The sequence below is a fragment of the Indicator indicator genome, chromosome 20 (genome assembly GCF_027791375.1).
Source record: "Indicator indicator isolate 239-I01 chromosome 20, UM_Iind_1.1, whole genome shotgun sequence".
NCBI lineage: Eukaryota > Metazoa > Chordata > Aves > Piciformes > Indicatoridae > Indicator > Indicator indicator.
In genome coordinates, this window is record NC_072029.1 from 11,389,116 (window position 1) to 11,461,204 (window position 72,089).

The 72,089-nt window shown below is 44.8% G+C and overlaps 1 protein-coding gene across 1 annotated transcript; it reads right to left on the reverse strand.

Annotated features, from left to right (window-relative positions):
* Positions 1-14,998: 14,998 nt before the first annotated feature.
* SMARCD3 (SWI/SNF related, matrix associated, actin dependent regulator of chromatin, subfamily d, member 3) lies at positions 14,999-56,552 on the reverse strand. Its single transcript, XM_054390042.1, has 13 exons — positions 56,475-56,552; positions 45,588-45,805; positions 41,840-41,882; positions 31,710-31,832; positions 26,706-26,828; positions 24,855-24,950; positions 24,170-24,271; positions 23,531-23,692; positions 22,872-22,969; positions 19,836-19,971; positions 16,917-17,039; positions 15,151-15,252; positions 14,999-15,052 (listed from the first exon to the last, which is right to left on the reverse strand). Exons 1-13 carry the CDS (start codon positions 56,550-56,552, stop codon positions 14,999-15,001), a joined length of 1,458 nt encoding a protein of 485 aa, XP_054246017.1.
* Positions 56,553-72,089: the final 15,537 nt, after the last annotated feature.

Sequence of the window (72,089 nt, forward strand, 5' to 3'; positions counted from 1 at the left end):
GCTGCCACACGCCTTGCCCTCAGCCCTGACAGCACAGGGAGCTTCCTGCAAAGTACACAAACTTTTGCAGAGTTTATGTTCAGAAGGAGCCTCAAATAAACCATCTCCCTCCACAACAAGCAAACAGAGGAATGTCACCACGCCAGCCTTTGTGTTTGAACGAGGTTCTCCCTGGTGGCTATTGCTGAAGTGGATTGGTTTCTCCATCACAAATATTCCCTCTATAAAATATATAGTTTATTAGCTTTGATCTCCCCACATGCAGCACTTGAAGCTGATTCCAAGTTTCGTGCAGTTAAACACTACCACATGCTTCAAGAGTTCACTGCAGCCTTTTCCATAAACGAGCGTAAATCAGAGCAAGAATTTGAGCTGCTTCTTGCCAAAACAGAGGGTGTGCCTCCTGCCTAAGCTAAACTCTTCTATTCTGCTCTGCTCTGCTCACAGTTAACCTGCAGTGCAGCAGTCTGGGTTTGTACAATGCCCATTACATGCCATAGAGGACCACCACAGCTGTGCAGCCACTGTGGGAGTTGCAGAAGAAATGTAACAGCCCAGATCAGCAACAGCCATGAGACTCTTTCTGATCCTGCTTAATCCCTCAGCGTCCTGGTTACATTTGTTTGTCAAAACACATGAAACCTTAAGAAAAAAAAAAAAACAAACATGAAGGGGGTGAAAAATCATCCATAGGATGTAGAAGTCAACTTCCGGTACCTCATCCAGACCTTCCCAGTTTCACCATTCACAAGGCCATTTCAAGCACAGGAATACCATTCCATGACAGCCCAGCTCAGTCCCAGAGCATCAAGCACCCTTGTCTTTGAGGGGAGCTACACCTGTCAGTGTCTTTGTGAGGAGCTGGTCTGGGCAGCAGAGGTGCATTCCTGCTGAAATCAGATTGAAGCAGAGCCCAGCTGGGCTCTCAGTGGCTTGAAGACATCTTTCTGAAGGACAGGTGCTTAGGGCTAAAACAAACAGCACATTTCCAGGAGGACAAGGAGGGGAAAATCCTGGGCAGCCTGGAGGTGTCAGGAAAACATGTAAACATGTGGGAGCCCACCTGTGGCTTTATTTCTGATGAGGGCTTGTTCCAAAATGGGTGATGCCTTCCATGGTGCTCAGCTGCTGCAGGCAGGAAGAACACCAGGTGCTGGAGAGTGGTGCAAAGCTGTGTGCTTTGCCTTCATCCAGACGCCTCTGTGGAGCCTGGCTGGCATCAGGACCAGGACTTACAGTGCATGGCTGACACTGAAAACAGAGTAAGGCTCTGGGAGACCCTCTTTTTCTTTTCTTTGGATGAAGTCCATCTTCTTTGAAAATTATAGCATAGGAGATCATGCTTCCCTGGGGCAAGCACAAACAAACACATAGGAAATCAAGCATCAGTAGCTCCTGTGCTGACCAAAGGCCTTGTTTTTGCATGAGCTAATTTCCCTCCTGCAGCCTCCAAGGGCTGTCAGTGGGTCAGAGCCCTGTGCCGTGGTCCCTCAATGCTGCTGACAACCATGAACTTCAGAGGACTAAGCTTTCTGGGCTGAACATGCAGTTGTATTGCCCTGCTGTGACCCACAGGATTTCCCATTGTTTCTCCAGACCTATCCCAGTTTAGGGCTGGATACCACCTTTTTGATGCACCAAGATGCAGGTTTCTTGCAGTCTTCTCCTTCACAGGGGGCCTGGAGCACTGGAGGAGCTTGACCTCACCCTGTGTCACTGATAAGAAAAACAAGCACCTGAAGAGAGGAGGAGGAGGATTGATTTGGTTTGTCTGTGCTGCTTGCACACATTGATGGCTCTTCAGAGCAGTCTGAATAATCCACTTGATTAAAAAACACAGAAACAATTAAGCACTTACTGCTGTTTACTTTTGCAATCAGAACAATTGATCCTCCTTCCTTCTGACTTCCACCTCTGACCCTAATGCCTCACTCTGCACACTGCCAAGCATAGTTCAGACAGAGGAAACAGTAAGAGAGATTAAGATTCTGAACTTCAGTTAGAAATATAAATCAGCTTTGAAATAGTCACATTTTTTGGCCTAACTAGAGGAAGTCATCTGTACAAATCAGGCTGTGGACACTTTTTTGCTGGCTTCCTGGCTGCTGGAAATTATATATAATTTTGGGTTTTTTTCATTACAATGGGTCCATGTAGCTGGTAATGTTAGAAGAGAAGCTCAGAGCACAGGAAAGCATAAAGACACTGCTGTGGCAATGGCTGATGGCATGGCCAGGCACAGCACTGCTTGGTGAACACACGAGAAAGAAGCTGAGTGGAGTGTGTAGCACAGAGTCCCAGGCTGGAAATGGAGCATCTTGGAAGGAGCCAGGAGGACCTGTGAGGCTCCTTTGGAAGATGTCTTTTCATGGTTTTATTCTGTATTTGGCCACATGAGTGGTGACATTTCACAACTCTGTGTGGCTGGTGGCTTTCCTTGTGGTGATGACCTCCAAACCCATCTCCCATTAGCTAGCACATGAGTCCCAGCAGCTCCCAGGACATCAGTTCACCATGGATTTGGAACAAAGGCACAACCTACTACACCAGTAGTAATCAGCACGATCAGTCCTCATCCTAAGACCTACTTGGGGGTTCCAGCATCCTCCAGCATGAAGCCCCCATAGCTAGCCTGGCACGTCACCTCAAACACCATCAGATAGTTACTTCACTTCTGTAACAGAAGTGTAAGAAGAGTAAACTACTTGCTCTGCTTGAACATATGTTAAAGAGATGCATCTTTCCCCCTTTGGCTTGCTATTTCTTAACCCAAATCATTTCACTGGTGTGGTTTATGATACAGCCCCAAAAAAAAGCAGTTGCACATCCCTGATGGCAGAAGAAAAATTGAGCACTAAGCTTCCACCTCATGCATGACCGAGAGAGAGTCCAGAACAACCTTTGGGCACATAGGAGAGAGAGTAGAGGGTAATGAGAGGCAAATCATACCTTTTCTTTTTTCCACCTCTACAAAAGGAAAGTTTTATTTAAACGTTTCAGCACTGCAGCAGTGGGAGGGGAAGTGCATTGGGGGTATAAAACATATCAAATGTCTCATGGCAAAGAATAGCTGAGAGATGCCCAGCAACAACAGAACTTCAGCCTCACATCTGTTCTTAAATATGTAACCAGCTAAAACTCCACTGAGCAGCTTCTACTGCCAAATCTGGATGCATTGAACCTTACAGGGAAAATGTTTTGTCTCTAACTAGCTACTGAAGCTTCAAAGCAAAATGTGCTCTCCTTCACTTGGATTTCCCAACATCCTGCTGCTGCTCGGTGTCCTGGATGACACCAATGCTAGACGAGAAGCTATTTCACTAAGAGCTCTCTCCTCCTGAAAACAGAGAGCATCTCCTGCAAACACAGTGCCTATACAGCCGGTGTCTTTTGAAAACAGGAAAATGGGTTTGGGGTTTTTTTTTCTCTTTTTCTTTTTTCCAGTGAAGCCTGGAATACACAGAATCACAGCATCCCACCGCCTTGCCACTAGCTGTGTTAGCATGGCCATGATGCTGACTGAGACTAAGGCTTGATAAACAAAACCCAAAGATGTTGGGAAGGTTCCTTTCAGCTGCCAGCTTTGGCATAAGCTGCAGTGGGTTGCCTCAGCCCAAATACCACGGTGCTGACAGCACTGCTTGGATGCCTTCATTCACCTTACCACAGCACGTGCCTGGTCTGCAGCCAGCCCCTCAGCAGCAGGCATACCAACGTGCCCACAGCACCCCTCACAAACCCTTCAAACCTGTGCAGATTCTTTGGCTTCACAACGGTTTGCAGGCTTTTACGTTTTATTTGTATTTCTGAATGGTTTGGGATTATTTCCCACTGGGGCCCAGATGAATGATGTATGATTATGGGTGTGATCATGATCTGTGCTGTGCCATTAAGTGAAGGGATTGCACAGATGGAAGGTTTGGGAGGGCAGCGCTGGGGGGATGTGAGTTACTGTGAGGCAGTTTGGCTCTGGTGGCCTTTGGAGAGTGACACAGATCCGAGAAGAGAATGCATCCTGGAGCAAACAGAGCACAGGGATAAAAACAGTGATATGTCTGTCTGTGGATCCACACATATATTCTGTTTTTCCAGGCACCTTTCAGTGCAGTTCTTCTCTCTCTTACACAGCAGTAAGAATGTTTGGGGCCAAAAGCCACCCAGCAGCAGGCTGCAAGAAGCAGCAGGTACCACCGTGGCTCTGCCCTTACTTCTCCATTATGCAGCACAGAAAAGGACGGCAGTTGTGCAGCTGTCACTGCTCATCAGTGTCCCAGCACCAGGGAGAGCCAAAGATCACCAGAATTCCTCTAACCATCTCTCTCCATTGAGTGTGGTTGCAGAACGTCAGCTGTGATCAGCCTCAGAGCACAGGTGAGGGCTGCACTGCTTCTCCTGCCTCATGTCAGAGGCAAAGCAGAGGCCATGTGTGGATCAAGCCCATTCCACTGGAGCACTGCCACCAAGCAGCCTGGATCACCATGCTGGGGCTTTCCTTCCTGTGGCTCTTCCAGGGCAGATACCTGCACATTCAGTTTGGGTTTTTCCCACCAGTGTCCTCCACATCAGTTTCTGGTGCCTTGCTGGGCAGTCTGTAGAAATCACTTTGGTTATATGCAGATCAATAGAGCATGACATCAGGTAGTTAAATTTTCATTAGAAGCATAAAAAAGCCCACACTTAGGGGATGATGCATCTCATTTTCTAGACAAGCCTATAGCTAGGACCTCTTCTTTCTCCAAGTTAAAACTATACACTCCAGAATATGGAACTTCATTGAAATCCTTTAAGAAGGATCTCCAACTGGCAGGGGCATGAGCTTGAAATCAGAGACCTGTACTTCTGCCTCTTTAGAGGATTCAGTGTGCCAACCACATCAACTCTGTACTTGGCTTTAGACATGGGGTGAGCTTTTTGGGCTTGCAAACATGGTCTGGGTGTGCAGGAACAAACTGGAGACGAAGCCTGGCTCTCCATGCTTACTGTCAATGCACCTCCCAGGATAGGAGCTGCTAAATTTTTTCTCCTTTTTTTTTTGTCCCAGAGCAGTGGGTGATATTTTCTTGGATAGAAAATCTTTCCAGTCAGTAGTGTCCAAAATCCAACTGTCACACCATTAAACTAGGGAAGGATCCGGTCTCACTGAAAGAGCTAAGAAGGAAAAAAATGCCAGCATGGGGCAGAGAGGCAGCCTTTGGCACCCAAACCAGACGGGAAGCTAGACAGCAGGCTGGGGCCAAGGCAGGTTGCTGGGGTGATGCAGGCACATGCAAAGAGAAATGGGGAGGGGGGCTCAGCCTTTCCACCAGCAGGCCCAAGGGGCTCTGCAGGCAGACAGGCAAAGGCCAGGCCAATGGTTCTGAAAAAGCTGCAGTGGTGTATTAATTCAGGGTGTTCTTCTGCTTGAGGAGGCAAACAAAAGAGGCAGACAAGCACTCTGGACAAAACCTGTCATTTCAGAGCACACTGCTCTGTGGAAGCATGAGGGCTGGCACGCCTGGCAGCAACTGCCAGCAACTCTTCCCTGAGCCTGCCCAAGGCTTGTCAGGGGCACAATCAACTCATCATGGGCTTGCCATGATGGGGCAGGTGGGCTCTAGTGCCATGCCATGCCATCCCAAGCATGGGGCAGCCGGGGCAAGGGTCCCCAGCCCCAGCAGGGAACAGTGCAGGGAGCAGTCCATCAGCCTGTGCCACCTCTGATGGCCCTGCAGCTAAAAGCTGCTCTTGCCTGCCATTAGCACTTTTTAACATCATTAATCTTTCAGGAAAACTCTGCAGTTTTCTAAAATGCACCCTGGGTAGCAAGTTGCTTTTATATGTTTAAACAGAATCATCTCACTTTTCCACTGTGGAGATGCAGCAAAACCCCTTGCTGGGGATTTGGTGATGTCAGTTCTGAAGCTGGGGTGAGGTTGATGGAAAGCCTTCACCAGAGCTCTCCCCTCTGCAAAACAAAAATGAATTTTCAGGTATGCACTACAGGGGTTTAAGCATGACACTCTTATGCCACTCAGAGCTGGAAATGTGAGTCCATGGACATGCTGCAAAGCCCTTCTCCTCTCACAGACGCTGAGGAAGGAGGAGGGTTTGGAAATAAAATGCTAGAGGTGAGTGGGAGGAAAAAGGAGGGAAAGAAGGTAGATAGAGAGGCTGTAATTACATGCAAACATTGCTGTTGAGGTCATTTTGTTCTGGAGAATGCTGTAGAATTGAATGGGGAACAAAACCCAACATGCTGTGAGCAGTGCAGAAAATGAACAAAACTGCATCTTTGCTATAGGGTGCTCTACAGACTTCCCTGAGATCAGGGGGGAAATCTGGAGCAAGAAGGACTTATCCTTGGTGGAAGTGGTCAGGTTAGGGAAGGTTTAAACAAATTGGACTTACTCAGGCCCATGGACTCTCATGGGATGCACCCAGGAACACTGAGGGACTGGGCAATGACACTGTGACTGAGGCCACTCTCTAAAATCCTTGAAAGGTCATGGAGAGATTCCTGAAGACTGGAAGAAAGCAAATGTTCCTCCTTCTTCAGGAAAGGCAGTAAAAAGATTTGGGGAACTCTGGCAGAGAAGACCAACAGTATCCTGAGCTGCATTAGACAAGCATTGCCAGCAGGTCAAGGGAGGTGATCCTTCCCCTCCACTTGGCACTGATGAGGCCATATCTAGAGTACTGTGTCCAGTTCTGGGTTCCCCAGTACAAGAAAGACATGGACATAATATAGAGTCCAGTGAGAGGTCATGAAGATGATTAAGGAACTGGGGGAAGCTGAGAGAGCTGGGACTGTTCAGCCTGGAGGAGAGAAGGCTCAGGGAGGATCTCACAATTACATATAAATACCTGTGAGAAGGGCTTAAGGGGAATGAAGCCAAGCTCTTTTCAGTGGGGCCCAGTGACAGCACAAGAGGCAAAAAGCACAAGCTCAAATGCAAGAAATTCTATCTCAACATAAGAAAAAACTGCTTTATTCTGAGGGTAGTCAAACAATGGAGCAGGCTGGACAGTGAAGGTTTCATCCTTAAAGACATTCAGCATCAGTTGGACACAGTCCTAGGCAAACTGCTTTAGCTGACCATGGTTTGAGCAGGAGGCTGGACTGGGTGATCAACAGAGGTTCTTGCCAATCTTATCTGGCCTTATCTGCTTGTGACTCCAATGCTACCCATCTTCAAAGGGTCAGGCTTCTGTGTGCTTTGTGAATGAGGAAGAAAGTGTAAAGGACTTTTCAAGTGACTTTTGCATAAGGATTTTTCTCACATTTCAGAAGCCCCTTCCTATGTTTCTTCTACTCCATTTAAACAGAAAGGGAAAACGGTCCCAACAACTACCCGTCGTGAGTTACACATAGCCCAGCTGTAACTCCATGACCCAAATCTCATTTATCAACAGAATGATAACAAGCATGGCATAGAGCCCAGTACCATGGAAACCCACAGGGGACAGGACTGAAACACATCAGAAGTTTATTAGCAATGAGAAGCTTGTCTGAGAAATCTCTGGGCAGACAGACAATTAACTCTTTCAGCTCTCACAATCAAGTAGTTGGTTTTGGTTTATTAAAACAAGTGAGGGGATATTCTTAGCAGTTATGCCCACTGCTCCAGCAAGGGATGGCAATGGCTGTGTCCCAGCACTTCAGCTGCTCCAGTTTCTAGCCCAACACATCATTTTGAATGTGTCTTTGCCAGCACTTTCGTCTTAAGTGATTTATCTGAAGCTTCAGTACACCTTCTTCTTCATCAGCTCCACTGCAGCCCTTACAACACCTTCCAGCACCAGAGCAAGCTTGCCCAGAGGTTGAAGGCATTCGCTTTGTTTCAAGGCTGAAACAGAACACATAACTGTGATGCTCCTGCTCTTGCTGTCTTTCCCTGTCTTTTTAAACCAAGTATTTTGAAGACCAACTTCCATAAACTTTCTGCTACTTAACCAATGTATGTTTAAAATATTTCTTTACACATGTGCAGGTTTGCATCTGTGCATATACAAATGCATGGTTGGGTTCCTTCACTTTCTTAAACTGAGGGAAATCAGTAGTTAGTGCTGTGCCAGTACAGCGTGCCATCCAATAGAGAGTGATTATACAAACTGAGGGGAGTTTTTCTCTCTGACAGTATGGCAGCTACGAAATAACCACAGTGACCTGGGGAATCATTCGACCAGGGACTGCTGTCAAGTACTCTGGAGTTTTGCATGCTCTGTGGCTGTTCGGAAACAACTATGAAGCATGATACAGAACAAAGGGTCACTATCGGCCAGGTGGCAGAGGACAGCAAGAATGATGGATGCAAAAGTAGCTGCACCACGCTCTATTTTACCTGCTAGGAAGTTGAAGCAATCTTCTGTCACATCAGCGGGTTACGCGGTGCAGCGCCTGTTCTTAGACTGCACATTGATTGCTTCTACGCCAGTGCCTCTCAGTGGCAGGATTTCAGACCGGCTGAGGCGTGTGGGGAAGAGTGAGATTCGTTTCAAGCCCAACGTATTGGAGAGATTTTAGAATACAGCTGGATGGGAGATGCAACACAAACATCGAGTAATTCTTTCTCTTTATTAACAAGCAGTAACTTTTCAGGAATACTCCAGATACTTACATAAGTTGCTCTAAATTGTGTCTCAGATACGTCTCCCCTGATTGATTTGCTGAATCCTTGTGTAAGCGAGAAAGAGAACGAACCTTTCTCAATGTGTGAGGTTTTCCTTACGCCCCCCCACCCAACCCCTTTCCCCCCGCCCCGAGGGACGGCGGCTCGCAGGTACCCAGGGCCGCTCAGAATCCTGACGGACGCCGAGCTTCGGGCTCTCCGTGACCCCTCCGCTCCCACGGCAGAGCCACCCCGCCGGTCTCTGCAGAGTGCGCCCCCGCGTTGGGGAGCGAAGGCTTCCCCCGAGCACAGGAGCGGCGAGACGCGAAAGACCGGCTCGGCTCCGTCCCGCTGGGTTCAGCTCCAGCGACTCTCTACAGCTCATGCGCCGAGTCCAGAGCGATGTGTGTCTCCGCTGCCATAGCAACTCGCAGGTACATAGCGCATGCCCCAACTCCATGGGAACGATTGGTTCTGCACCCCATCCTCCGGTCCCATAGCAGCACGGGTTTCTCTCTCCAAAAATCCTTTTTATAATATAGTACATACAGGATTTCTATTCTTGAATCCGTTTTTAAGTAGAAACTAATGCAAATTTTCAATCTCTGTATAAAAATGAGAGATTTCTGTCTGTTTAACTCCTCGCACTAATACGTACTGGTTTAAATATTTCGTAATCCCCTTAAGAATTTTCAAACATTCAGAGTACTGAGAAGCGAGGCAGCAGCACTGAGCACTGATGCGCACATCCCTGCGGTACTGCAGTTCCTATGATTAAACACTGGATGGCAGCACTGAGAGGAGGAACACGCCGCTGCAGAACTGCAGTGCCGGCAATGACACACCGGGTGGCAGCACCGAGCACTGAGGGGCTCAGCTCTCGCACTACGCGGGGTGAGCAGCTCAGCTCCTTTGCTACTTCCTTCGCCTCCTCCAGACCATCACTGCAACACTCACCTGCAACACGGCCGAAATCAATTTGTCGTCTGGCTCTGACTTCCAAAGGTGTTTTTTTTTTGTGAGTCAGGGGCTTAGGGGAGTTTCTGTGTCATGGTAGTGCCTCCACTAGGCTTGTGCAGCCCTGCAGGGGAAAGTCCCCATTTGGGGCAATCATCCCCAAACTGGGATGGGAGAAGGGAGAAAAGGAGAAGTGGGGGCTTTTGAAAAAGTTTCTCTGTTTGTGACAGGCATTTAAAGGGGAGGGTCGAGGTTCTAAATTCTTGCTATAAATAGCACCTAAAGGCATTTTAGAAACAGTGTATAGCATAAATATTTACATTTATGTCTCTATTTAAATATCAGCATCCAAGCTCTAGCCCCAGCTGTAACTCTTCTTCTTTTTTAACTACAGCTGAAAACAGTCATAATGATAATGATTCCAAATGACCAACAACTGACCTGGAGAGGAGCCAGACCCTGCCTGAAGATGGAATCCAGAAAAGAAATTAATTCATGTAAGAAAGATCTAAAGAGCAACAGTTCTCACCCTTGTCAGGTCCCATTAAAAGCAGAAATCCCAAAACTGAAGAACATTAGGAGCAGAAAGAAACCAACTGTACCTGTCTTTGTTAAGACAAAAAAAAAAAAAGGTTAGTGCAAGAGATACAAAGAAACAAAGTGTTTATTGTTAAAAGCTTTTCTACGAATCACTCGGCATCATACAATGAAGATATGGTGGCTACAGAGCAGAGAGAGCCTCCCTCTCTCTCTTTCTCCCCTTTATACACATATTTGCTCACTCTCACAAACCCATGGTTGTATTTTTTTAATGGAGTTCCTTTCTTCAATGAGATTGGAAAAGGTGTTTATCATACAGGATCTGGCAGAACAGATACATCCTATTAAACAACAGAGCAGTTACAGAAAGGAGACCTCTTTCTTCAGGAAGAAAAAAAAAAAAGCAAAGAGCTTTCTTTTCCCCCTCTCATCTCTTTGCACTGCCATAAAAAAGTTCTCAACACAAAAACTGGCCAAAAAAAACAAACCCACACAGTACCTGACTATTATTTTGGCAACATGAGGATCCCTAGGGCCTGCACCAATATTGATATATGCAGTAGTATTTTCACTCTGCTTCCACAGGGTAAATTCTGAACAATGTGGTGTAAAACACCCTGCCAGCCGAAACAATGTCTGCGCTACCACGACTCACCCTCCTATGTGGAACAACTGAACCCCTCCTGGGAACACCGGGGAATGTTTTTGACAACGTCTCAAAGTTAATCTGTATGCCCATTTCCTAGGCTACACCAAGTCCAGATTGGCTCTCTCCATATGCATGTACCCCATGCACACAAAGCCCACTGACTCACCTGGACTGAGCTATTTCCAACAGTACTCTGCACATAAAATCATAGAATGCTTGGGTTGGAAGTGACCTCCAATGTCACCCAGACCAACCTCCCTGCAGTCAGCAGGGACATCCTCCACTAGAGCACGTTGTCAAGTCTGACCTTGAATATTTCCAGGGATGGGGCCTTAAGTACCTCCCTGGGCAACCTGTTCCAGTGTTCCACCACCCTCATGGTACAGAATTTGTTCCTAACATCCAATCTAAATCTGCTCTTCTCTAATTTCAAACCATTGTCTTATCACTACAGACCTTTGGAAACAGTCTCTCTGCAGCTTCTTGTAGGCCCTTTCAGGTACTGAAACACTGCTATCAGGTCTCCCTGGAGCCTTCTCTTCTCCAGGCTGAACAGCCCCAGCTCCCTCAGCATGTCCCCATAGGAAAGGTGTTCCAGCTCCCCAGAAGATCATTTTTGTGGCCCTCCCCTGGATCTGATCCATCAGGTCCATGTCCTTCCCGTGTTCAGAGCTCCAGAGCTGGACACAGTACTCCAGGTGAGGCCTTTACCAGAAGCCAGTGGCAGAACCACCTCTTTTGACCTGGTTGTCATGCTTCTTTGGATGCAGCCCAGGATGCCATTGGCATTCTGGGCTGCAAGTGCCCATCGCTGGCTCATGTCCAGCTTCTCATCCACCAGCACCCCCAAGTCCTTTTACGCAAGGCTGCTCTCAATTTCATCATCCCCCAGCCTGTACTGATAACAACAATTGTCCCGACCTAGGTGCAGGATGTTGCACTTTGCCTTATCGAACCTCATGAGATTCTCCTCAGCCCACCTCTCCAGGTCCCTCTGGGTGGCACCCATCCTTCAGACCATCTAACCACTCCACTAAGCTTGGTATCACATCATCCAGTGCTGTGTCTAAGTGGCATCTGAGTGGCGCCCTGCTCCATCTTTTTATTTCATTTTCCACGGCTGTATTCTCCTCTCTCTCCCGTAATCAAACATTTGCTTTCCCTGTAATGTTTAAGAAACACTTGGTCTGAATTCTGACTAATGGCCAACAGCAGAAAGGACTAAAAAGTGTGTTTCAAACCTGCCATGTCAACACTTTAGCTCCAAGATATACTTCTATTGATACTCCAGGATTCTGGTTTAACCCTTTTCTAGTTTGATGCTCTATTTTCTAGCAACCTGTATCATCTGTACACCACCTGCTTCTATGCACAGAATGGGGTTTTGCAGTATGCAGATTTGTACTATACTGTGGTGGCAACTGAAGACCCCAGAAATACCTTTTTATCTTTTATGCTCACAAAAAAGAGAACCATTCTGAACTTCAAATGAATTTATCATTCACAACCTGCCAAAAGAAGACCTCTGTTCAGTACCACTGCCTTTCATTTTCCTATGCTCAACCAGCATTCAGTCCACTTCCTCCCAGTATTGCTTCATTATTTATCTTCAAATATAATTTCTCTCTCTTTTTTTTTTTTTTTTTTTTTGCAAACAAACAAGCTTCTGGCTCCACCCCTGGAACTGTCTCTTCAGTCAAAGGCCTGAACTCCTGAACACAGGGGGAAAGCATCACAATCTCAGCTCCCAGTTCAACCAGTCTTTGTATGTAAAATAAGCATATAGAGAGGGGGATGCCAGAATTTACATTGTGGATTGCCATCTTCAGTGCCATCTAGAGGGACTGACTCATGCATGTGCACACCCTTCAGTACAGCACTGGTGCTTAATACAAAATCACCTTCCAGTGATGCTCCTGGGCAGAAACACTGCATTAGTTTCATTAATTTGCTCTGAGAAAGACTTGGAAGCAGAACAATCCAATTAATCCTACACAGAAATTCTAAAAGCAGACTGGACTCTGTTCCACTGCCAGCTGTGGCACGACTGCAATTTCTCTGTACCACTTCAGTGGAAAAATTCTCAGAACAGAGAATTTCCTAGCAGGCATCCTGCAGGTATCTACCCCTATCCCATGCCCCTCTCAAATCCTTGCTTATCTTTCTCTGCATTTCTTATTCCTGGAGACTGAAAGCATCCCCTGACTGTAGCTGCTCTGCTTACCACACACAGAAAATAGTTTTATACACTGGACAGCATGCACACAACTGACACAGCAGCATAATAAATATGGAAGCACAGTAGCAGATGACCCCCACTGTTTTCCCTCATAATGCTTGCTTGTAGTCCTCCAAGTGGAGTCCTAAAGTGAGATTTCAATGGCAGCCTCACAGCCCCTCCCTATACTCAGTTGAAGACTGCAGGATTTCATGTTTTACTGTCAAAAGAGGTTGTAACACAAAGGAAGTTCTAGAGAAAGCCCTTTCTGCAGCAGGCCTCAGGCAAAGAGGTACAGCCACGCTTCTTCTCACAGCCCTGGTTTTGCAGGACAGTGCTGCTGCCATCATGTGACTGCAAGCAAACGTGGATTTTCCAAGACATCTCTGGATACAACAGACAGAGTAAGAGCTATGGCACTATTAATGTGAAAGAAGAGGTATTAGATAAAGGGGCAGAAGCGTATCTTTTGTGTGACTCAACAGAAGAAACTTTTGAGCTCCATTAAGAAATTGGCAAAGACAGCACAAGAGAAAAGGACAAGACCACAGTAAAATGCAATAGTCAGAAGAGCTGCCTCCCTTCTGCACCACATTTGAATTTGATTCTCTTTCCAAGAAAGTGAAAGAGAGGAGATGAAAAGGAGTAACCTAGAAGAGGATTTTGAGTGCCACATCATCTGGACAGTTATACTTTGGCAGCTGCTTTTTGGATGAGAAACCATGTTGGGCCACACCTTGCAAACTAATCTATGCACTACAAAAAATGGGGGGGGGGGGAAAGGACTTAATGAAGGTGTCCCTGCTTCCAAGTGAATATGGAGTAAATTCCCATAGCCTGAATTTCTCTCCCATTTACAAAAGAGGTGGTTTCCAAGGGATACGTTCTCTGTGCTTATTAAGGCTGATAGTGCTTCATAACTCAAGAGCATCCTCTATAACCAGTATGTATCATGTATGGGGCAACTAAATAGTTCATAATATGAGGCAATTTACCTATGATCAAAAAGTGAGACTAAGCCAGGGACTCTGTTAACATCCTGAAGCAAAGAGAAAAATGCCACATTGTCTGAAGTTAAGCTTCTTAGACTCCTCACCAGCTTAACAAGTAGGGAAATTCTTCTCATTGCTGATCCCCTACTGGCACACGGAGAAACACTTAAGAAATCTCCTATTCTACATATAAGCTTATTGTTCATACCTGCTGTGCTCAAGGCAGGTATCACCAAAGCACCTTATTTTAATTTGCTCAGAATGCCTCATTTCTTGTTTCAGTCTCAGCTTTGCTATTACCACCAATACTAAGGATGCCTAAAAAGCTCTTTCCCCAGGGATAGTTCTCTTCCTCTCAGTGCAGCACATTGATTGTACCCATGTAGTGACAGGGGAGTCAGTCTTTCTTTTACTGCAGTGGCAAAGGAAAGAGAAAGTATTAGAGTTTGCAGAAGAGATGCCCTGACTAGATTTCTTTCTTCCAGAGGAGCTCCTAGTTTGTTCTTTCTCATAATGAGATGGCTTCTTGTACTGCTCCAGCTGGAATAAAAACTGCATTCAGGAATATAAAGCTATTCCACAGCTGTAAGAAAGTCTATCTTGTCTAATGCCAGAGAAGTTACTATTTGAGACTCTCAGGTAACATAGGATGAGGACTGCGTTTCTTTCTCTACATCTGTATAGCCTCCTGTAACACCTAACTCAACCTCCCCCAACCAGCGCCAGCCATGATTCTGTGCATAGCCCAATAGGATTTGCTGTGTAGTGTCTGAACTTTCCACTAAGACTTAATGATGTGCGTTGATGAATGAACCTTTAACCTTCTGTAACACTGACACTTGTATGCTGCTGTCTCTGGCCTGGAGTGGTTTGAGACACCTGCCGCAGGCAAGATTTCCAAAGGTCACTCAAAAGCTGGTGTTCTGACTGGTGTGTGGATGGTACACTCTCATCCAGTCAGGAAGCAGGTCCATGTGTAACAGTGAGCTAAGTAACACTGAAAAGTCCACTGGTTTGGTGGTCGTGATGCCAATGGGATCCTGTGAGCAGTGCTTTATGTGTTGCGCACTCCCAGAGATTGTTCCAGTTCCTGCCGGCGCTGCTGGATCTGCAAGAAAAAGAGAGACTGTACAGTGCAGCAGATTCAGTTGTTCAGTGGCAGGAAGGCTCATTTATAAGCCAGCAGTGTGGGTAACTCCTTCATACCTTGCAGTAGAAATATCTGCTCACAGCCTCTTGAGACCATGGCTCATGATAAAATTCAGCTCTGCGTTCTTCCTCTGGGTTTCCAACTACATCAGTCATCACCTGTGACAGAAACAGCAACATTTTTCACTGTAGCTCTTCTACCACACAGAGAATATTCAGGTTTGCCTAGAGTCAAAACTGATCTACATTACTACACTAAGAATGCTCAGGACTGTTCTCTAAGCCCAAAGCAAATGGCCGGTGAACAGCATGTGTGCTTCCTACCAAAACAACTGTCAACAACTCCTAGCCTCTGTGCCACAGAAGGATTCTAGACACCAGTAGTTGTCCAGGCTAAGTGCCACAACATCTAACAATTTAACAGCATGGACAGTTCGGGTCTAGCACCCAGGAAAAGCTCCCTGGTGCTGTATTGTTTATTAGCTCATGTATCTAAAGAGCCTCAGTAGTTACCCACAACCTAGGGTAACAGCTTGAAATTGTTAAGGTAGTCTCATAAGCCCTCTGCTGTGAGGCCAGGCTGAGAGAGCTGGGGTTGTTTAGCCTGGAGAAGAGAAGGCTCCAGGGAGACCTTCTGGTACTTAAAGAGGTCTACAGAAAAGATGAGGACAGACTCTTTAGCAAGGCCTGTGGTGAAATGACAAGCTGAAAGAGGGCACATTTAGATTAGATATTAGGAAGAAGTTCTTCACTGGAAGAGGCACTGGAAGAGGCTGTCCAAAGAGGTTGTGGATGCCTCACGCCTGGAAGTGTTCAAGGTCAGGTTGGATGGGGCTGTGAGCAACCTACTCTAGAGGAAAGTGTCCCTGTCCATGGCAGGGGGGTCAGAACTATGTGGTTGTTGAAGGTTTGTTCCAACCCAAAGCATTCTGGGGTTCTACTAAAGAATAAAATTCTGATGACTATCTGTGCAGCATCACAGAATCCAGGGTAAACATAAACCCATCAACTTCTTTTGCTGAGTAACAATGTACAATCTGATGTCAGCAGGGCAGGACATTACAGCAAAAGGCCCTTATGGGACTGGCTGTCAGGAACAATACTGGACAACTGTTCTATGTGTGCAGCTAGAGAAGCTCCACAACACCTCTCTTTGTAAGCCCTTCAAGCTAAAGACTGCTTTCTTCAAACATTCTTTCAGATGCCTGGCCACTTTTGAATACAATATAAATAATGATAACCTTAGCAGCATATTTTTGTGAAGGCTATGAACAACTATATTTGAAAGACACAATGATTTTATTCAAATAATTTCCTGGAATCCCTTCATACAACAGGTTAAAGACACAAACTGTGAAGCCATATGAGGGACAGATCGTTCACTTTTGCTGGCAAACAACTGAACAACTTCTTCACACTCCATTTCTTGGGTATTTCAAAGCTAAGATCAAAAGGCAGCTGATATTTAACCTGCCTGTTTCTGAAATAAGATTAAATTATGAACAAAACACCCAAACTAGGTTACTGGACTATAGGATGCTCTTGCTGAGTTTGATGTAGCTTCAGTTTTACAGAGCACACCACTACAGCCCTGCACTTCAGTCTCACTGTCCAACCAGCACCAACACTGCTCACTGCTCTTCCAGAGAAAGTGGAAGAGAGCCCAAACTCTCCTTCCAGCTCTGGGATTGCAGTATTTCACTCACTGTCTGCCTTCCACCACATTTCTGTCCTGGATGTTGTAGCTATACACTCTGCATACACTTAGATAAAATTCTTACACTGTGGTTACCCTGCTTATTCTTCTTCCAACCTTAGCTCACCTTAAGATCCCTACTTTGGGACCGGAGAAGGTCTTGGATGTATCCTTTGGGATCTTTGGAGAAACTCAGCATGAAATCACGTTGTATTTTTAACTGATTTATGGATTCGATTGTCTCATGAATCTGACAGGAAAAAAAACAAAGCAGATATCACTTAACTCCCTCCATGCTCCAATGACCCTGAGGTCAGCCCCATTAGCATCTTTGTGGTTCTTGTAAAGTACAAGGGTGACACTTCTACACCACAGACTTGTGTGGGTTACCATGGCTTTTTCCCTTCAAAGAGGGAGTTAACTGCAATCTGGGAACTCCATTATGGTTTCACATGTAACTCTGCAATACAAGGATGTGCAGGACTCTTCTTCACCTCCTGGTGAAGCCAGCTGGGCTGCTGGCTTCCATGCTGCACACAATACTGAAGAGCTAAGTCATGGCACCATACAACATAAGAACCTCCTGTGTGTAATCAGTGTTCCTGCCAAGTCTGGGATTTTTCAGGAAAGGTGCTCTATAAATATGTCTTTAACCAGTGCCCAGTGCAGGAAAGCAGTTGTTCCCCTGGTAAATCATCATCATATCTTCAATACACTGCTGTGATCCCTAACATTTCTAGGGAGGGCTTGACTGAGTCTCAGTTAAACAAACTCATGTAATAGCCGTGACCTCCAGAACTCTTCTTACAAGAAAACTATTTAAGTCACACTGGTTGCAAAAAGGAGTGTGAACAATGAGAAATCAGGAGTGTGGAAGGTTTATAGAAAATGAGAAACATAATGAAAGAAACAGGAATTAACCATCTAGGAAGAATGAAGACTCCAAAGAGAAGCTGAGGTCCTACAGTCAACCTGGATAAAAAAAATTAAGTATAGTAAGTTGGAGGACAGTTAATGAATCGTTTGCACATAAACACACAGAAAAGCAAACCTGTGCTATGCTGTTCCTCTAAAATTCCAGTTTGAGATTGTAAACCTGGCTTGTCTAATTTCACGTATACATCTCTTTTGCCAAGACAGCTGCTGTGGCCAGGCATGTGGGACAACATAGTCCTCCCTTGATTTGGCTGTGCCATCAAGGCCACTAATGTAGGCACAACTATGTGGTATGTTAACAGAAGAGAGCTGCTGTCAACTTAAATTCATTCCTTATTTGGGAAAACGATGCAGTCATGCTGGAGAGAACTCCGATGGCATGCACCAAGTTTCCACTAGAGGACTCTGTGGCAGCACAGCAAGAAGCAGTAGAGATGACACTGATGTAGCAGTCGGTGCCTGTTTCCTCACTGACTTCAGCACCTCACCAATCACAGGTTGCCCTCTGTCATAGCAAATGCCCAAAAAAGAACTTATACAGACAGGAGAAAGGGTGAGCCTGGCTGGAAACAGAACAATCCAATGCATGCTGCATGCAAGCCTCTATGGGTTGGGAACCAACTGGCTGAGCAGCTGCCCTGCTGCAAAGAACCTTTCTCAGGAGGCATAAAACAAAAGATGCTACAACAGTGACCAGAACCCATAGGATTGCCAGTGTCCAACACCCCCTTTAAAACTGCACAAAGACCAGAGTTTAACGTATTTGCTTGTATTAGAGGTAAATAGAGAGGAACTGGGCCTGCCTGTAGGTCACATAAATCATCCATGATGCCACACCTTCTTCCCTTGCCCTGAGAAGCCACTTTTGGTTATCCCTTACCAAGCCAAACTGGCCATCCACACATGCCAAAAGCTGGCCAATAGCCCCAGGATATGAACTTCTAATACAGTCTGTGCAGTTCACCACTGCTCCAAGACAGACACTATCATCTGAAGTGATATATGTAAAGTACAAGGGTGACACTTCTACACCACAGACTTGTGTGGGTTACCATGGCTTCTTCCCTTCAAAGAGGGAGTTAACTGCAATCTGGGAATTCCATTATGGTTTCACATGTAACTCTGCAATACAAGGATGTGCAGGACTCTTCTTCACCTCCTGGTGAAGCCAGCTGGGCTGCTGGCTTCCATGCTGCACACAATACTGAAGAGCTAAGTCATGGCACAATACAACATAAGAACCTCCTGCATGTAATCAGTGTTCCTGCCAAGTCTGGGATTTTTCAGGAAAGGTGCTCTATAAATATGTCTTTAACCAGTGCCCAGTGCGGAAAGCAGTTGTTCCCCTGGTAAATCATCATCATATCTTCAATACACTGCTGTGATCCCTAACATTTCTAGGGAGGGCTTGACTGAGTCTCAGTTAAACAAACTCATGTAATAGCCGTGACCTCCAGAACTCTTCTTACAAGAAAACTATTTAAGTCACACTGGTTGCAAAAAGGAGTGTGAACAATGAGAAATCAGGAGTGTGGAAGGTTTATAGAAAATGAGAAACATAATGAAAGAAACAGGAATTAACCATCTAGGAAGAACGAAGACTCCAAAGAGTTTTACTATCATGATCCTCCTTCAGGAACACTGAAAACAGGTCTGCCACGCTGCTCCAAGTGATTTTTCTGCCATGCATTTTCCATATTTGCACCTACTGCAGAGAGCTGTTCTGCAACCATACATGCACAAAACACACCTGGAGTATGAGATTCTCTTAGCTTTGCTTCATAACAATTTAGGAAGATAGCAAGACCCCTCCATAAAAAGTCAAACAGTTCAGATGATTCTTGTATGCCAGGGGACTCACTACACTACCTGTGAAACTCTGCTTCTGTCACTTCAACAACTGTGTCAGGCCCTGGATGAAATTCTAAAGGGCAATGCCACTCAGCCCTCAGCATTCCCTTTGCATGTGGTTGACCCATCCCTTAAAAGCACATTCAGCTGGGAAGTCCCTGCCTCACAACATTACTATCTTGGACGTGTGACACCAAACCCACAGGAAGATGCACAATGAGTATAGATGTCACAGGATACTTGACTCCTGGGCTAGTACCTTGTTGTCCAATGCTGTAATCTCCTGTTGGTTAGCTGTGGAGAGAAGAAAACTACTCATCTGTCCCTTTAATGGGTCTTCAACTTCTACATCTATGTCATAACAAGCCGTCTTCTTCTGATCGTTGGGGTCAACACTATGGAGAGTACAACAGAAGATCATGAGAACTGCCATAATGAATCAGAGGAAATACTCAGCCAGCCCAGAATACTCTTCCATAAAGCCTGGTGCAGATGCTATGAGAATAGTTTTAGAACAGGTTATCTCTTTATGTATTTGTATATCCTCTCATCTCTCATCAGTCACAACTCAGAGACTTTTGAAATGGAGTTTTTGTCCAGACCATCAACATCAATAGCTACAAATGGACACAGTCTTCATTAATTGCATAATACCTCCCTGAGACTTGCTATAAATCTGGCCTGCAAAGCAATCCCCAGGGGTAAATACCATGCTGCTATGGTCTTTGGTTGACTGCAGAGATGGGGCAGACAGAACTGTGCACTACCCTTCTGGATGTGAACACGTGTGACATTGTATTTGGTTCTCAGGTCCTTCTCTAAAAATTCCTAGCACTGTCATTGTTTTGGCAGCATTGCAACAATTCCCAGCAGCTTCTTAAAAGGTAGCAGTGAACCTGGAGACCAAGACTTTGTAAAGTTGCCTGCTTAATTCTTCAAAGAATACAGCCAGTCATGCCTTCTTGTTTCACAAGCTATATTGACTCTTCCCCGAGGTATGACATCCATTAGCTCCATTTTCTACTACAGGTAGCACCAATTGGTTTCCAACATCCAGGATTGGCCCTGATGTGGTTTTGGCATAACTATTTATCACCCCTTGGGCACTGAAGGAGATTTCAGTAATAAGCAACACATTGTATAGAATCACAGAATTATTCAAGTCGGAAAAGATCTTTAAGACCAACCATCAACACTACACTGCCAAGTCACCACTAAACCATGTCCCTCAGCATCACATCCATGCAGCTTTTAAATCCCTCCAGGGATGGCGACTCCACCACTTTCCCAGGAAGCTTGTTCCAGGGCTTGACACCCCTTTCAGCTCTCATGGAGTCTACATAACACTTAAAATATTTACCAAGATTAGAACTACCAAGATTTCTTTTGGGCTCCATTCCATTTCCACTTCAACCCCGCTGCCTTTTTTTTTTTCCTTTTTCAGAAAGGAGGGGCAGCTGGTGTTTGAAGAGTGGTTCTAAAATACTGTTATTTCTAGAATGAGTGCAGAACAGTTCACATTTTAGTCTCTGTACACATCCTCTAAAACTAGGATGAATAACTGTGATGCAGTTGACTTTCTCGTAAAAGCCAGGCCTGATGATTTCCCTAAATGAAGAGCACAGATGTTTAAAATCACTAGTCATAAAAAAGTCCCTCTAGCAGTGTGCTGATTTTGGCTGGGCTAGGGTTTATTTTCTTCATAGTAGCTAGTGTGGAGCTGGGGTTTGAATTTGTGCTGAAAACAGCCTTGATGACACAGGGATGTGCTGGTTATTGCTGAGCAGCGTTTGACCAGTGCCAGGGGCTGTCCTGCTCCTCACCCCCACCACTGAGCAGACTGAGAGTGCACAGAGAGCTGGAAAGAGATACAGCTGGGACAGGTAACCCCATCTGACCCAAGGGATATTTCAGCCCACAAGACATCATGCTCAGCAATAGAACTGGGGGGCAATTGGCAGGGGGCTGCTCCTTGGGGACTGGCTGGGCATTGGCTGGTTGATGGTGAGCAACTGTGTTTGTATAGATTCTCCTTCTTGTGTTTTATTTCTCTCTTCATTATTTTCCTTTTCATTACAATATTACCATTATCATCATTATATTTCAATTATTACACTATCTTTATCTCAATCTACAATACCCTTTCACCCTTCCAACTCTCTTCCCCAGCCCCTGGGGGTGGTGAACAAGTGGCCCTGTGGAGCTGAGCTGCTGGCTGGGGTTAGACCAGCAGTTGGCAAATTGTTTCAGTGGCCGACTACCTTCATTCTTAAAAACTAAATGCAGGGGTCTGTGACAGTCTGTTTAAAGCTCAACTGGCCTAGGTCCTAAACATCTGAACCTGCTGTGAGTTGGGAGGTGGAAGCTCTACATGACCACTAGCAATCTCTTCTATTGTACATTATTCTGTGATTTTATGAGTCTAAAATTACTTCCTTTAAATACAGTGCCAGACTTCCAGATTTACTTAAGCTTAGCTTCAGACTGTGAAGACTCAACTGCAAGAAGTATTCCTTGTTCTCAAGAAATGAATGCTTCCCCTTTCCATAGCATTATGTCACAATGCAGGGTGATGCTGGCCAGTGCTGCAGGGTACACACAGTGTGTTAGAGAACACTGCTCTGCAGAAGGTCCTGCTCTTTAGCTTGTAGCTTCCAGGAAACATACTGCTGCCAGAACCTCTTTGCCATCTCTCTGCCCTGGGAAACATAACCATCAGTTCCTTGTCACTTTTCTCCAAGGCAATGACTATGTGTCTCTGAAGTCCATCAAACAGGTCACCGAGCTGCCTTCAATGACAGTAGACACTCAGCTACCAATCTGCAGCTTTTTCTTTACTCTGTGTTGTATGTTCAAATGCTCATTGTCCTATCACTGCAGGCCTTTGTAAACAGTCCCTATGCAGCCTTCTTGTAGGCTCCCTTCAGGTACTGGAACACTGCTATTAGGTCTCCCTGGAGCCTTCTCTTCTCCAGGCTGAACAGCCCCAGCTCCCTCAGCCTGTCCCCATAGGAAAGGTGTTCCAGCTCCCTAGAATATCATTTTTGCAGCCCTCCTCTGGACCTGATCCACGAGGTCCATGTCCTTCCTGTGTTGAGAGCTCCACAGCTGGACACAGTACTCCAGGTGAGGTCTTACCAGAGGAGAATGACATATACAGACCAGAGTGACACAGAGAAGGAACACACAGCAAGGACCAAGGTACTGGAAGTTATACAAAACTGGATTCTGGTCCCTGCTACTGTTTGTGTTTTTTATGTAGTGATGGTTTCACTAATAACAGTGCTGAGCTTACCTGATTATGTGGTTTATCACTATAGGGTCTGGAGGCAGCAGCAGGTTAGTGAGTCTCTGAGGAATTTCAGAAAACTTTAGTCGTGGACAGTCAAAGATCTGGAAAGCAATACAGCATGTTATCCTTGTCCAAAACCTAACTTGCAATGAAATGAGGAAGAGATCAGCAGTTCAAAAGTAAGCAGATTGTAAAAGCTCTAATTTTGGCTTCTCACATAGAGTAAGATTTTGGTCATTTGTGTCCCTGCTGTATTTAATTAATTGCTGCTGTATTTAAAATCTAGAGTAGCTTACAGATGCATCAGGCAACAACAGTTTCAGGTGTCTATCCATGATTTAGCAATCAGAATCAGGAGATTATTTCATGTTTCTTAATACAAAATAATACACTGAGGGGGGAAGGAGAGGAGCAGTAAATCAATGAAAAGAAACAGCAAGTCTTCCTTCCTGGAAAGGCCACAACTGCTGTGGGAGTGTTGAACCACCAGAGGTGCTTTGTGACAGCACTGGCACATGGGGAGGGTGCTTCTTATACCTGGCTGCTGAAAGCCATCCAGTACTGGAGATACCGCAGATTGGAAAGGGAGGATAAAATCACTGAGTTTCACCCACCCAACATCTGCAGCTGGATGTTATCATTTGTGTCCAACAAGGAGTTACCTGCTGGAAGTACTTGTCACAGTTAATGTATTCCTTGTCATGGGAGTCTTGCAGCTTATTTGTTTTGATGTACTGCCAGAGAGCCTGGATGATGGCTGACCGGGTCTGCGTGTGTATCCCCAGCAAGCGAGCCAATCGTGGGTCCAGCTTAAACTGTGGAGGCTGTAACAGAAAGAGAAGGAGATGGAGATGGCAATAGAGAGAAAAGTAGGCAGAGAGATAGCTATGAAGTCTCAGCTTGAATTCTTGGTTTGGGTTGGAAGGGACCTCCAAAGGTCATCTAGTCCAACACCCCTGCAGTGAGCAGGGACATCCTCCACTAGAGAAGGTTGCTCAGAGCCTTGTCCAGCCTGACCTAGAATATCTCCAGGGATGGGGCCTCAACTACCTCCCCAGACAACAGTGGGCAATAAAAATTATCACAGAACCAGGAACAACATTTTACTGATCTACACCAGAGACTCACTCCATGTGTTGTCTGCTTTGAATTTCAAATAATCTGTCAGTTTGGTATCATTCTAACCCCACTGACTAGGTGCCATTGTTTATTGTTTTATTAAGGTAAGTGACAGGATGAATTTTCTCTGTGTCACCACATCCCAGTGGCTGTATTTTCCACACTAAAAGCAGTGCACTGACCTGGTAGTCCAACATGAGGAGCAATGTGCACCGCACGCTGACGTCACCAGGTCTTTTCACCTGGAAGCCATCTGTTTCCTGGGTTGTGGGAGTTCTGTGCCACTGCCAAAGAGAGAAAAAAAAACCAACAAGACAGCCAGTCTTTTTTTCACTGATGTCCATGGAGGGGCACCTTCCACAGTATGCTATGCAAGAATAAAACAAGTACAAGTCTTCTGAAGATCTTGCCATTAAAAGAAAAACAAAACCAACAAAAAACCAAGCAAACCACAGCACACACAAACACACACATCCCCCCAGGAATCAGGAATTTCTTGCTCTGCCTTTGAAATTCCACTTTAGTGCACAATCTGTTGTGCTGTTAGCATGCTTTGCTTGTTAGGGAAAAACGTGCACCATTTTCTCACCACTCCTTACATTCTGCTCTAGGATGTGCACTACATCACTACTGCATGCATGGGTTTAGACTGTAGGGAGTCTGTTAGCAAACATTCTTTACAAGGATGGCATTTTGAAATCTCTGAAAACACCTTAGATGATAATGAATGCAACTTCAAGTTTTCACAACGCCATTCTTTTAAAGAATGCTTGCTAACAGGTAATTAAACAAGGCAGACAGCAGGCACGTAGCTCTTTATCTGTGTTAGTATCAGGTTTGGATGCAGAGGGTGAACGACCTCCTCACCTCCACAAGGTGGTTGTCAGGTCCATAAAGATCTTTGTCCAGTTCAATAACCAAACTCTTAAAAAATGACGAGAATTTCCTTTTCTGTTTGCTGAGCTGCAGAATCAAAAGAAAAAGAAATGTTTAAGGCCATGTATATTAGCTTGTGTTCTATGCTTCCTTCTCAGGTCCCCTCTTTCTCTTGAACATTAATTCCCACACAGACCACAAGAGTGAGTCTGAGTTTCCCCTCTGACAAACGTACAGGAAGATGGAAAAATCTCCATGGTGGTGGAACACTGAACTCTTCAGGGAAGGTGTCCCTGAATCCCTCCATGTTATTGGAAAGGAATGGCTGATAATGTGAATGCAGGTCCAGAAGAGGCCAAGAAATTGATCTGAGGGCTGGAACACCTCCTCTATGGGGACAGGCTGAGAGCTGGGGTTGTTCAGTCTGGAGAAGAGAAGACTCTGGGGGAGACCCTGCTGCAGCCTATCAGCACTGAAAGGTGACTACAGGAAAGATGGGGAGAGACTTTTTAGCCAGGCCAGTAGTGACAGGACTGGGGGCAATGCTTTTAAACTGAAAGAGGTTAGGTTTAGAGACACAGGAACAGGTTGTCCAGAAAGATTTTGGATGCCTCATCCCTGGAGGTGTTCAAGGCCAGGTTGGATGGGGTTTTGAGCAATCTGGTCTAGTGGAAGGTGCTCCTGTCCACGATAGGGGACTTGGAACTAGATGGTCTTTAAGGTCCCTTCCAGCCCAAACCATGCTATGAACCTAAGACCACTGTATGCCTTTTATTTTAATATCTTGATTTTTTTGATGAATGCTAATTTCTTAGTCTGATTTTACAGATTAATCATGCACTAAGTAAAAGTGTTTCTTTATACATTTTGCCTTTCCATTTAATTATCAGTATTTGCTGTTTGCTACACAGATCACACTGATCACACTGTCTAAACTGAAAACTGGGAGGTCTACAATCACCTAATCTGAATAGAGTCCACAGTACTTCAATGAGTTTTTTCTGATGTAACGCAGATAATCTTTTAGAAACACAGCCTCCATTAAAATTTGCTAGTAATTTTGGAAGCTGTTTTGCTCCAATACAGAATCTCTCTTTGTTATAATATAGGCTCTAATTTCTAAACTGATTCTAACTTTCATTTCCAGATGTTGCACTTTGTAAACCCTTCGTCCTCCAGCAAGATGATGATTCTTATTCATGTACAGTCATCTACAGACAGACAGATGTGCCCTGAAAGCCTTGCCCTCCCCACACATCCATGTTCTCCATCTGTTTATCTTATCAAATACTTAGGTTATGGAGTCTACTCAAACAGGTCACACTTTTTAATACCCAAGTCAAGCCTCCCCTGAGGAAAGCTAAATCCATCACTGAAGTTTCTGATGACTTCAAAATTATATAACCTTTCTTCTATCCTTGCTCTGACCATCTTTACATCTTCTGGTCCTCCCTAGGAACATGCACTACTCACCTCTCCTTGTTAGTCTGCTCTTCACAAAATGCAATGCCTGCTGTAGGCCTGACTTATCACACCTCTCAGGACCTGAACCCTGCCATATCTTTTAAGGGAATCACCTCAGCCCTGTTCTCTCCACCTCCCCATACCTGTCCTGTCCTTAAGGCTGCTCCACTTCCTGCTGCCCTGCCCACCCCTCCTCAACGTTCCCATTGTGGCCTTTATCCCTTGCCCCGGCTGTACACGGCACCTTCCCAGCAGCAACAAGCCAGTGCTGCCATTCAGAGAGGTCTTGTCTGAGTTGATGTCCCCAGTAAAATCCATCACCCCACAGGACAGTATCTAGATCCTTGCCAGCCCCAGTGAAGCACAGGTAAGTCATACATCATCCAGCAGCTTGCCCTCCACTCGCAGCTCCCAGGAAGCAATGCTGCCATCAGAGTCCTCAGCATCGGATTTGGCAGGATTGAAGGTGTTGGAGATGTAGAGCCTCAGTTTCCGCTTTTGCTGTTACACAAACAGAGAGGAGTACATTTCCAGTTTAACTCCAAGACATGAGGAAGCCACAGCAAAGGTGATAATTACACAGTTAGTAGAGAGTCTGCATGTTTAGTACAGTTGCAGCAGGTTATACTAGAACTTAAGATTTGGTTATATGTCAGATAAGACAGTGAAGAGCTGAATTGGAAACTTCCTTTCAGAAACCATTGGCTGTACAAACGTGGGAAGATCCACATGAAATGGAGAAAGACAGGAGGCTGCAGGGCCACAAGGCTCTGCATAGAATGACAGAGTGCATCAGGCTACAAAGGACCCTTGAAGCTGATCTTGTCAGACCACCTTGCAGTCAACAGGGACATCTCCAACTAAGCCAGGTTGCTCAGAGCCCCATTAGGTTTGACATTCTGAACACTGCTTGAACATGCAAACACGTCTTCCTCTGTACCAACCCAAAAATATTCAGGCCTCCAAAACTACATGTCTGAGGCTCCTGCCAATATGTTCACTTCCTGCTCCTTCCCTTCTGAACTGCTGCTCCAATTTTTTTCTTCTTTCTGTCCTAACCAGAATCCCTATCTCCTCCTCACACATGGCTAGTGTTGCCACTGGCTCTTCAGAGAACCTACCTGAGAAGAGCTCTGCTCAAGACATCTTCCAGTTCCAAGAGCAGGACCATGGCACTGGAACTTGCCCTACATACACTTAGCACTGACAATAGCAACTCACACTATAAGCAGAGGTACTTAAAACCCACACATTTAGAAATCTCTAGCAAAACAGCAGAGCTATAACTCTGCAAATGAACCTTTTCTTTGGACCAGCAGGCTCCTTCTCCTCTAACCTGACTTTTCTCCAGTCAGCTGTGAGACAACACCATCTCCACTGAGGAAGCCAGATCCTGGCAGAGATCCAGGAATAACAGTCTGAGTGCCTCCTGAAGGGATCCACCAATTAAGTAACAACTTCAGCACTGACAGCTATGCTGCTATCCTACGGATGTCCAGTCTTGGGAGATGTCAGCTCAGATAAGATACAGATAGTCAATCTTGAGCTCAAGGAAGAAGAACACCAAACTGGCTCTGGTTGATGTTTTAAAACCACCATACAGACCATAAAGTTCCCCAAAATCATTATCAGTCCTCCTGGGTTCCACAATAATGTCAAGTTAACACCCAGAAGGCTCTGAGCATGAGGTATTCTTCTATCTCCAGCTAAGCAACTCCATCTCATCCAGGCAGGAAAGGACACAATGCCAGTTACGTGCAACTTGGCTACTTTGCAGCTTAAACACAGCAATGCAAGGATGCACTTGGGCAAGAGGCCACTGACCTTCAAACAGATTCTGCACATTTCTTAGCAATGCACATTATAGAACAGATCTGAAATCCGTTCCCCTCTCTGTATGGTGGCTTCTCAGAGAACAGAAGAGCAACTAATCAAAACCTGTGGCCTTGGTTTTTTTACTGGTAGGATTCTCAATAGCTTGGAGCAAAAATTAAAGAGAAAACTTAAAGCTCTAGGGCAAGAAGAAAGCATCACATTTAATCTCTCCAGACACACTCAAAATTTCTCACCCACAAAGTTCAACACAGGGAAACTTCATGGAGACTTGATCAGCATTGTGAATCAAATAACCTCCTGTCCAAAAATCAATAAATGCTTCATCTGTTTATTCTCTAAGTGTAAGATATGCATCTTTACCACACATCTTTGACTTGTCTTCCACAAAATTAACCTGAAATAGCAGTCATTAAAAAGAGAAGCCTTGCCCCAAAAGTACTGTGTTTCACCCTGAGAGAAAGAAACGGAAAAGCATATGTGACAGAAGATTGGTCATGTCAGCAATGAACTCCTGCAAAGGTCTCAGCTACGACAGCAGTGCAAGTGGCAGGACAGCTCAGGTGGAATGGAACAGGAGGCTGACGGGAATGAGGGAGCAGCAGAAATACAGCTCTTGCTCTTCAATGTCATCTTCACACAAATCAATACAGCTTGAAGTTGAAGTAAATGGATAAAATACTGAAAATCTGTCACATCCTTCAGAAAATTACCTTTGGTTTATAGTGCCACTTTTGCTTTTTTTTTTCCTTCAGTTTCCATTAGTGTTAAATCCCTAAAAGATCAATTCAGAAACCAAGCATCTGAAGGTATCATGATCTCTGAGATATCCCCAAGACAAATATCCATTGACTGCTAAAATTAAAGATGCCTTCAGTAAACTCTCATGGTACCTCCAGCCACAAGGTAGTCAAACAGCCTGTGTCTGCCTGATTCCCTCCTAGAAAGTCCTTTCTGGAATTCTGAGCAGGTGAGTCTCTCAACAAGTCCTCACAAGGACCCTCACAATGAGTGGCATGCAGCAAACGCTGAGGGAACACACTAGTACCCAACAGGCAGAAAAAAGACAAGGCAGGATCTAGACTGGAAAAGCTGGCAGCTGAGAGGGGTGCTGACAGTGGGGAAGTGAGCTGGCAGGTGCTGAAGGCTATTTCCTCCCCTTCAACCAGCTTCACAGCCCAAGGTCCCCTTGCTTTCTGAGCAATCCCACAGATGTCACCTGTTTCAACAGCACAGCTGTTCACAGAACATCCAAGCAGTATCAACAGGCCCAGCATCCTTTATGCACTGTCCTCACTCAAAAACATTTGAAACATTTCCCCTTAACACTTCTCCAGACTGGTCTTCAAACAGACAAAAAGCAACTTGAGCAAAACTAGACCATAAACCTGTGGTTCCCAAAGACTGTTTGTAGCTCCAACTCCATCACTGTGACCAGTATGGTACTCGCAATTACAATTAATAATTCTGAGCAGTCCTACAGGTTTCCTACATATTATCACATACCTCAGACAAATTTATACTTTTTCCCAGTTTGGGAACCACTGTTTTAAGGCAAATATTTCAAAATTACAAAAGCTTTGGTAAGAAATAGAAATGCAGAGATAACTTTCATTGCTGTTACCAAAGCTCCAACTACAGTAAAATGAAAACACAACATCAGAACAACCCAAATTTATCTCGGCTTAGCTCTATTTTGACAGGTCTTGGATTTCACAGCTGTTACACTCTAAGTCCAGACATGAATTTGAAAAACATCCGTTTGATCATTCTTTAGTTGTTAACTAGATGAGCTCTAGATGGAAACAGAATTTTCTGCCTATAGTTTCTCTAGGGTGTTGTGTCTCCCATACTGCTTCTCATTACAGGCCCTCAGCATCTTCACTGCACAGCTTATAGCTGTAACTTCATGGAATGGTCAATTCCCTAGTTATAGAATAATAGAATCATTAAGGCTGGAAAAGACCTCTAAGACCATGGAGTCCAACTGTCAACTCAACACCACCATGCCCAATAAAGCATGTCCTGAAATACCACATCTACACAGTTTTTGAACACCTCCAGGGACAGTGACTCCACCACTTCCCTGGGAAGCTGTTGCAGTGCTTGACCACACTTTCAGTAAAGAAAGCTTTCCTCAAATACATAATCTAAAAACTTAAACTATTTGCCACTGAATAAACACCTTCCTGCAAGTCTAAGTCTTCCATTACTTGTAAACATGGCCAAGTTCCTAGCTGGTTCAAATGAATGGTGTTCTACCCATATTAGGAAGCTAAAACATGTTGTTCCTTTAGAGAGTCCAACCTACTATACACAACACTTGGTGACTATAAACTACAAATGTTTTGACTACAAACAAATGAGTTAAACCATCTGCACTTCAGTTTCCTACCTCTAAAAGAGGTATGGTAAGGGAACTTAATTTTTTTATGTGTTTTTGGTTTGGTTTGGTTTGGTTTGGTTTGGTTTGGTTTGGTTTGGTTTGGTTTGGTTTGTTTGCTTGGATTTTTTTGTTTTGTTTTTTTGGTGTGTTGTTTTTTTGTTTTTTTTTTCATAAATATCAGCTGGAAAAACATCACAGGTAAAAGCCTTCCACATCCGATCAGATAAGCAGTATGGTATAGCAATACAGATAGCAGAATGGAATCTTGATCTTAGCTGAGCTGATACCCACTACTGTGGTACAGACAGAACAGCTTTACTTCACAGTAGACAGACAGCCACAAAACACTTCATTCTACAGGATTTACTCGGAGTGAGTACGAGCAATCAATAGTCACAAGAACTCAAGTAACACACGAAAAAAATTCTTCACAATGAGAGTGGCCAAACATTGGAACAAGACTGCCTGAAGAGGCTCCGAAATTTCCATTTTTAAAACAAGGTCTTGACAGCCCTGTTCTGAGCAGGAGGTTGACCAAGATGACTTAACACAGCTTCCTCCTACCTAAACTTTTCCATTATTCAGTTGAATAGATCTGGAAAACTTAGGAAAAGATCACTGCTGTATGATATTATAAACAATAAAATGTTGGACTTGATCAGACAGAAATTGCAGAGGTCATCCATTCTTTTCTAGCATGAATTATCCTTTTACAGACTATGCAAACGTACATTTTTTCAAGATCTTTAACAATTTTTCAGTAATTCTTCCCATCATATGTTCTGTAATTCCACAAATTGGCTTTTGACTGATTTCTAATAGGAAATTGAATATCTCTCTTTACTACATCCCTCTAATCTCTTATTTTCTTCTTTTTAATCACTCTAGCACAAAGTTCCAAACCCAGTGTTTATTTAACCAGAAGCCAGCATTCCCTTTATTAAAGACTTTCAGATGCCAGAGCTAGCAATACCCACAGAATTTTCCCCACCACTTCCCCATGCATGCAGAAACCCAGACGCTTATTCTTAGGAGCTTTGTCTGACCTGTTTCAAAATACCTCTGTTGCAGGACTTTTACTGGAAAGACCATTCCACCATTTAATAAGACAAAGGTTCTTTTTTCTTTCCCCTAACTCCATCTACACATTTTTGGTGACATACCTTCATCGGCCTCTTCAGTGCTTCCTGAATATCCACACGCTTCCGCATAATGGTCTGGTCTAGTTTGCGTTCAAAGGCCAACAGGTCCATGTAGGCCTGGGACTCAGGAACCAGCTCCCGGATCTGAGAAGGAAGCAAGGAATATCCAAGCACTGGAAGCAAGAATCTGCTGTGTTCCAGAGCAGCAACACCGCCACCATCCCAGCCCTCAGACAGATGTGCTCAGGAGGAGTTATCCTTCAGGGGCAGTTGTCAGTTCGCAGGGCAGGGCTGAGGGGCATCTTAGAAGCATAGCACTGAAAAGCTGGAGCACAGAACTAAAGATAAAGAACTCTGGCAGTCCCCAGTGGAATCCAAGAGGCCTGAATCACGGCTGCTCAAATGAGGCTCAGCTACTAAGCAGCCTGGAAGCCACTGCTCTCAGCAATGCAAAGGACAGTGAATTTGTCCTGGTTCAAACTGGAAAAGGGCTGGAGCTCTCTAGACTGAAAATACTGGGTGCGTGTTCACGTTGGTATTTTTTAAACAAGGGTTACCCACTGTAAGTAAAAACTGACATTTAGAAAGTAAAACTTTGTCAACACATCTTTTTGGCTGAAGTGGAACTGACCTTCACATCAAAATTTCAACATAACCAGCTATGACCTGTCAACTTTCAATCTTGCCAACTTTCATTGGTATTTTAGTACATGAGCTAAACTACATTAGTTCTATTAATAAATCCCCTTTTTAGTTTCCCTTTTCCAGATAAGTTAGCAGAGGTGACGTGAAGTAGTTTAGGAGGAAAACCCCATGATTTGAGCTTAGAAATGAGCAAGTATACCCTGACATGAAAAAGTTTATTCTAAACTGGGAATAACTCATGCAGACAAGCCATAAAGGAAAGAAACTGAAAGTAATTATAATAAATCTACTGGACTGCCTTGTCTACTTCTATAACACTCACTCTAGCTTTCCCCCACAGAACTGAAGTATTTAACTGTTAGGATACTTCCACAGGAATTACAAGCTAGCTGGTATTCCTGTTTTGCTTCAGAATCAGAAGTCTACACTTTTAATTTGGCTTAAGACACAAACACCTAATTGAAACACAGCAGACACATAGCTGTTCACTACAAGGACATAAGAACTATGGCACGAGGTCATCCCAACAGTTGTCACAGACACAACCTCAGCAGTGTGCCTCTGACAGTATTTGAAAGTTGTTGCCCTTTAGTACCTAGGACTGCCTGAGGCATGGTACTTCACAACCTCCACAAGCAAGGCATGAAGAAGTTCCTCCTTCTGCTCATTCTGAAGCTGCCATCTGCCAGCATCATCTGATGCCACCTTGCATAGCTGGAGCAGCAGTGGGCATGCATCCCCTATGCACCTCTTCCGTACTGCTTATACATTTTACAGGTTCTTGTCATCCCTTTCTTAATATTTTCCTTTCCCAGTCTGAAGAGGAACAATTCCTCCCTTCTCTACTTAGACAGACCAAGACTGTCAAAACCTTATTTGGTTGGTTGGTTTGAGATGCTAGAAGACCTGCTCTGCTTACAGCAGGACTGACACTCTACACAAGCAGAAGCCATGGAGCCAAAAGCTCTGTTCAGCTTTAGCTGAACCACTGTTCTTTTCAATTGCTTGCATTCCTTCACAAAGTCTTAGTATCAGCAGAATAACAGAAGAGCATGAACATTTTTAAAAGTGAAGCATGAAGAGCAAGCACTGCCCTGGAAACATCAAGGAATTGCCAGAAGGCTTGCAAACTGAAGACAGCTAGGCAGTATTTCATTCCCCACAATGAATACACATCTTTGCACTCAACAGAATACCCCAATGCTTTCATCCTGTCTCACACAGAAGAAGATTCCTTGCTTCCTGCCACACAGAGCAAATTAATCAGCAATTAAAAATCCTGGACCCAGAATGGTTTCAGTCCTTTAAGTTCCAGCACAGTCAGTCCATGAACTCCCAGGCACATGATAAAGCAGGGAGCTGGCCTACATAGCCTTCAAAGTAACACAAATGCCATGGCTGTGGTACTACCTTTCCAGCTGGTTTGCAGAGTACTGGACTCCAGTTTGTAGAAACAGCAACAATCTTCAATAAACACTTGTGTTCCCCACTTCTACATCTCTTACCATATGAAAGCAAAAGGATATTTCCTATTCCACTCCTACAGCCAAAGTGGATGTTAAACATTATAAGATGTTAAAAAAGCATAAACACTTTAAAATCAGCCAACAAAGATAATATTACATATAATTCCTTGGACTCTAAAAAGCTGCATGTTGGGAAAGTACTTGGGAGAAGAATTGCACTTGCCTGTGTTTGTTCTTCTCTCTAGAAGCCTGGTATGGTCACAGTCAAGATGGGATACTGGGCTCGATTGGCTGCTCTTAAACGTTTTGTTTTCTCACCCTACTATTGGAATAATCTTTTGGAGGCATGATAATGTTCCAATTTCATACTCTTTCCCAATTTCCCCTCAAAGGTGAGAGAAAAATTAAAGAGGAGTTCCAGCAGTGAAGAATTTTCTTTGTTTCTTAGCTCAAAAAGATAAAGATACTCTGATTTATACTCCAAGCTACTCCAGCCAGTAGCACATAATTCATTTTTCTTCAAGGCTTGTGAAACAGAACCAGAAACCAGAGAACAGCTGCAACTTGGCAGTCTCTAGGATATGAAGAACATCCCAGGACAGCTTCTGCAACTGTCACTGTGTGACAGCTTGGGAAGACACAACCACAGGCTGCACACAGGGAAGACTTCATCCGAACACTGACAGCTGCACTGGAACTGGATACTGTGAGAGACATCTCCTACAAACCATCAGATGAAGGAGGAGACAAAGCCTTTCTTAGGTGTCTAGAGGGAGCCTCATGGTTGCAGACCTCATACTCATGGGGAAACTTTAACCATCCTGACATGCTTTGTGAGCAGAAGCACTGGGCACAAGCACTACAGAAGGTTCTTGGATTAAATTGAGGACAATTTCTTGACACAGGTGACCAAATGGTTGGGGATGTGAAGCCTAAGGGCAGCCCTGGCTGCAGCATCCATGAGAGGGCAGAGTTTGCAATCCTGAGAGAAGAGAGCAAGATCTGGACTTCAGGAGAGTGGGTTTTGGCTTGTGCAGGGATCTGCTCCGAAAAATCCTATGGGACAGGGAGATCCTTGGAGGACACAGGGGCTCAGGGAAGCTCACTCAACTTCAAGGACAACTTCTTCAAAGCAAAATGGAATGATCAGATCAGTCTGTGAAATGTGAGCAGGCAAATGACTCACTCATGATATGTCTCCAAACTGACAGTGAGAGACTTTTAATTTGAGGAAACTAATGCACTTAGTTACACTAAGATTTTTAATTGAGATATTGATAAATCAAATAGTATCAACACAACTTCTCTTATCAAAAAAATGCTGTGATCTCCTCAGAAAAAGACAGGCTTGTCAAAAAACATTTAATTTTCATAAAGCTACACAGCTCTATGGAGCATCAAAGTGCTCAGATGTCTTCACTCAGGTACAGAGAAGCACAAGGATCTCCTCAAATGATGTAAGAAGTTAGACAGATCAAGAGAACCCCAGGCACGGAACGAAAAGATCCTTCCTCATCTACAGAGCAGGAAAACCTTCCAGAACAGAAGGTGGATTCCCCACCTCTGCATTTTTATTTTGCTCTCTGTCACCAAGCAAAGGGCAGGCTGTGTGAACCCAGTTAACTGGATTTGGTGAGTGTCAAGCAGAGAGAACATAAAAAAAACCCACTGTTTAAACAACAGAAGTACATTCTTCCCCTGTTCTCTGCAGCTGCATCAGAGAGTAATCTAATCCAGCAATCCTTGGCAGAGAGGAGGAATCCCCACTCTTCACCTCCCATTCCTCAAAAAATCATGCTCTAATTCAAACACTGTTCCTCTCTCTTTTTATCTGGCAATCCCATTAGCTCCTAGTCCTAGCTTCCACTTACCCCCAACTTCATCATAACCATCACCATCCAAACAATGCAATCGTGCTGGGGAATTGTGTATTTGCAAAGTCATTTAGAATGCTTTCTTTATTCTGGCTACCTCATTATCAAATAATACATAAGCAAAGGAAAAAGAGTTTCGTGAGAGAAAATGTTTATCCATTTATAGCCATAGAGTTATGGGAAGAAAACCAAAGACTAAAGTTGCCTTTTGATTTAAAGCAGAGAAGAAACATGGGACCAGGAGAGATAAGCCTGTTATGGGCAGCTAAAAGATAAAAGCAAGATACAAGACTGATTGACTCTGACTTCCCTACGGTGTTTTAAGCAGATTGTCATCAACATATCCCAGTTATGAAATACAGTCATGGACACTGAAATCTAGACTAAACTCTATCAAATACAGCAAAGAAACAACTCTGCTTCAGTCTCCAAAGCTACAGAGAAAGACACACATCATGTCAAAAGTGTATCTAACGTGTCTATTCCAGGCTAATTACTGGTGTGGCTGGAAGAGTACTGAAAAACATTAGGTGAATTCCAAATTTATTCTTCTCCGTATCTTCTCTATACCTAGCTGCATCACTTCTGCAAGAAAATTATGTCTCATCCATTGTTTATATGTGAATGTTTAATTACACAGCAGAAAGCTACAGTCACAACTACAAATTAGGATTATGAGGAATTCTTATCAGTTACTCTCAAAGTTCTAGTAAAAGCTATTCAGTAGCTTCTCTCTGTTCAGTGGCTGTGCAGCATCTATGACCCAGCCAAACTTATGAGGCATACAGTCCAAAGAAACAACTGGAGAGGTGACCACAAAGTCAGTCAGTATGGAAAAGCATAACTTAAGAGCAGGGAGTCCGATGGCATATGTGAGAGGAACATTTCTGGAGACTTCTGCTAGAGATTCTCTATGGGACAGCAGCTAGATCACAGGTACCAGCTTGAAGGGATGTTGGGAGATCTCTAGTCTAACTTCCCGCTCAAAACAGGGTCAACAGTGAGGTTAAGTTGGGGGTTGAAAGCTTTTAAGGGTGGAAATCTCAATCTCTCCGGGTTACAGTGCTTGACTGTCAAATGAAAAAGTTTCTCCTGTTTCAGTTTATGCTCGCTAGCTCTCATTCTCCTGCCATGCTCCACTGGAAAGTCTGGGTCCACCTTCTTGATCATCCTCTCTTAGGAGCTGGCAAGCTGCTGTTAGGTCCCCTCAAAGCCATTTTCCTCCAGGCTGAACAAGTTCTCTCAGTCTCCTTTCACATGCTGATCTGGCCTTCTGACCAATGTGCTGATCCTGTTCACTATGCCGGTGTTTTTCTTGAAACGGGGTCCCAAAACTGGACACAGTGCTCTAGCTGGGAGTTGATGAGTACTGATCAAAGAGGAATAATCTAGTTCCTCAACCTCTTGGCCATGCTCCTGCTTATACAGCTCGGGATGCTGTTAGCCCTCTTTGCTGCCAGGGCACCTGCTGTACTTCACTCCTCAGCAAAGCCACTGCCCTCTAAGCCCAAGCATCCAACCAGATGGTTGTCCACCCATCTAGACTAAAATGTCCCATTTTGGACACAAGACTATCATGGGAGACAGTGCTAAAAACTTTTCTAAAGCCAAGATTCATCACTATCCCTTACTCACAGATCCATTTTATCAGAGGAGGCAATCATTAGCCAGACATGATTCACTCTTGGTAGATCCAAGCTTGCTGTTCCCCATTACCTTCTTCTCAACAGCCACACAGTGACCAAATAACAACAGGACAGCTGTTGTGGGAGGGGATTGGTGCAGAGAATCCCATCCCATATGGTGGTCAGTGAACAGCAGCAGGAGATGAGTAAGTGTTTGTGCAAAGGAGAATGAAGTAGAGAGGACGAAAAGGAGAGGGTGGCTGTTCAAAAACCTGCCAGCACAGCTAGACAAAAAGTCCCCACAGGTATTTTAGACCTAGTGAGAAAAACAGGACCCAGCACTGAGACAGGCATGCCACTGAAGGAGCAACACTTGCTGTTTCAAAGTTGCACTCCACAAAGCAGGTTAAATGAGGGAAAGCAGAGAGCTATGGAGTTAGAATGATTTTCAGTGAAGATTCTTGCCTCAGAACGGGTAGGCAAGGAAGCTGAAGGCACAGAACAGTGAATCACAGTCAGGGTGCCTGGGAAAAGACGTAATGACTCAGAACTAAGAGAAAATAAGACACTGACCAGCAGTAATGAGGAGACAAGGCCTGGAGAATGAAGAAGTACAATCTGATGTGCAGTCATGTTTCTCCACAGACAATTTATGGCCTGGGGTTGAAACTGAGGCACAACTGCTAGACTTGGGTGACAAAGACCACATCAGTCGCAGCAATCTAGGTCCCTAGCTATAAAGTGAAGATGCCTATGGCCTTTTCCAAAATTGAATCAGGATTTCAGTAATTTGAGAACAGGGAAAGAAACAGAGTGGGGTGGGGTAGAGCGTGCTGCACAGAATTGGAGTGAATGTAGAACAAACTATAAACAAAAATGCAAAGCCTTGTTAGGTTACAGTATGTCAGCCTGGGCTTAAAAATGTCTGTCATTGTTAAAATCGCATGTTAGACAAAAGATATGCAGTAGATCAAATCAACTTGCATTTGAGTAAAACATTTGACATAGAGTCATAAAGGGAACCACTATTTAAGAATCAAAAATGTGGATTAGAACAAGAGCAGTATGTGGTACCGAAAAAAAAATACTAAGCAGGAAATACCACATGGACCATTTCTGAAACTGATTTTTGGATATTTTCATTAATAGCTCCAGCACAAGAAAGGAGAAGCATGCTAACAAAACTTAAAAATGACAGATTTGGGTGTCTCCATCAATATAAGGCTGAGGATAGTACAGAGAACATAAGGAAGCTGAGACCTCTGTAATAGAAATAGGATGATAAAAAGCATTTAAAAGCACAGGATCGTGTTCCTCTGAGTCTATACCCCTAATTCCTACTCTAACATGGGAATTCATCAGTGGCAAACAGTAGAAAGCAGAAATACTTGTGAGTATTAGTCAGTCACAGGATGACCATACACTGTACCAATGTGGTAATGCCATAAAAAATAAAATGTGGTCCCCATGTGCACCACCAGCTATTGCCATGGAGTCAAAAAAATGCATTAGTGGCCTTCCAGCACTGGTGATACTGGTAGTCTGTAACACTGTGTATAGTCCTGGTCTATCTCCTGAGAGGTAGATTTAAAGATGTGTGAAAGAGGTGATTTTAACCTGGAATAGATGTAATGAAGGACTGTGAGAATCAGAATTGTGGGGAGACCTTTTAGGCAAACTAAAAGCACTTGCCTTTCCCAGCCTAGCAAAAAAGGCTGCCAGGACTAAAATGTCTCAGAGGTAAGGAATCTAACCAGTCTTCAGGCAGGAATTATGTCATGACTTCCACACCAGAGGGAAGCAGACTGGATGTGCCAGGACATCCCATGCAGGTCCACAATCCTATCTTCCTACATTTTAACAGTTTGCTAGGTTGAACTTTCTCACACAATTATATCCATGCTAAATTAAATCCTTATCAAACAGCTGAACTGTAACAGCTAGCAACCCTACCTAAGTAGCAATATGCCCCAGCACTGGAGCAGAGGTTTGATCAGAGAGCCTGCAAATCCAACAGGAAGTGCTCTGTGCCAACTGCCTGAGTTGCCACCACCTCCTTTTCCACAATTCCATCAGACCGTTTCCAAGAGCAGAACGTATTTAGTATCTTCCTTTCTCTCCTTCGCAGTTCCCAGAAAACACAAGCAGGAGTGTGCATTGAGTCTGTAAGAGATGCTGATTGGCTGGAAAATACTCCAGAAGTAGCTCCAGAAAGTTTTGCCATGTGTTTTGTGTGCATTCACCAGCCACCAGTGCAAACCTTCACCCCGGCAGGGCACCAATGCACTCAGCATTTTCCCATCCTATGAGTGGTGAGTATAAGGAGGTCTGATCACTGACTGGAGCCTAATGGAGCACCCCCTTAATCCAGACACAACATCCTATCAGAGAATCATAGAATGGTTTGGGCTGGAAGGGACATACAAAGGTTATCTAGACCAACTCCCCTGCAGTCAGCAGAGACATCCTCCACTAGATCAGGTTGCCCAGAGCCTTGTCAAGTCTGGCCTTGAATACCTCCAGGGATGGGGCCTCAACTGCCTCCCTGGGCAATCTGTTCCAGTGTTCCACCACCCTCATGCTAAAGAACTTGTTCCTAACATCCAACCTAAATCTCGTTTTCTCTAAGTTCAAACCATTGTCCCTTGTCCTATCACTGCTGGCCTTTTGAAACAGTCCCCCTGCAGCCTTCCTGTAGGCCCTCCTCAGATACTGGAAGGCTGCTATCAGGTCTCCCCAGAGCCTTCTCTTCTCCAGACTGAATAATCCCAGCTCCCTCAGCCTGTCCTCACAGCAGAGGTGCTCCAGCCCCCTGATCATTTTTGTGGCTCTCTCCTGGACCCGCTCCATCAAGTCCATGTCTTTCTCCTGTTGAGGGCTCCAGAACTGGATGCAGTACTCCAGGTGAGGTCTTACCTCTGCACAGTGGCAGAATCACTTCTCTCAGTATCATCAATACCAGCATTCCAGCTGCACTGATAAAAACTCCACTGCAGACAGAAGTCTAGCAATTTGTGCTACCTTATCACCCCACCAGTTAAAATTACTGATGGCAGCAGAGTAACTGAAAGGCCAAGACCGGGCAACAGCATGGTGCTGAAGGTATCTGTGTTTGTGACATCCTTGATCAAGGCTCTACCTATTAAAGAATTATCAAGGATTTGATTAAGAGCCACAACTCTTCTGTTGCCAAAGAAGTTTGATAACCTCTGTTCTGAGACCTTTTTATCTTATGAAGACAGGGGAAACTAAAAAAAAAAAAGCCTAGAAACAGACACATATTTCAAGTGATAGGCTCACCATACAAGATGTGTAACTGTCTGTGAAACCAGTTTGTGTGGGACAGACAGAACTGACAGCACAAGAAACACAGCTTTCATTCTAAGTATGTACAGACTCCAGCAGAGCAGGAATGAGGCTTTAACACAAACATCATGGAGATTGCAAGTAATTCAAAGTTCTGGATTTAATGGTAGCTTCATCCTTTCAAGACAGCAGCAAGAGAGAACCAATGACTAAGCTAAGAGAGGCTGTGCCTTCTGAGGGTGGCAGTAATTACAAGAAAATAAGTGAAAAAGTGATAATATAACATCAGAAGTACTAAAGTGGGCTCACCTCCTCAAGTGGCTGGCACTAGGTACTTGTGAAATGTCACAGAACAGAATCTGGAAGCTGCCAGAGAAAGTTTGGGTTTACATTAATAGTGGAGAGGTAGACTTGAAAAGGAAGACATGGGAGATCTACACACCTGCCAAAGGGACTCCGAGCCCAGAAAAAGCACCAGAAGCCAAAGCAACTGGGACTAGGATGTGACAAGGGGCTGTGTTTTGAAGACAAAGGAAGCTTACCTTTTGGGACCAAGTAGGTTTTGGGGGAACTGTACTGAAGAAGGCACAGGGAAGGAAAAGTCTGGGAATAATGAAAGAGAAGGGGAGCAGAGAGAAATTCCAACGTTTAAAAAGGAAGTAGATTTAAGCATTGAGGATCAATCATAGACAGACACTAAAAGCTAGACATATCCCCAGGGATAAGAGAATTAGGGACTCTCTGGACAATGCAGGCCCCTTGAAGTCTGCTGTTTACACGGGTTCACTTCAGTCCCACTAGGACACAACCACAAAAACTGGAACCTGGCATCGCTACTGGGCCTGACAGACCTGAGAACGATCCCTCTCCTGAAGGCACAGCTGTGTTGTTCTGAGCCAGCTTTTGGCCAGCCTCAAACACTGATCACAAACATCCTTAAGACCCAGAGGGCTGCAGCACCAAGTCGTGTACTTGGTGGCCTAGCACCACTGTCCCTCCAGCAAGTGGCAGTGGTGGCTCGGCTAACCCAGCGTGCAGGCGACGCAGGCCGGCTGCCCTCCACACTCCCAGCCCCCAGCCTCAGCCCCAGCCCTGCTCTCCAGACTTGCACCCACTGCCTACTTACTTTTTAATTAGATTTTTAAACAAAAAGTGAAAGTATTCTCTAAAATCCCTCTAATTACACTAAGATGCTGAACTGATTGTGAAGGGAATAGGAAATGAAAGCGACTCACCCTCTGAGGGAGAATTTTGTCAGCCATCTTCCTCCTCTTGGCACTGTACATTTTTTAAAGAAAAAAACACGTTACCATGGTGACAGATCTAGGAGTAACGAGGCCACCTGCTAAATTATCCTGACATCTCCACATGCTGGTGCACAGCTGTGCATGCATCAGCAAAAGGGTCTCACCCATGCCCAGGACCTAGGACCCCTTCTCTCAGCAGCCTGGGGAGGTAGTTAACTGAGAACAAATCAGGGCTGTCTGTCTGTTATGCATCTCGCAAAGAAGTGTGCAAGTTCTTTGATCACAGCATCCTCTCTGGTTCAGGGTGGCAATGTATGCAAGTGCGTATGCACATGCTGTCTACAGAGACAAAAAAGAGCATGCAGGAGGACAGCCTGCACGTGTGGAGGTGCGCACAGACACAGCTATGCATCTGCACGTGTACAGGGCTGGCTGCCTGCAAACACAGCATGGACCTGCTCAAACCACTGACACACATTTGGCCCTTCGTGCCCAGAACCGAGTGATGAGGACCCACAGATATATCTGCCTTTCACATGAGGGATGAGAACACACAGATCTATCTGCATTTCACATGAGGGGTCAGAACACACAGATCTATCTGCATTTCACATGAGGGGTCAGAACACACAGATCTATCTGCATTTCACATGAGGGATGAGAACACACAGATCTATCTGCATTTCACATGAGGGGTGAGAACACACAGATCTATCTGCATTTCACATGAGGGATGAGAACACACAGATCTATCTGCATTTCACATGAGGGGTGAGAACACACAGATCTATCTGCATTTCACATGAGGGATGAGAACACACAAATATAACACTTGTTTTATGGCAACAGACCTGCACAAGTGATGTGCAAAGGTCATTGAGCTGACATTTCCATATTTCACATAATCAGAATCATTCAGGTTGAAAAAGACCCTTGAGATCATCAGGTTCAACCATTAACCCTACTCTACCAAGTTCACCACTAAACCGTATCCCTACGTGCCACATCTAACCAACCTTTAAATGCATCCAGGGATGGTGACTCAACCACCTCCCTGGCCAGCCTGTTTCAGTGCTTGACCACTCTTTCAGTAAATATTTTTTTCCTAATGTCTAGCCTAAATCTCCTCTGGTGCAGCTCGAGGCTGTGCCCTCTTGTTCTATCACTAATCACTCATGGGAAGAGACCTGCCACTCTATATTGTCCTCTCAGGTAGTTGTAGAGGACAACAAGGTCTCCCATCAGCCTTCTCTTCCTCAAACTAAACTGATTTGCTCATCTTCACGAATACATATGTGAGACATATACATGTGCTTACAGTGTATATACATGTGTCCAGACTTGTATATAAGCACATTTATGTATCTATGCTTTAAAAAGTCTAGTGCTCATGTACTTCCACAGCAATGTGTATGTACCTAAGAAATGGTGCTGTCAGAAAACTGCCCAATACATTGTCTTTTGAATTCTTCAGATTCTAAAAACCATTTGTGCCCAGTAAACCTGTCACCTAGCTTCCTCCAACAGAGCCAAGAGGGAATTCAGGCCTTATCCTTCACCTCTGTCACTTGTGAGGCCTTTATGTTGAACGGGAGGTGAATCACTCCATCTGTGACAGACACGTGGGAGAAAGCAAACCGCCTGCTGCCACTCTCTCACGTCACAAGATGCCCCTCCTTGTTGCTTTCATACAGGAAGTCTGTCATCAGCTACGTCCACACAAAAGCTGTTTCTACACACATAGATGTGGCATATTCCCTTCTTGCCTTTGCTAGCCTGGCCTGAAATACCAGATTCTCAGATTCTTCCCCAGCCCCAGATAAAAGAAGCCCGAGAGACTCTTTACGACTGGAGGTGCAAACTGCATCCTTCCCCAGGGGCAGAAAATTCATCCACATCACCTCCAACTTCATAGGTGAATGACATCCCTTTTTAAAAGTTCAGGAATAATGGGACTGGAATGTTACATGGTGTGAACCTCCAACACCTTCCACAGCTCACAAAATCACATGTGCACTGAAGCAATTCACAGAAGCTGGAAGTAATGCCTGAGCAAGCTGCTCCCTCCCAAAGGAAAATGGAATATGTGTGCATCTGCAACAAACCCAAAGGCTTGCAATTAAAATGCAAGTAACAAACAAACCAAAACCCTCCAACATCTTGTGTCTCAACCAGTTCTCCAGCAGTCTGTTACAGAAATGAGACATTGGGCTCCACCAAATCCACCAAGAAAGGACGACTACGCCTTCTTGGCCCATTTGTGCCATAAAACATTGGACTCAATTATTCCCAAAACTGCAGTTACAGTGCTAGAAAAGTTTCACCTGAAAATTCAGAAAGATTTCAATGGGAAATGTCAGACAGGTGGAAATAAATGAGGGGAAAACATTCAACAGGTTATCTGAAGGGAAGGCATGGGCAGAAGAAACAGAGAAACTTCCCTGAGTACCTAGGAAGCAGTGGTGTGAGCTGGACTCACTTCAGTAGAGACTACTGCTGGGTTCCAAACCAGAAGCACTGAAGTTAAGAATTGGGGAGGGGGAACTGCTTCCTTCTGTGAGCTAGGCCATCAGCTTTTCAGAAATGCTCTGATTAGTGATCTCTGGAAACCAGAGAGTGACTAAAGTTTACCTGAATTACCCATCAGTGACAATTTTTCAGGCCCTTGTCTACCCCGTGTATTTGAAGATTAGGCACAATTCTGTGCAGTTTGCTGGAGTTCCTTCTGGGAGCTGCTAGGGAATGTGCATTTGGGCTGGGTAAGGCCTCGAAGATGCACATGTATCTCTTGTGCTCACATGCTGCACTCACACACATTCCCCCTGTATTCAACCTTATTCAATTAAAATGAATGAAGTCTCTCAGCATTGGTGTCCTTTCCAGATCCATCCCAGATACAAGCATTCCCAAGTCTGGCTTGCTGATCCAAAGCATATAACCTGGACAGAGCTTAGAGAGCCAGGTTGTACCTACAACTAGATACGATGACAGCACCAGAACACTGTCTGAATCTACAATGATTCTGCAGAAGGCAGACCACCTAGATGGCTGCACCTTAGGTATCATCAGGAACTGGCTCTCACGTGGGACTCAAGACTGCTGAGTTCTAGTAAGTTCCAAAAGGAAATTAGCACACTGTTATTAAAGAGAGCATGCACTCAGCACTGTGCAAAGTGGGCATATTGCAAAAAGAAAGTATCTTTAAAAAAAATCCCTCTAATTATATAAAGTCATTTCTCTTTACGTGTCAGAATGCCTGTGACAACTGCAAATTCTGTGACAATTGCAAGTTCTGTGATGGCTCTCCTGAGTGACTACAGGACAAGTTCCACATGACCAACCAAAATTTTTTTCCACTTATCTAATTTACAAACCATTTTGTCAAGCAGTCAAAAATCAGAGAAACTCCAGAACAGATAACAAATAACACAGTAATTGTACTATATTAGAACTCGTCATTAACATTAAAGGCTAGATCTCACTGCCAGGCTTAGAGCCCAGTGGAGCTGCGAGGTAAAAGCATTACAACCACAAAACTAGACATCAGTACAGGTCAGCCTGTTCATGACCACACAAACTCACAAAATTTACCAATGATTTTCCTGCTTTAGGAAACTGGCAATATATACATCTTCTATTCTGGCTCATCTGATCATAAAGGTCTTACATATTGCTAAAAAGATACTTTTTTCCTTCCTGAAATTGTCCTCCTGCGTTTTCTTTCCAGAACACTCACCTCCTAGTGCGGTTCTGAGTGGCTTGCTGCTGCTGCTGCACTTGCTGCTGCACCTGCTGCTGCTGCACCTGCTGCGGTGCTGTGCGTTTTCTTGTTGTTTCCATCACGGTCTGGGGCATTCCGGGTCGCACCGAGGGGCTTCCAACATAGGGGGGGCCTGGAGGACCCATGGGAGCCCCCTGATGGGGCATTCGAGCTCCTGATGGCATCCCAGGTCGCTAGACAAGAAGGAAAACAGAAAGAAGATCCAGTTTGGTCGGTGTTTCTCCAGCTGCAAAGACATTTGTAAAGAATCAGACACTAGCTCCAGCACGTTCCCCATTCTGACCAGCCGCACACAAAGAGGCATTCGGTGATAAAGTTGTCAAGAAACAGAGATGAAAAATACTAGGCTTGGAAAAACACCCAGTGTCCAGGCCAGTTTACAGCAGAAAGCTCTTCAGAACAAAGAAAAAGCTCAGTGCACCCAGGGGCTGTCCAAACTGGTGCAGTTCACACACTCATCAAAGCTACAAGCAAGCTCACATCTCCAGTGCTTCAGATTTTGCACTGAGTAGCAGGCTGCTTTGATCAGCAGAGAGACTTAACAACCAAAGGTGAACCATGAAAACACTACGACAAAACATTTTCCATTAAGAGCCCTCTCCTTCATCTACACCAGCAAGCCATGTAAGTTCACCCAGCAACCAGAATCCTTTAAGATAAAGTCATGCCTCTGATCAAGATGTGGTAGCTTGTCAGCAGCCCTTTTAGGCATCCTGAAATTTGCAATGACTTTCACTTGCTCTGGGGAGATACTTTGGGCCAAATCACAAGCTTAATGCTGTACAAGACACACAATAAAACTCAATTCTAAATCCTAATCCTTTCTAGTCATCAAGGAAAACCACCAGTAAAATAATTGCCACTTGTAAAATGGAATTTAAAACAGACAGAAGACCTTAGTTTAATCCTAAGAATTACCAAAATTCATAGAATGGTTTAGGTTGGAAGGGACCTTAAAGATCATCTAGTTCCAACCCCCCCCTGCCATGGACAGGGACACCTCCCACTAGCCCAGGTTGCTCGAGGCCTCATCCAACCTGGTCTTGAACACCTCCAGGGAGGGGGCATCCATAACCTCCCTGGGCAATCTGTTCCAGTATCTCACCACCCTCACTGGAAAGAATTGCTTCCTAATCTCCAGTCTAAATCTCCCCTCCTCAAGCTCAAAGCTATTGCCCCTTATCCTATCACTAGAAGCCTTGTAAAAAGTGCCTTCTCAGCTTTCTTGTAGCCCCTTCGGGTACTGGAAGGCTGCTCTAAGGTCTTTCCAGAGCCTCCTCTTCGCCAGGCTAAACAGGTCCAACTCTCTCAGCTTGTCCCCATAGGGGAGGTTCTCTAGCCCTCTGATCATCTTCATGGCCCTCCTCTGGACCTGCTCCAGCAGTTCCATGTCCCTCTTATGCTGGGGGCACCAGAACTAAATGCAGGTGGGGTCTGACAAGAGCAGAGTAGAGGGTCAGAATCCCCTCCCTCATCCTGCTGCTTACACTGCTTTTGATGCATGTTTATTATAGGTCTACACATATGTGAAAATACAAACACACACACTCTGTAAGCATTTGAAGCAGTATGTAAATAACAAAGATTATATACAAAAGCCTTTTGAAAGTCAAGTCCCTCTACAAAGTCATTTTAGGTAACTAAGAAGCAATGGCATCCATTATGGATAAACCACAGAATCATTTGGGCTGGAAGGGACCACGAAGACCATCTAGTTCCAATCCCTCTGCCATAGGCAGGGACAATAATTGGTTAAAGGCTATAAATGAGGTAAAAGTAATTGGTTGTGAAAATAAAAGGAAGGCATATGTGGAGGTTTGCTTTTCAACATATTCATAAGCAACCTGAAGAAAAAAAAAAGAGAGGAAAAAAAAAGCAAGGAAGTGAAAAGGTTTGTTGACAACACAAAGTTACTCAAGTTGGCAAGGATGAAGGCCAGATTCAAAGAACTGTAGAAGGACCTTATGAGACTGAACGAATACTTAAAAGGAAGATGAAAATATACTTCAATATGCATTGAAATGAATTACACAGAAAAAAAGTCAACACCACAATCAAATCATCACACATAAAACAATGGGCTCTGAGCTGACTGTGGCCTGACAAGAGCAAGATCTTGGAGCTTAAACAGACATCTCCAGGGAAAATAGTCAGTTCACTACAGGTTAAAAAAAAAAATTAAACAAAAGAAATGGCAAAGAAGAGAAAGAGAACACCACTGAGCCACTGTCCATGATTTCCCCAAGTCCTGAATGCTGTGTGCAGTTCTGGTTCCTGCAGTTCAGTGATAGTGGAGCTGAAAATTTTACAAATAATGGCACAGAAGTGATTAAGATATGGAACTTGCATCCACACAAGTGAATATACTATGACTTCCCACATAGAAAGAGGGGATCGAAATTAATGTAAAGGGGCATTTCCTAGAGCTCTGCAAAATCCTGAGCAGCCTGGAGAGGGCAGGTGGGGATTCACTATCTACTGCCCCTTCCAGAATAATAAACTCTGGCCATCAGAGACCAGGAGGAGTCAGAAAACCCAAAGGGAGTAGTCTGCCACACAGTGGATAGTCAGCCTGTGGAACCTCTTTCCAAAGGGGTGCTATAATATGGAAAACATATTCTGAGTTTTCAACAGTTAAAGACTGAAAGTACTAGGGAGAAGCATACAGGTACTCTCCAAAGTGGGGTGCATGCACCCCAGAGGGTATGCAGGACAGTCCATAGCAAGGTGGGAAGAAAATTGGGTTTGTACCATTACTAAAGAAATAAATTATTTAATCTTTACCATATCCTAATTTCTAAATACGTAATTATTTTATAAATTAAAATAAGATTTTTAACATATTTTGGACATGCATCTCCACCTTAACCACCCAAATCCACTTGTAGCCCCCACAGCCCCAGTTCAGTGACCTCCCTGATCACCACAATTCTTAGATATTCTTTGTGCTTGCATGCCTGAAGGAAACTGGGGGAAGAAAGATGGGGAATGAATGACCAGCAAAGAGCCAATGGCTATAATTGGTATGGACAGAGAAGGAAGGCTGAGGTAGGATTAAGACCAGCACAGGAAGCCTAGTAGGTGACCTCAACACATATTCATGTAGAAACCAATGGTGGGTATGGCCACTGAGCAGAGCAGCAACAGGATGCAGCAAACAGGCAGAACGCAGCCTTTGTGCTGGGCTGGAAACATCTTCTGCCATAAACAGGGAGCTACAAAAACTCCTGGAACAGAGCAGCTCTCTCCGTTCCCACGTACTCACCCCCACCCTCTGACCCAGGCAGAGTCAGCAGAAACAAACAGCCCATAAAATGCTTCTCACTTGCACTTGTGTTGAAGGTCTCCCTGTTGTCTGTCAATCTACACACTGTGGCCTTCTTCCAGCAAAGAGCAGGCCACTGGGCCCGCTGTTGCCTGTCAATCAGCTGGAGATATCTGACAGTCATTTAGAAAAGACAAGATCCTGAGCACAGCCATCTCATATTCATCCCTTCTGGAGACTGTCTGGCCACAAGGATCAGACTGCAGGCCCACTTTTCTGCTTCTATGAAGGACACCTTAAGGCTTAGAGAACAAGGTCAGCAAGCCAAATGCACCCTCGATCTAAGTCTGACATCTTTGAATTTCCTTCAGTTCCCTTTGTTAAGCACCAGAATAAAGAAACAGAGAGAAAGGACAAAACTGAGATAGCTCCAGCAAAAGCGTATTCAACCTCACCCCTTGCCCTGCCTCATTCCTTCCCCTCCCTTCTCACGTTCCTATCTCTGATATCATCCCTAGATAAAATATTAGCCTCTACACAACCGCCATCTCTCTGCTGCAAGCCCACCACTCTCCTGGGATACAGAAATGCTTTCTCTATCTAAACTTTTATAAAAGGAGAACACACAAACAGTACCTACCTTATCTAAAAGCTTGTTTTGTTCTCAAACACATGTGCAAGAGAAGGCAGTGACAGACAACACACTGAATTTTTCAGAATACTGACATTAAAAAAAAAAAAAGTCCTGATACTAAAGAGTATCACAATAACATCACATCTTTGGAAGGACATCTTGGAGGTGCACCTGTCTACAAATTAGTATCTGTTGTTCCCCTCTTCCTTAGAGGGATGGAATCTGTCCTGAACATAGACCACCCATGGTGAAGGCTACAATGCAAACAGCACTGACCCATGCTCCTTCCCTAGACCCCTCTACCCATCCCAACTCTGTTCTTACCCACAGACCTATTTCATTTCTTCCTCCACTGATTCCACGCATATGCTCTATTCTGCACTACTTCAAACCCTTGACTGGACAGAGGGACAAAACCACTGTGGGTCACAGGAAACAAGACCACAGCTGAAGGGATCACTCTCAGAGTTCTGTGAAGGTGAGGCAAAGAGCTGCCGGCAGAGCAGCCAAGAGAGGCCGAATGCTGTGGCACACAGAAGGCACACAAGCAGTATTTCATGCATGCACGCTGGTCCCTGCACACTCTGACAATTGCCTGAGCTCCTGCACAATCCATCCCTGACTACATCCTTCCAAAGCTGAGCACATGGTCAGAGCTACCAGCTAACAGCTCCCCAAAAACTGATGCCAAGTCCCCATCTCTCCCACCACCCAGCTTCCCAAGTCATGCATTTGGCTTTTCCATTTTCTTCCCCAATTGAATCTCCTGCCACACTGAAGGTGTGTCTCTTTCCTCTTCCTCTTTGTCATTCTTCAAGTGAACTTCTCACATCTGATGGCAGAAATGAGACACCAGAGTGGTGTTTTTCTATGTATTTCTACTGCAGGTTTCTCAAGGGACAACATCACAGTGGCCAAAATGCTGAAGCACAAAAACCAAGAGTGTTCCTATCTGGACATACCAGATAAAGGAAGGGAAAGGGGAAAAAAATGAACCACAAACTTGGACAGGTAAAAGCATCAAGCAAAGAAAAGCAAAACCATCTATACGAGCCTTAGAAAGGGATCTTACAGAGAGAGGAGTCGCTGCAATCCAATACAGATAACTACAGCAGTTCCCCATTGACACACAGACTCTGTCCACCTTGGCTCAACACAGGAGGACTCTGATGGCATGCAGTGGCAGCCACAGGCTTCTTCTTAAGAGACACTGGCAGCTTTTGAGAACAACAACAATTACCAAGTACACAAACAGAGCATCTTCTCAAAAGAGAAGCTACCTTGGCTAGACAACATAATCATACAAAGACATTACAGGAGCCACTGATTTCTGTAAGGCATAAACATGATGTTTGGGATGCCTGATGCAGTCTGGAAGTAAGAATGGGCCACTAGAAGTACCTGGAACACTTAAGAAAGTTAGACTAGACTGATAACATTGACAGTGACAAGTTCCTGCACAGCTTCCCAACTGAATGTGATGATTCAAAATGGACTCAGAAGTACAAGAAAAGAAGTTGTGTATGGCTTCTCTCCTCTCCTTTAACGACAGATGTTACTTCATAGGAGTTACTCTTCATTAATGTCCATTAATCTGCTAGACATTTAGTAAGCAGAAACATCAGTATTGCAATTCTTCTTGCTTGTCTGCCATATTTACCTTCCTCTGCTTCCCAAAAGCTCTCATCCCAGAGTCAAGGCTCAAGCATTCCACCTATTTTTAAATAAAACTCATGACAATCCAAAAACAAGACCCAGACTAAGGTACTACACAAACAGGGCAGCTTTAGGCCAGAAACCTCCAGAGTTACGGTGCAGAGACATATCATGAGGGTTTTGCCTTCTTGCTGTACTTCCAAGTAGTCTTTGCTGCTCCCTGAAACTGGGGATATAGGCTGAATGAGCCAATGTGACTGCTTTCATATGCCTACAGTATTTCCTTACTTAAAATCAGAAGAGCAATTCAAACATCTCACAGATCAATTACATCTGTAATTTGTAATTACACCTATATTCATCAGCAAATCCAAGTTTTCTCAATGAGCAACTCAAATGAGTTCAACAAGCCCGAATTGTGTAAAGCCACACTGACCTCTATTGCAGCCCTAGCTAGAATTAATATGATTTTTCTTTTCTTAATTATGTGCAAACTTTTCTGTATTCATTAGCCTGCAATTAGTCCACAGCTAGGAAAGGACAAACCTCCCATTTCTGCTGGCAGCTGGCTTACACGGTTGAATGCCGCACAACTTTTTCACTCTGCCAATCTCCTGCCAGCACCTTCCCAGTCACATTTCCTCCCTGTGGTAAGGTTCCTTGTTTTCTCCCGGCTGCTCCACACTAACCCCAAACATCTCCTTGTTAAACAAAACAAGGAATACAGCAGCAAACCAAGAACTCCACTCCAGGTCCTGCTCCCTGACAATGTCCCTGTATTAGGAAAGGAGAACAAATTGCCCAAAATTGCTACTTTGTTGAGGCTCTTTCCTAATCTTCCCAGTCTTAGCTGATTTATGCTCTCACAAAATAGCATTTATAACCATGTTAGCATAAAAATTAGTGGAATATTTTTCACTAGCAAAATTCTACTTTTTTTTTTTTTTTTTCAAACCTAATATTCTCCTCACCTCACTACTTCTAACGAAGATGTCTACAAATTGATGACTGGCTGGAAGAAACAGTACTTTCCTCCACTTAAAACAGACTGACATTCAATCTGGGGAGAAGAGCCTTAGCTCTTCCCACTTTAATAAAACAAGTATCATTTTTATCATAGCCTGAAATACAAGTCCTTGAGGTCATCCAGTCCTTCCTCACCTCAAAGAAGTATCATCAGTATCTCCATCATCTCTGATATTTATTTATTTAACCAGAGAATAAGACCCTCCAGTGACAGAGATTTTACAGTTTTTCTAATCAGTCTCAATCCTTAGACATTGTAAATAAACAAAAAAAAAAATCCTATTCTATTATTGATGCAGTCTTCACAGGCCTGCTCTTCAAGTTACCTCTTTTTTTGCTTGTTAGTCATGCAGATGACCAAAAAATCAGGAAAATATTCATGTAAGCACATGCCACAGATTTACTATTGCCTCTGTATTCTTCTCTGCCCCATTTTGTAATCAGGCTAGCCGTGCACTTGCTTTCCTAGCAGCAGTGGCTGCTGCTACACACAAGGCAGCTTGCAGTGACATCCAAGCCTTCCTCCTGAATGGTTCCAGTTCATTTAAAATGCTGCAATGCATGAGGAGATGCAAAATTTATTAAATTCACTGCTAAACCCCTTTTCCAAATCCCTGATAAATCTATTAGACACCCCATACACACCTTTGGGGTACCAGACACATGTTTTTGTCTGGTTTAACACTGGCAATGAGTTATTTATCACTATATTTAGTATTTGTTTATATTATGGTCTGCTTTGAGATCCTTCTTTTAACTGTAAGAAATGTTGGTTCATATAATATGGTTTCTGTACTTAGGATAAAATTCTATGACCAGATTGGAGAGATAGATAACCAGACAAAAAAGAAGACTAAGGATAAGCAAAGGAGTCACATAAGTGATACAGAGATTTGTAGGAATTAGCAGTCTTGATGAGTCACTAATATTAAACTGTAGAGATTAGCAGGAACTATGAAAAAACCCCACATTTTATGGATAAGGACTTCTATTAACAGGAGGAGCTTCCTATGCATGACACAGAAGACAAAGAACAAGATCACAGTGGGAAAAAGAAGGTGATTTGAATTGACAGCAAGTATATTGTAAATACAGATATGACTTGATAGTCAAGAAAGGGACATAGACCTTTATAGGTGCACCTTGTGTGTAAAAGGCAAGAAGATTGGTTTTGGAAGGAAGATAAAGTGGGAACAGACAAAGGACACAGGGCAGATTAAAAAGGTCAGAAGCACAGCACAAGAAAACCAACCTCTCAGCAGCTTCTTGTGTGAAGATGACACAGGCAAGGTCAACAGTACCAGCCACCAAAGAGAAGATTGCTGCAATTGAGTCACAAGAGGACAGATGTCCGGACAAAGGATTTGACAAGATCTGCACCATGAACCTTCTCAAGGCTATATGGGAAGATGCCTGTCTGAGTAAGACATAGAAAAAAGAAAGAGAAGGGGCAGGGGGGGAAAGAGAGACAGAAGTAACATCTACTGAAGGGATCCAGTCAGCACGAAAGCCTAAACGATAGAAGAAGCTGAGAAAACGAATGGCTTGGGTCACAAAATTTAAGGCAACAGCTGAATACCCAAGAGACATGTCATAAAGACAACCTTAAATGTACTACTGGACAGCAGAAAATTCATCAATGAAAAGATAAATCAACATAAATATGGTGATTAAAGCCATATTTATCCATAAACATGTCAGAGATAGAGCAGAAAGGTATTTAAAAAAAAGTGCAAAGCAAAGGATTAAGCCTTTAGGAAAAAAAAATTAATTCTCTCTTCCCACAAATACAACATGCAAGACCTGATGAAACAGAGTAAAAGAACTGTAAAAATAAATAACTGAAATAAATTCAACCTTTTCAAAAGAAGAACTGCTAACCAGCGGTGTAACAAATGATCAAGAACTCAAGCAGGACAAGAACTAAGTATGGCACTTTAGAATTTTAACCATGAAGAGATTTCACCTTTCAAGAGGTATCCTATTTAACTTGGAGAAACAAGGAAGAAGACATCTTCTATGTTGGCAGTATGGAAAAGAACAAAGGCAGGATCAGGTGCACAGGAGCAAAGGGCGAAGTGACCTTAGCAAAGGAACATGTTTCCAGAAAGATCAAGTCAATCCAAAAAAGCTAACAGCCTGTGTAAAATCCTGCAGAACTGTCCTCTTCACCTAAGTGTAAACATAGCAAAACACTTTCTCACAACATTCTACCTCTGTTTACTTCTTCTCTTTTTGTTTTGCTTTGTTTGTTTTCTTTTTTTGGTAGTAGGGAAGGAGCCTGCAATAATCAAATCAAATAATGTTATCATAGATAAAGTAGTGTGAAGATATTTCTTTTTTCCCCTGGAATTAAAGCAGGATCTGACTCCAAGAAATGCCAGTGAAGTTTGCTATCTAACTTGATTTCACAATGAATTCAGATGCTGACACACTGGATGGTAATAAAACTCGATAGCCAGCAATATGCAAACTCCAGGTAACAGCTGTGATGGCACATTCCCTTATCTGGTAGGATGCAGGACCTGAAGAGAAAAAATGAAGTTCTAACTTCTAGAATCTTTTCTAAGCAATGGAAGACTTGATTACCCCAACCTGCATTTTGATCAAAATGAACCCGAAATGAGGAAGAAACTGAAGGAAACAACAAACAAGGAAACAAAAGCAGAACTAAAGGAGATTGTCATAGAGGAAAGGAGAATCATACATAAAGTGTTCAAGCAAGTGAATAACAGAGAAGCAGCACCCTAACGAGCAGCAGGAAGATGACAAACAAATGCGGATATTCCAGGCAAACACAGATATTCAAGTAAGATGCCACCAGTGGCAAAACTCCCAGGGCAGAAAAAGTAGGCTTTTCTAGCATCTAAAGAAGTCATGGAAATGAGTTCTGCTATATACCTTCTGGTATAAGTTAAAACTTCCCATGCTTATGAGGCTAGTATGCTGCTTCCACAAGAAGTCCACTGAGATGCGGATGAGGCAAATTCACATAACTATTTTTGCCACTCTTCTTGATACTAAAGGAAGACCACTGGTGTGCAAACACCCACAGAAACCTTGGAAAAGGCAAAAGCATCCCATATGCCCACCCCTCCCAGCTTGCCTAAGGTTCTGCCCATCTATAGCCATTCTGAACCAGACTATCTTCATGAACATGCCCAAAACAAAACCACTGCTGCAGAGCTGCACACCTGCTCTTTAGCCATCCTGGTACACCTGCCAAGCTCTGAGCAGAGTGCTCCTGCACACTGGTACCACATCACCTGTTCGCTGTTCTCACAAACACAGAATGTCACCTAAAGGTCCTTAGTGTCACCATATCCAGGATCTGCAGGACACATGCTAGATACACAACTGGAGTACACCTGACTTAGGAAGACAACTTAGGAGCCTGCTGTGAAGTCCTCAGATGCCTATGACCTTTGCACAAGAGCCTGCTGATGTCTTCAAAAAGGTGTCAGAATCATCCAGAGAGAAAACACTCAGGACTATTGGTATGCAAACAATATCTGCATTCCTTACGGCTCTTTAACAGTTTTGGTTTTTTAAAATGTGCATCACTACAAGAAATCCAAATGTTATAAATGGAGACTGCCCTCAGTCACTGGAGAGTCCTTTAAAGAACATTGCTTCCAATGGCAGCAAAACAGGGTTAGCATTTCCCCTTAAATGGAGATCGAAGACCTGATTCTTAAACAAAAGCTGGAAAATTTTTAAAGACCTGAAGGATTGTTTTAATTAAGCACGGTACCCTGACAGTCTCTCGTGGGTGAGTTCCCATACACTGTTACAGATCTGCAGAGCTAATCTCTTCAAGCCCCTTTGAAAGTCACCTGTTAAGTAGCCAGAGGATACATAAGAGCCAATGCTGGAGACAAGAACCAGAGGCAGTACCACACGGCTTCGTCAAGCTTTCACCTGAATTGTTTTTCAAAACCCAAGTTTGATTACAGAACAAAGTGTCCTACAAGCCCCTTTGGGTCAGATCTAGTGCAGATCCTGCACCATGATCAGGCTCAAAAGCACGCTATTCACCATTCATGGAGAACCACAGCAAAAACCACAGCACACATCCCCCCAGACACAAGCTTGTATTAGCAATGAATCTGTGCATATTCTGGGGGCTTCACAGAGCCCGCTGCTCTCCTGGCAAGGCAGCTAGCAGTGCCCGGGAGCACCCTGCAGGAGCCGATCCAGCCCAGCACAGAGCTCATCCCTCTATTCAGAGCCAGCCAGCTCACTAACTTTCCCGACTCACCACCCCATGGACCAGAAACTCAAAAAGTTTGCTTTTCGTAGCTTTGCGAGCCCCTCCTGTAACTTCGTCTGTAGCCATCAGGGTCTGCTCAGCCTCTCTCACTCTCTCTCTTCCTCTTTCTTTCCCTTTTCTGCCTTTTTCTCCAACTCTCCCCTCTGAGTCCTGCTGGGCTCTCACACTTCTAATAGCACGGAGTGGGGAGGGGGCCCCTTCAGGGCCTTCCTGACGGCCCACTCTCTCTAAGCCTCAGCTGCTGCATTCCTCCACTGATAAGCCAGAAATAGTTTGTGCTGCCGGGTTCTGTGTGTTTACTCTGCAGGGACAGAAAATCCAGCTTTTTAAACCTCTCTGTCCAAACAGCAGAGATAAGCAGGAGGTAAATTGAAAACACGTCTCAGCTTCACCACGGCAGTGCTGCAGCCTCTCCTCTGCACCAGGGGATGGTAAATTCTGGGGCAAGGGGAAGGGGGAGGGGGCAACTTCGGCAGTGACATAAACTCAGTACCTCACCGAGAATGTTTTCCCATTAGAAAATGCAGCAGGAGAGCAGTGAGAAACAATGGGTTTCCCCCGCTCCCACTGCTCCTCCTGCACTGCATTTCCAGGCCTTTTCCCCAGGGACTTGGCAGGCAGCACACAGAAACATTCGCTGGCAACATTTCCAGCATGTGAGGCTGAGAACTAACCCCTCTGGACAAGAGAGAGAAACAGCAGGAGGCAGAAAGCTGGGAACAGGGAGGGACAGTATGAGAGTGAGGGGGGAGAAGCAGCGTGAGAGCAGCAGGAGGAAGGGGGGCGGGGGGCAGCATGGCGGCCATAACTTGCTTCCCCCCAGCTGCCCACAGCCTGTCGCAGGATGACTGCCCTCGGGATGCTTCGGTACCACTGTAACAGATCCGTTACGATCCAGGTGACTGACAGACACAGAGAAATTATTAACGCCACAGCTGTCGTGAGGCAACAGCAGCTCGCTGCCTGTCACACAAAGCCCTGCGCCACAGCGCGTGTCATCCCAGGACACTGCCAGGAACTTAGAGCCCACCTGCCACTCGGGGGAAGGGGACAGGGAGCTGCAGACTGCAGCGGCCCCAGGGCTCCGGACAGAGCCCAGCCACGGGCTCGGGCAGAGGCGGCCGCCAGCAGCACGGCGGCCATGCTGCGAGGAGCAGCGCTGGCTCCTCCGTAATGGCAGAGCAGGCGGCAGCGGCCTGCGGCACCAATCTGCCTCCCAACAGCGCACCAGGGGCTCATGCTCCCCAGCCTGCTTAACGCAGCAATAGGCGAGATGTTGCCAGGTTACAAGAGGGGTTTGTTCTATTCCTCTGCTTGAAATTCTTGTCTAAGAGCTGCTCATTTTCTGGCAAGGCAGCAAGCAGAAGAGAATCAGATCTGAAACAAATAAATTTCTGCCCTTAACCAGTAATAAAAACAAGCACAGAAAAGATGCTGCATGAGCAGCAGTGAAGAACAAGTCATGAAGATCACATACAGTCTCTTGGATGTGGGGACAAAGGCAATGAACTCCACTGATTTTTAAACTGACCCCAATTCAAGCACTACTGTGTGGCTTGGGTCACAGAAATGTCAGGAGAGTGGGCATCATTATCAGTTCCCTCTCACAACTTCAGAATAAATATACCTAGCGAAGTGCTGTGACCTTATTCAGTGCATAAACCACTCCAGAGGTTCATATGTATTCTGGAACCAAACTGCTACATGTATAGTGGACGCCACAGTGCTGAATCCACGTCTGGACTTGAGTCTTCTCCAACCTAAATGATTCCATTTGTTTTGCATGCCTGGTAAGGTGGCATTTGGCCCACATCTGCAATTTTGTTTTACATCTCAGAAGCACATCAAAACGTTGGCTCCCATCTTGGCAGCCTTTCCCCCACTCTCAGCAAGACAACACGGGAAGACCACTCTGACTGCTGGCCCCCGCGCTGCCCGCACCAGCACCATCTCTCCCCGCAGTGCGGTTACCGCTGGGGCCTGAGCAAGAGTCGCTGTCCCCACATCCCAAGGGGAACCGCGCACGCACCCGCACATCACGAAATGGCTTCAACGAGTAAGTCGCTGCAGAAGAGCCGCAGCAAGGGCGACGGGCCCCGACACCGACCCCAGCCCGGCTGACGGAGTCCCTAGCAGTTGGGGCCCGCGCACCGGCACATGGAGCCCGGCCGCCCGCCCACCCTGGCCACGCACACAGCGCGGGAAGGGGCCGGCGGCAGCAGCGGGGTGCGGCTGCAGGCGGCGGCGGGGCGCGCAGTCCCCCCTCGCGTCCCCCCGCGCTCCTCCGCCAGCACCGTCGGCACCGAATGGCAACGGTGCGCCCGGCACGGGCAGGGCGTGCGCCAGCCGCGATCCCGGGCGCGCCGCGGGCAGCCGGGCAGCCGGGAGGGCGGGCGAAGAGCCAGGCCTTCTACGCCGGGTCGAACCGGGCCAGGCCGAACCGAAATGGGCAGCCCGCAGGTCCCCTCGGGGCCGGGCGCGGCGGCGCGCATGCCCGGCGCCGCTCCCGTGAAGGTCAGCCGTGGCCTAGCGGGGGGACGCGCGGGCGGGGACAGCTGGACGTGCTGGAGGGAGCGGCATTAACCCCTTCAGCGCCGCCACCACTGAGCCCTCCCGGGCCGGGGACTGCGACCGACCCCGCCCGGTGGAGGCCGGTGTGCATGAAGAGGTGGGGAACTGCAGGGCTTGGTGGGGCGAGCCCGTGTGGCGGCGCTGCTGGGGACGGAGCCCACCGGGGACGGAGCCCACCGGGGACGGAGCTTAGGGCCACGGGCAGCGCCAGGCCAGGCCGCAGGGCTTGGCTCACTGCCGGCCGGGCTTCCCGGCCGGGAGGTGGAAGACAAAGGAGAACCGGGCACTTTCGATTCCCTGACAGCAGATTTACTTGTCGGGGCCAACAGGGCCCAGCCCCCGGCTTGCCGCTGGGCTCCCTGCGGCCCGCGGCCCCATCGCCAGGCCGGAGCCCGCGCAGGCAGCGGCCGGGTGCGCCGCCGCCCCACGGCCCTTTTGTCGCCACTGTCACTACGGTACCAGCAGGGAGGGGCGCGTTATGGCTGCAGGGTTTAGGCTTTTTTATCTTTCTAATCGGTCGCAGACAGAGTACTAAACCAATATCACCCCCCACTCTAGCAGTAGCTGGCTGGTTTGTTACCCGCAGGAGGACTGTTCCAAAGTGTTACAGAATTTTAATGCAGTATCGCACCCTGGGTATTACACTCTACCTGAATATTTGGAACAGGAGGCTTCCTCAAAAGAGCATAGGATTATAAGGTCAGCCACTTGAAAATTAAGGGATGGCAGACTCACTGTAGCCATAGAGTAAATGAGTAAAGGTCAAAAAACTCCCAATCGTAATAATGGAATTGTGGTTTTCTGAGTACTTTAGAAATAAGTACAAATAGCACTTTCATTTTTGCAAAAGGAAATAAAGGTACAAATGGGTAGAAGTGACTTGCCCAATATCACCTAGCTGAGAATGAAACTCGCTTCCTGTGATTCTTCCACTTGCCCTCAAAGAAAACCACCACACCAAGTATTTGCACAGCTGGGTGAAGGCTCCAATGAAGAACATCTCACAAATTAAAATAAAATTATGTGATTTTTTTCTCTAAAGTTCTTTCTTTTTTCCCTACATGTTGTTTTAATAAGTGTGTAGAAAACAAGTCTGTTCTTAGAAAGGTGGCTGGTTCAAGCCAAATCCTTCCCCACTGCCACTGGTGGCCTGGCAGCTGCCAGCCCTCTCTGGTCCCGCAGACATTAGTGGCATGAGACTCACTCTGTAATACTTGTGTTCCTTTACCTGTTCTTGGAGCATGAGCACATCTGGAGTGTACTCCTGTCATGCCACCTCTGCTCACACCTCAAACACACCCGCTGCTGTGTTCCCAGTCCATTTAGTTTCAAGGAAAAAGCTGACATGCTTCCTCCTTGCCTCTCAGAGCTCTGAGGCCATCTTTTCTCCCACGAGTTAATGTGTTTTGGTTTACTTCTGCATTATTATTCAGTCTCTTGTTAAACTAAGATGGCCAGTTTAGAAGAACCAAGCTGTTGTTTTGGGAAGATATGTTCACAGATGCTTTCAAGTTTTTTATTTGCAGGTAATTAACAATTATATGAAGGTGCTGGTTGCCTTCAAGAGGCATGGTAAGCAGTGCTCTGCTCACTGGAAGTTAAAATATTGATGCAACATGGCACAGAACACACAACGAACACCAGAAAGAAAATACCCCAAGATCAAGGCTCTGCTTATTCTAAAGGAATAACCACTTGTTCCAAGTTCAGAATTACTCGGTATTGTCATTAATGATACAGATAATGAACTAGAAAACATTTCCTAGCAACATAGAATCTTGGAGGGATTACAAGTATGTTCAGAAAGACAACTAAAATTGAAATCCTGAGAAGCTGAAGGGGTAGTTTGAAAAACCAGAGCCTAATTCAATCAGAAATAGTGCAAGGTTCCATATCAAGGTAAAAATCAACAACTATCTAAATAGAAGATGGACAACAACGGGATGAAGACTATTGTTTTTCATTATAAATATTCAGGGATATAATAGATGATAAACTAAATGTGAGTTAAAAGTACTGCACTGACACAAAATAAGCAGGTGAAAAGCTCCAGAAGAGCAGGGAGGGAATGCTGCCCCACTCCTTTCATCCCCTGGGTGGCAGCAGAAGTAGTGACAACAACACTCCAGGTTCTTTTTCTCCTCCACATTTTGTCTCTGCTTCTTCCCCATCCCTTATCCTCCCCTGCTGGCACAAACAGTCCCACCTCATTGTTTCTCTGAGGCTGCAAATTTAAATTTTGCCAGTATTGCTGAGGAACCCTCCCAAATTAATGCTTCTACTGTGGCAGGAATTGTTAGTGTCTCAGACAGGGTCTGTCTTTGCAGCTTGGGGCTCTGTGCATCAGAGAAATACACGTGGGAGAAATCAAGAGGGTAAAGCAAGATGGTTCAAGGGAGAAGAGCAGGTGTGACAAGAACTGTAAAGGGCAAAAAGAGAACTAACAGTCTCCATATCCAAACAGATATCCAAAAGGCTGCTGCAAATATAGAGAAGAGCTGCTCCCCATACAAAGAACAAAAAATAAAGGATTGAAACTTCTCCCAGGAAGAGGAAGAGTACAGCATTAAAAGTAGAGATGTTCTGGAAATCTGTCTGGCAAGGATGGGACTCTCCATCACCAAAGGTCTTTCTGGAACAGGTTAGACAAGCATCTGTACAGAGTGGTGTAAGTGGTGTAGATTCTGACCTGGGGCAAGACAGGGGACTAAACTCACAGGGGATTAAGCTATGGAAATTGTGGAATTTCACAAGACAAAGATAAGGGAGTTTTGGGTGGTTTGTTTGGGTTTTGTTGTTTGTTTATTTTTCTATACAGAATGAGATCTGTTGCAAACAAGTTCAAGCTGGGGAAAATGGGTCTCTTAATTCTTTTATTTTGGAAAAAATAAACAGCTCGTTGACACAACAATATGACAACAAGCAATCTTCATGTGCAGATCACTGCCTGCTGTGCTTTGGGACTTCCCAAGTATCAGACAGCTTTTACACTGTGGCTTCTGGGTCTCTCATTGACTCAACTACCATCTTCTATCACTGTCTCATAGACCTACCTTCTCATCTTAGGCCTTTCCACTAACTATTTCTAAAAATCTATCTGCAATGAAAAAATACCAGAATCAATGTGTAGCATGCATAAAGAAATAAGGCTTGAAATAAAGGCAAAAAAAAAAGAGAATCAATGAAGACAAAGAAAAGTGCTTGCCTCTGTCTCCCAAGGTTCCAAACATTACTCTGCAGAGGCAGAGAGAGAATTACAAACCTAGCTTCTGGTTATTTTAAAAGCAATCAAAGGCAACAGCAGGGATGCCAAAAGGTGGAAGAAAAGATACATAATAGAATAGGATTCAAAATAACAAGTCATCAGTATTATCATGGTGTCAACCATACTTACATTTTACCCAACTCTGCACAATTCTCCATGATCTTATAGTAAGCTGTCTAGCCCTACTATGCCTCTGCCTCCACTTTTCCATCCTCACCAAACCCACAGCTTGTGCAGTGACATCTGTGCAGAGCTTCTCCCTTCTTCTTAGCAATGAAGCAGAGTGCTACAAGCAGCAGTCCACAACACTCATTTTCTAGCCAATGATCAAAGCAGAGCTGTACAGTGTGAGAAGTTAGTAGGAAGAATTTGGTCCTGGAAGGAGAATAAAGAAGATAGGAGATTTTGTTGGAAGTATGGATTTCTGTTTTGCAAAGGTGAAGGAAACAGAAATTCTTAGTCTGGAATTCTGGAGGAAACAGAAACAAAGACCTATCAACAACCACCCCCAAATCTGCTGCTGCCTAGTCCAAAAAGTGAGTATCTTCATGATAGTTGGTGTTTGGAATGATGGCCTTAGGGTATGTTTGGTAAAAGCATCGTAAACAATTCACTTGCTATCACTTATTGACAGGGTGTGGAGAGGGGAAGGCTGGGTCAGCAAGTCGCTGTTGGATAATCCACAGAGCATATCCATGGCATATGGAACCCTCTCAAACACAAACCTTTAAACACTGGCATTCCTATGGGACAGCTGCTAAAAAACAAGAGCTGTTTTAATGACTATGTTCTTTCAGTGCATCTTGCCATTCCCAGTTACTCTTTTACCAACGTTGTCCTTAGTGGTTCTGTCTAATGTTTATGCTTTGAAGCATTTATACACAGCAGTCGTACCCACACACACTCCTCCTTTTGTCAGACTAAGCAAGTGAAACTGTTATTCAGTCTCTTAAAATTCATTGTTCATCATTCCATCAGCCTTTTTCCTGTCAGTCCCAGTTAATCCCTCTAGAACATGGGCAAGTGGAGCTGTACGTATGGCCTCCAGAAGGCCATGGACTCATGTGACATAAATAGTCCTCAAACTAGCACAGATCTCTACCAAACTTTGCTAGGTTCTCAACTGCCTTTCACACTATCACAACTGTGATAACCCAAATTTCTCCTGCAAGCAGACTCATGTACAAGGTGATTTCTTCTTCTTCATTACTGCCATAAGGTAAAGCCTCCAGTTTACAGAGCTGATTCCTGTTGCAAGCCAGAGTGCATGACGATGTGCTCTGCTGTCATCCTGTATCACCTGATCTCTATTGTGTACTCTTCAGAAGCATCCACTTCTGCCCAGAGAACTTACTCTCTTCTACTTCAACGATACCTACTCTGCATCACCAACAAATTTAATTACTTCACTCCCTATTTTCATGCCATGGACATTACTGAAAACATCACATGACATCAATCCCATGGCAAATCCTGAAGACACAGCAAGGTCTTTAGTGCCTTCTTTACTGAGCAACTTACCTATCTTGCAATTTTTCTATTATCTGTCTTCTGAGTCCCAACTAAATTTTCAGAGAGAACTGTATCGAAAGCTGCACTGAAGTCTAGATAAATAAGACATGCACCATTTCCTTTGTGTAGAAAATTAGCTGAGGAAAAGCAGGCTCACAAACTTATGCTGCTCCTTTATCCTATCTACCATCTCCATCTTCCTCATGCTCAGTTATTTTCTTTTTCAAAACTCTTTCTTGCACCATGCACAGACTAAGGATCAACTGCTTAGAGCATTTTTGCCCCTCTGTATTATAGGAAATCCAACAGGATTTCTTGTTTCTTTATCAGGAAAAAAATAGGTTTTTAAGCCCATTTTGATTAATATTAATAATGCTAGGAGTTCTGTCCTGTTCTCACTGGAAGTAACTTGAAAAGTATCTATAGTTTAAGCAAATCAACAGTAGGCAAATACTAACTGCAGGATGTATTAATATGCAAAGATACCTAGGAACTGAGAAGCAATCTCAGAAAGCACAAAGAGACTGGAGAAAGCACATAACCAAAGAAGGAAAATGGAGCAACCTGGGCATAGATTATCTAATGAACTAGTAGAATAATTAGTAGATGAATACGGCTACATCAGAAGCAGAGCACAATAGAATCAAAGCAAGAAGAAATATTGTAAAGTAAATGGAAGTAAAAAGCTGCATTGCCAGACCAGCCCAAGTGTCTTTTTACCTTATTTTATTTGGCAGAATAACTACAACAATTACCAAAAGACTACCTCCCAAAAAAGTCAAAGTTAACCTCAAATTGTCGCAATGACAGCAAACATCAGTGACTTCAGGAAATGGCAGCCAGTGGGAAATCACAGAATGTTAGGGGTTGGAAGGGAGCTCTAGAGATCATTTGAGTCCAACCCCTGTGTGAAAGCATGATCACCCAGGGCAGGTCACACAGCAGTGCATCCAGGTGGGTTTTGAATGTCTCCAGAGAAGGAGACTCCACAAACTCTTTGGGCAGCCTGCCCAAGGGCTCTGTCACTCTCACAGTGAAAAAGTTTTTCCTTATGTTTATGTGGAAATGGCAGATATAACTTAAATGTAATGGAGTAAAACATCACTATGTCCCTGAAGTTATTAACATGAACATAATTTGTAATTGCCAGGAAAAAAAAAAATTCCTGAAATGTTATAAACAAAGGTTTACAAATCAATGATAAAAACAAGCTAAAGGAAAGTGGCTACTAAAGATTCCAAGGAGGGCTGCTATATCCAGGTTGTTTTACCATCATCAAAGATCTAAAAGAGGGAAGTAGAAGACATGTAGATTAAACACTCAAATGAGAAGATTTTCCAAGAAGTTTCACAGCCAGACAGGACAGAGGATTAAAAAAAAAAAAAAAAAAAAGGGGGGGGGAGAGAGAGAGAGAGAAAGATAGTATCAAGTAAGTCTAAAATGTTAGAAGGTTTAGGATGGAATAGCTCAGGTAGGTGGTGGAAGGTAAATCTTGAAGTGAAAGAACCGTGCTGTGTCTGTGGAGCAGGTAAGACATTTTCTAACCTTTTCAGTGCTCCATTCATCTCACACAAACACATACATTAAAAGGTAACAACAGAGAAATGCCAGGCACAGCAAATGATGACATAAGAGACATAGTTTCAGCATTCAGGCTTCAGATGGACACCAGGCTTTTAACTGAGGCTGTTTCTGAGCAACTGAGTGTTGCAGAAGTGGAAAACATCTGGCTTCAGCACAATGGAGTGGTTTGTCTCCACGTCTCTCTCACAGTGAAGCACAGGCACAGCAGGCTGGCACACGACAGCTTAGAGCAACAAACTGCTCTTGGCAATGGGGTCATGAAGTTGTCAAGTGTGCAGAGCAACACGCTGCACGTGCTCCCAGAAGAAAAGCATGGCCAGATGTCAAGGCACGTAAGTGGTGGCACAAGTTACTTGTTAAATGGGCTTCAAAATATACGTAGAAGAAACATAGGCAGAAGAAACAAGCTGAATCATTATGGTGCTCAGCACTTTGCAAAATAAACAGAACTGACAGTGGTAAAACTCACATGGCAGAGTATGTTCATGTGTGGATGTAAACTGAGAGAGGGAGAAGAGTTTTGTGTTGGACCTTAGGTCATATTATCTATCACATTCGACAGTTCTTCCCCTTCCTGGTACTCTGTTGTTTCAGGAGCCTGAGAGTACTAGAAGGTGTAGAGAAAAACAATGTAGTCTCTGGCACCTACAGTTTACCAATGAAATTAAGAGCTGGAAATAGAAAGGGTGCAATGGAACAGGGAGCCTGTCATCCTGACAGGCAGTGGACCCGGCGCTCCAGCTGTCTCACATGTGCTCACTTCGAATAGCCACTAAATTCCTGCTCACTGCACCCATCCCTGGCACCTGTTTTCTGGTCAATTTATATCCAGCCTGCAACTTGAAACCATAGAAATAATGTACTTGTCGGGGGTATTTGGACTATCCTGTTCTCTCTTGGGAGTTAAGTAAGCTTCATTCTTCAAAGAGATTCTCCAGCACTCAGATGCTGCAACTAAGTCTATGTGCACAAAACAGCAACACTGGCTGTTCATTATAATTATGATGCCAAGGAATACAACATAAATTTCTGCTAAGACTATAGAGAGAAAGGCTTTCTAAATTGTTAGTTATAAGCCTAAGATACCAAGAAAATTATTTCTTTAAATTCCTTTAAGTTATTTGATATTAATCTGCAGTAGGATATTCACCAAGTCTAAATAAGCATAAAACAATCTTACAAAAATAATGAAAAGATTATGTCATGGAAGGTCAGTCACTAATACTCCAACCACAAGAAATACAGGGAGCAGAACACCAGGCAGGGGTGGGGAGGGCATGGAAATCACACAAACAAAAAAGCTCATCATATTTCTGCTCTTGAGAAAAGTTTCTTTTGTCATAACATAACCAATTCCTTTCCTAGTGCATCTGATCTACAACAGCGCTTCCACTTGTCTGATTTTGTCTTAGGTTTTGTTTTTTTCTCTCCAATTTTTCCATCTCCTTCTGCTATTCTCTTCCCTTCACCGGTCAAACTCCTCTCATTGCATATCTCACTGCTGCAATTCTGTCTTTTCTGAACTTGGCAAATACTTTTTTTTTTCCACTCTAATTAAACCTACTTGGGATACTACAGGGAAAAAATTGCTCAGAAACTGGCTAAAATGTCAAATATAGGACTAAGAAAGCACCCTTTTGTTCTGCATCCCTCTGTGTTACCCATTTGCTGAGTCTACCCCACCCTGTGACAGCTTCGCCATGTGTGCCACAGTGCTGCAAAAGTCAACAATCACAACTCCTTGTGAGGAATAAGCTGCATGCCTACACCCCTCTCCTTGTTATGACCTTATTTTAAGGCCATTGTTCTGCCCTATTTCCCCCTTTTGTATATTTAGATGTTAACTCCAGTCATCTGTCAAAGCACCAGCTCTGTCAACAGGCTAAAATGCTCACAGGACACAGTTCTCCAACACTGCAAACGAGACAAGGCCCTGAAGAGTGCCTTCAGAAAATAACTGTCCTGTCTGGCAGCTGCTGAAGAACAAACCACACAACTAAAATAGTTAACAGTCTTTCAGCTTCTGACCCTGTTGCAGTCTCCCCAGATTAAAAATGGTTAGTATCTGTCCTGCAGCAGAACAAGTGAGATGGCAGGAATTGGTCACTCTCTTAGGATTTAGGAAGACGTGATGTACACTCTTGATTCCTATCACAATGGTTCAGTATCTGCTTCTACACTGATGGCCCACCTCCCTCTCCTCACATCTGCACACAGTTTCCTTTCTCATCCTAAAAGTACTGAATTCTGAGGTAGCAGACAATGCATGGGACTCATGGATGGACGGATGGATGGATGGAGGCTCTTCAGGAAGGGCATGCCAAGGGAGGTGATCCATCTCTTCTGCTTGCCACTGGTGAGACACACATGGAGTGCTGTGTCCGGTTCTGGACTCTCCACTACATGAAACACATGGACATACTGGAAAGAGTTCTTACAAAGATGGTTAACGGATTGGAGCATCTATCACGTGGCAAGGCTCAGAGAGATAGGAATTTTTTTACCATGGAGATGAGAAGTGGGGTATCTTATCAATATGTGTAAATACCTGATGAATGGGCATAAAGAAGACAGAACCAGGCTATTCACAGCCCAACACTCTGAAACAATCACTGTTCCACTAGTATGTCTGCATATCACACCTCATATTGAAAAACCAAAAAGATCAAACCATGGTTGGATCCTACTTCTGGTCTCTGCTTGAAGTTTGTTCCCTTAGAAGATAATCCTAATGGGTTTACAAGGAGTGGTGTCTATTATATATGGCTTGTTTACTTTATTAACAATTCCCACTTCAGTGGATCTAGTGCAGGTAGACCTGTCAGTGCTTCTGCACAGTTCTTCTTTCAAGCATCAGAAAGCACTGCTGAGATGCAGAGTCCCTGCAGACAGTTTGGTCCTCATTGTTCAGATTTATCTGCCTGCACCTTTGAAAGAATCAGAAACTCTCCCATTCCTTTCAGCCTTGCTTTCCTTATCAAAAGCTGCAAAGTCGTCTTCAAGGCTGGCAACCGGTGACCACAGAAGGCACTCCACAGATGGGAACAGCAGCACAGTTAATCTGTTTTATCCAAGAAGCCAGGAGCAGCACCACACTATTGCTGCTCACTCCTCCTTGTCAGCTACAGGATCAGAGCACCGGGACGTGCCAACAGCCTCTGCTTCAGGTACGACCAACAAAGAGCTTGGAGCCTGCGCTGTTGTGTTGGGAACAGAATCTTCTCTGTGAAGCCTTCACAATTCATTTCCATGGGAACAGACACAAGCCTTTCTTGTTGCCGAGGAGACAGTCAGTGCTTTTTGAGACTGGTGAACATTGTGCCCAAAGCACTGCAGCATCTTTAAGATCATAAGGAGCTTTACACAGGCATTATCACCCCTCCCCCTCCCAGTTCAGCACGTCAATCATCCTCCACATTTCTACTTTTCAGAACCATTTTGATATCATGTCAGATCATTCCTAGTATCTGCTTTTGATAGCAACAAAATTACATTGTCAGCCTCCACACCTGTATGCTCACAAGGCTTTCCTACTCCTGTAACTCTTCCAATTGCCTCTCACTGGCCGAGCCCACAGTGAAACCAATTCCTCTTGGGGGTTTCCAGAGGTATTGATCTGTGCTAGGAGACATGCTGGCTAGCAAAGCCTCCCTCCTCCGCCTGCTCCCGTCTCCATTATCTTTAAGCAGAAAGCACCTTTGTATCGTGTCGAGAGGCTCCGGGCACTGAAGGCCCGGGCTGGCCGCAGCGCTGGCGGGCAGCACCAGCACAGCGCGGGAGCCCGCGGCTCCCCGCCTCGCTTCCCGGCGTCGAAAGCAAGGGGCAGAGCAGCTCCGTGCGGCCTCGGCGAGCCTGGCGGCGAGCCCGGCACCCAGCACGGCGGGTCCCGACCGCCCCGCCGCGGCCGGCCCCGACAGCGCCTCACTGGCAGCTGTGCTGCAGTGCGGGAGCGGAGGGAGGCGGCCCCGCACCGGGACACCGCAGGAGCAGCCGCGCCAGCTCGAGAACGTTCCTCAGGCCACGGCGGGGGCGGCTCCCCGAGCCGCTGCAGCCGGCGCCTCTCTTCACACCCTCTGCTCCTCAACGACCCTTCCCCATCGGTTCCGAGCACAAGGCCTTGGTCACCGAGGCCTGCAGCCTGGGCAGGGGTTGGCACCTGAAGAACAGCCCCTGCCTCCCTTCTGCCCGACGTGGGGAAGCAGAGGCAGCTGAAGACCGTGTTCCCAGGAGCCTCCCAGGATAAGTGACTCTGGCAGCAGAAGGGCCCCTTCCCCACCCTTATATCTAAATTTGCAGAACCCCTGCGGTGCCCAACAGTGAAGGGGAACAAGGTCCAGTCACTAATCACAGAGTCATAGAATCACTTTGGTTGGAAAAGATCTTTAAGATCTTTGAGTCCAATGTAAACCTAACACAGCCAAGTCCACCACTAAACCATGTCCTTAAGTGCCATTTCTACACATCTCTTAAATACCTCCAGGGATGGGGACTCCATCACTGCCCTGGTATGCCTGTTCCTGGGTTTGACAACCCTTTCTGGGAAGAAATGATTCCTAATAATGCCATTTCCTCTTGTCTTTTATCACTTGTTCTTTGGAATGAGAGACCATTCCCCACCTGACTCCAGCCTCCAAGGATCTGTTGTCTGCTTAACACCATGTAATATATATGCCAGTGATTCAGGAGAAAGTATGAAATGGAAATTAACACTAATTAAGCTTGCATAAGTCACAAGGAGTCAGGACAAGTTATTTATACTCTTAACCAAATCATCTGGTGAAGAGTCAGGACAAGTTATTTATACTCTTAACCAAATCATCTGGTGAACTGGGAACAAAAACCTATACATAAATAGGTGTGCATTCAGGAATCCTGAAAGAGCAGACAGACCACTTATTGCATGGGATGTGCCCTCTTGGAAAGCAAGAAACCTAAAAACATCTTCAGAAACATGGAAGAAACAACGTATACAAACTGTCTGTGCAAAGCAAGCTGAAGTGAGCCAGGGACAACCTGGTGCCAGCAGCTGATGCATATGACTGCAGCAGCATAGTCATCCTGCTACCCCAAAATAGCCATGAAGAACAAGGCAAGAACACAAATAGGAGGAAGGGAAACAGCAACAGGAACTTTAGAAAAAATAAAGTGAGTACAAAACATGAAGATGGGGAGAAAACACAGTCAGACCAGACAAGGAAAAGGCATCAGGGAAGGACTTAAAGAGGTACAAAAAACAGTTACTAGAAAGTGACATAGAAGGCCCATAAAGAAGGCACAAGGAAGTTACTGGGGCAAGAAAGAAGATGAGAGCAGAGATCTGGCAAAACAGAAACAATAAAAATAAATAATAATAATTTTTAAAAATAATCTCTGACAGCACCATCAGTGACCAAAGAGAAGGAAGTAGTTGCAGGACAGAGTTAAGAGTCAAGTTGTTTTAGATGGTATCAATGCCATGCGACAGGGTGAGAGGATACATGGGCAGACTCTCACATGGCCTCTGCCATGCACTATGCAAGCTTCAGCTGTCCCCCTGCTGAGTGGCAGAGTACAAAGAGAAACTGTGGGGCAGTAACAGCCACTCAGGGAAGCCATGTCCACACACGTTATCCATACAGGCTCAGCATTCCAAAAAGAAGCCACTGAGGATGTTTGGCAAAGCTGGAGAAAGAAGGGAGAGATGTAAGTACAGTCCTGATATGGTCCTTTCATAAGCGTACTGCTCAAGGCCCAGCCATGTCAGCACAACCGAGTAGTTGCTGCCAGTTTTCCTGGAGAATTCTTATCCATTCTGTTCACACCTGCAAAGTTAGGAAAATTTGGCAATGACCTACAGGAGCTTGCAGGAACTAGACTGAAAGTCTGTAAATGAGATGTGGCTTGAAGCACTTATGGAGAAAATAAGCAAGTGCTTCATAATATAATCGTAACTGTAAGATTACTGCCCACTTTCACTTGTAATACTTTTGAGGGATTAAGTGTCTTTCATATGATTAATGTGTTATAATTTGCATAACAGCACTTCTCTCCACAATTGCAGGTTCTGGTAACAAGGCAATAAAAAAGTGAGGATCTCCGAAAGCCAAGTCAGGCTCCTCCCACACAGCCATCACATACAGCTCCATTCCTGAAGCCAGAAAGTTCTCCCCTGACAAACTAAAGCCACTTGCCACTGTTTCCTTTTCTTTTTTTTTTCCTTTATATATATATATATATATATATAACACACACAACAGAAGCATGAGTAGGTGGCAGGCAGGCAAAAGAGGTTAAGTTGTCCTGGATAAAGAAAGCTCTCAAAATTTACAGCTCTCTTCCCTATTTTTTGTGTACTCTGCTGCTGGCTGTCTTTTCATTTTCTAATCTGCATTTCATCTCAAAACAACCTCCAAGCTCCCCTCCAGAACTCCGGTCATTCCCCAGAGCTCCCTACTCCTTCCTCTATCATTTATTCTTTTGCTCATTTTCCTGCCTTTTCAAGGCACTGCTTCCTAGCCCACTACTGCTCTTCTGTCTTTTGACTCGGCCCTGGAGAGGCTCCATCTGGAATATTATGTCTACTTCTGGGCCCCTCAGTTCAAGAAGGACCTCAGGGAACTCCTTGAAAGAGTCCAGCACTGAGTCACAAAGATGCTGAAGGGAGTGGAACATCTCCCTTGTGAGGAAAGGCT

Excerpts from the sequence above, each read along its gene's own strand:
- SMARCD3 (XM_054390042.1), bottom strand. The coding sequence starts at position 56,552 with ATGGCTACAGACGAAGTTACAGGAGGGGCTCGCAAAGCTACGAAAAGC. Across the intron at positions 24,951-26,705 it reads AGGGCAAGCTGCTGGATGAT|CTCAGCAAACAGAAAAGGAA; the intron begins GTATGACTTACC and ends TTGATTCTGCAG. Across the intron at positions 22,970-23,530 it reads GTGACAAGTACTTCCAGCAG|ATCTTTGACTGTCCACGACT; the intron begins GTAACTCCTTGT and ends ATTGCTTTCCAG.